General features: G+C 40.8%; 1 protein-coding gene across 1 annotated transcript; it reads right to left on the bottom strand.

Moving 5' to 3' along the window:
* Positions 1-23,052: 23,052 nt before the first annotated feature.
* LOC134168985 (uncharacterized protein YagA-like) lies at positions 23,053-50,595 on the bottom strand. Its single transcript, XM_062629162.1, has 2 exons — positions 50,048-50,595; positions 23,053-24,001 (listed from the first exon to the last, which is right to left on the bottom strand). Exons 1-2 carry the CDS (start codon positions 50,079-50,081, stop codon positions 23,082-23,084), a joined length of 954 nt encoding a protein of 317 aa, XP_062485146.1. The 5' UTR covers positions 50,082-50,595; the 3' UTR covers positions 23,053-23,081.
* Between the last annotated feature and the right edge of the window lie 21,494 nt (positions 50,596-72,089).

The raw sequence follows: 72,089 nt of genomic DNA, 5'->3' as shown, positions 1-72,089 counted from the left end.
GATATGTATTTGAATTTCAAATGCCAAACTGAAAAAATGCCTCAAAGCTTTAAGGAACATTCCAGAAAAGGGTTATGTGTTCATGGAAGCATTATTAATGGCAAAAGATATGCCCATCTTCACATGAATGCCTCAAAATAGATCATTAAAACAATTTGAAAAAAGAAAAAAAGTCTCCTTAATGGGTAGTTTATGGAATCTCTGGTGAGAATACAATGCTTTGATGTTTGATAATGGTTTTATAAAAACAGAGATTCAAACATTAATGAATGAAAAATTACAAAGAAATGACTTAATCTGAATGAAGATAAAGTATTGGATCCTCTTGAAATATATCTTCCACAGGTGTTCTTCAGGCTACAGTGATTCAGATGCTTTGACTTTCTAGTCTAATGAATTTCACTTGAATCTAGCAGTTGACAACTAACCCTTTTTAACAAAGAATTTCCTACAGAATTATCTTTTTCAAGGTAGCTTCCCTGTTCCCTTGTTCTCAGCAGGCTCAGGTTACAGGTGTCTGCAGTTAAAATGTGCTGTTTCAGAGCTGCTGCCACTTTCTATTTCTCCACTGGGAGTGCTGCCAAACTACTCTGAGACCACTGTCTTCCCCATGTACTGTCAGACTTATATCTGTAGGACATGCTCCAGTCATTTTAGATTAATGTCAAAAAGAGACAGAAGGCATAAAAGTAGAAAGAGGACACCAGTATTCCTTTGCAGAAAACTATTTTCCAAGACAGATCACAGTATCACGGTATCACAGTATGCTAGAGATTGGAAGGGACCTCGAAAGATCATCTAGTCCAATCCCCCTGCCGGAGCAGGAACACCTAGATAATGTTACACAGGAATGTGTCCAGGCGGGTTTTGAATGTCTCCAGGGAAGGAGACTCCACAACCTCCCTGGGCAGCCTGTTCCAGTGTTCCGTCACCCTCACTGAGAAGAAGTTTCTTCTCAAGTTTAAGTGGAACCTCTTGTGTTCCAGTTTGTACCCATTACCCCTTGTCCTATCAAAGGACAAATACTTTTCAAGTGTAAATAAGCTAGAAACTATTTTTTTTAAGATCAGCATAAGAAGTAAGTGTCTTTTGAAAAAAAAATAAAAGCACATTACAATATAAACCAGGAGAAAATAAACAAAAATATTTTTGTCTACATGGAAGGTAATTTTTAGCTGCTTTCTTGAAACCTTACTCTGAATACAAAGCCACCTGGACAATACTCAGCTCATTTGCCTTTTCTTTAATCTCTGTAAATAGGCACAAAATTAATACACAAGGGTCCTGTTAAGCCTAACTTTCGGAAAATGTTTGTGATCTTCAAATTGTGAGTTCCAGAAATGGTAAAACCACTGTTACTATTTTATCTTCGCTTCACTAGAGATTAAAATGAACTGTCATGCAATGTAGATCATTAGGTTAATTAGACATAGGTTTGATTTTGATCAAGTCTAATTTTAAACACAGACTTTTGTACGCTCTTCCAGCGTCTTCTAACAACTTACTTGCAGTGAATATGCTAATATTCGTAGGAATATATGTATACATGGAAGGTACTTCTGCTATTGTTAACCAAGTGTATAGGACAGAGGGCTGAAACATTGGGTAATATCAGCGTAACTACTAGCACAATGCAGATTTTCAATCCAGGTATCATTTCTGTGTTTCTAAAGTACTTTATCAAAAAAACAGCATGGACGACTGTTATGGCCATTTATACTTCTGAGAAAGTCTAAATCAGTAAAGGTATCAAGTTAATACAAAAGTACTTTCCAATCTCTTTTTGTTGGTTTGCAAAGCTCCAGGTTACTTAATTATTCAATCAGGTACTGTATTCTTCCTCAAAGAATTAACAAGATGACTCTAGTGAAAAATCAATAAAGCGAAATAACCATGTTACTAAGGGAAACCAAGAACTTTAGTCTTAATTCCACAAGGAATAATTTAGTTGTTTGGTTTTTTTTAAATATTCCACCCTGAATAAACACAACCAAAATACTTGATGACATAAGAAATCTTTTCCTGATGGCTGTGGCTTATTTTTGACTTTCACATCCCAGAGATACATATAATAATTGAAGCTTCAGAAAAATCTGAAGCATGTTTTGAAGTCCTATGTATGAATAAGAAAAAAATACACTGGATTTTCTTTCTTTAGTTCTTCCCAGAATACCATTATTTAATTTCATGCAAAGGAGGCATCAAAACACTCTGTTCTTAATTGGTTCTTGATACAGCTTATCTGCTTTTTTGAGGGTCCGTCAGCACAGCATGAATCAGAATCATGGGAGACTAGTATTTAGCTCGAGTTTATGCATGATTTGTCTTTAAAAACAGAATAGTATGAATTGTTGGATCGCAGAGTAATTGCAGACACTATTGACTTTATCTATATGACAGATCAAATATGATTGGGATGCTTCCTTTTCAAGTGCAGTATTTATCATTGGGATGACAAAGCTTCACAAGTATTTAAGATCATAAATGGCACACATTTGCAGGGATTTATGTTAGTGAGTTTGGAAGTCATTTATCAGTTGAAAAACAGAAATGGCAATCAAATACAAATGAGGAAAAATAACAAATGTGCTTCCACTGCTATATTATTTTGTGGATCATAGATACTGCTAGCAGTAATTTTGAACACCCAAAGTGCTTCTTAAAAGCATGATTAACTTTCACAACACCCTTGCAGAGAAGGTAAATATTATCAAAACATTTTACAGGTGAGGCTGCCACAGTACCAGAAGGCAAACTGCTTGGCTCAACTACTGTGACAGGCTGTTTGATAATGCAAGAGTACATGGGTATCACAATAGTAAGCATGCTCACTCAGGATGGCCATACTTCTATTAGTTTCTGCACTGCCCACAGACCTTTTACAGGATGTTCTGCTAAGAGGTAGCACTCATACAGCTGAGAATCAAGAAGGGGCTGAGTTTTATAGGATTGTCTTTGCCTGCCTTAGGTGTGTTGTTATCCTTTGGCCACTAACCAGCATCTGGTCTGGAAAGTTTCACTCTGCAAAGTACCCGCTGTTCTCCTGGGAAGGGATATGACGAGTCTCCTCTTTCATGCTGAGAAAGCACCAACAGCCTGCACCCTAACCACCTACTTCAGCACTACATCATTAGTTTAGGCATTTTGCTTACCGTTGTGCAGGTTAACAGGGTCTGCCTAGGATAAGAAAATATTTTGTGTATTAATTAACTAATCTGAACAAAGTGAAGGAAAAATAATTTTCCATTTATATTTCCCCTGCAATATTTTGTAAACTCTTAACTTTCCATGGGTTTTTGGAATATTGCACTAATAGGAGAGGCATTTCTCTTATGAGGGTTATGGTTTCATCCCAGGGAATCCTAAAATGCTCTACACTGATTGGCATGATCCTGCAAATGCTGGGCATAAAAAACTTCCTGTGACTCCCCTGGGAGCTCTGCTTGAGAGGTTTTAAAGCTTTTAACAATATTAGACTGCATCAGCCCTCTGGAGAGTTTGTGAACATGTCAGCCAACATGGAGCACAGCAAACCACTACTCTTACAAAATGTGTCACTGGATCTTTTAGCCACACAGAGTCAATGATAGATTATTTGAGAATGAGTCTCAAATGCACAACTGTTGCCATACGCTCAACTCCAGCAATTCCACTGCTGCACTGCATAAGCTTTGCCACAGAGAATGTATGTCATTATGTCCTTTGTCAGACACAATATGACTTTAAATCTGGGGTGCTGTAAGAGCAACTGCTTTTAAAATATGAAATAAAGAGTAATCCTAGCATTTAACTAGAGTAAATCTCTGGAAGTCCAAAACAATGGCATAAGTATGAGGCACAATTGCACAGCTGTGAAGTGAGAGCAGTTCCACACTTCAGGGTGGTTACATACTGTGTTTTGCAAAATATTATCTGAAGTTTGAGTTCAGTCTCTTATTTCAGTCACCAAAGATTGAATTGCTTTAATTCTATGCTACATATAATTATTACTTTATTTATTTTTATATATAATTACTTTATATATATTTATAAATAATTATAATTATTACTTTAGTTATGCTCTGTGTTGTCAAGCACAGTATTATACTGCACAGAAAAGACAGTGTCACATGGAAAATAGGACACTATTATATAATTCTGATTAATTAATTATACATTATATTCCTATATGTTATGCAATTAAAGGTTGTTTAAACATGGAAGTACAGGACAGATGAACTTAACTTGCACGAGCTACTTCCATTAGGAAAATTTCTGTCTATACTGCACAGCTTTGCAAACCAAATAATCTTCTTTAAATTTATGGGCATATGAAATGTAATGTAACAAAAAAGTATGAAACAGTTAAATTTGCTGAGGATGAAAAAATATTTTGTCTTTTAATTATGGAAGGCTTTTAAAATTTCCTCTACTATAAATTAAGTTTGGAATATCAGAAAATGTTTTTCGTTTTTCTTACTAGTTCTTTAGCTAATATTAGTATTTTCACTTTGGAGGTCATCTACGAAAAAAAAACAGACTCATAAAATGCTGACAAACAAGAAAAAAAAGCATTGAACAGAAATCTTCAAGAAGGCTTCCCCCCTCCATTTTGCTTTGGAATTCTACAGAAATAGGGGAGAAGATGAAGAAGAAAGTAACTTTCTCCTGAGTTACTCACTGTAGTTTTCCAACAAATGCAGCTGGTGTGTTGCATTTCAGCAGTGAGAAGATGTTACACCAGTCATCATTCCCAGTAAGCGGAGAACTCTGAATGTGGTGCCACTGTCTGTCTCAGCAAGAGCCAATCCCCACCATTACGAACCCTCCCAATGTTTTCCGTAATAAGTTATATGCTTGCTGATGATCACCTCTGATCACAGATGTTTTAGGATTGGCCGGGATAATTTTCTTCCTAGTAGCTGCTGCAGTTCTGTGTTCTGGCTTTAGTCTGAGAATAACCCTGGTAACATACCAATGTTCAGTAGCACTTACCCTGAGCAAGGACTTTTCAGCCTCTCATACCCTGCCAGTGAGGAGGAATCAGAGACGGGACACCTGACCTGAACTAGCCAGACATAGGGATATTCCATACCACAGCACATCATGCCCAGTATATAAACTGTGGGGAGTTACCCAGAAGGGATGGATCACTGCTAGGCTCAGGCTGGGTATCGGCCAGAGGAAGCTAAGCAATTGCATTGTGCATCACTTGTGTTTACTGTTCTTTTTTTTTTCTTTCCCCTTTTAGTTTTATAGAATTATAGAATAGTTAGGGTTGGAAAAGACCTTAAGATCATCTAGTTCCAACCCCCCTGCCCTGGGCACTGACATCTCACACTGAACCATGCCACGCAAGGCTTCGTCCAGGCCGGCCTTGGACACCACCGGGGTGGAGAATTCAGAACTTCCTTGGGCAACCCATTCCAGTGCCTCACCACCCTTATAGTAAAGAATTTCTTCCTTATATCCAATCTAAACTTTCCCTGTTTAAGCTTTAATGCGTTGCCCCTTGTCCCATCACTACAGTTCTTAATGAAGGGTCCATCCACAGCATCCTTATAGCCCCCCCTCAGATAATGGAAGACTGCTATGAGGTCTCCACGCAGCCTTCTCTTCTCCAGGCTGAACAGCCCCAACTTCCTCAGCCTGTCTTCATACGGGAGGTGCTCCAGTTCCTGATCATCCTCGTGGCCTCCTCTGGACTTGTTCCAACAGTTCCATGTCCTTTTTATGTTGAGGACACCAGAACTGCACACAATACTCCAAGTGAGGTCTCATGAGAGCAGAGTAGAGAGGCAGGATCACCTCCTTCGACTTGCTGGTCACGCTCCTTTTGATGCAGCCCAGGATACGGTTGGCTTTCTGGGCTGTGAGCACACACTGCTGGCTCATGTTCATTTTCTCATCAACCAACACCCCCAAGTCCTTCTCCACAGGGGTGCTCTGAATCTCTTCTCCGCCCAACCTGTAGCTGCGCCTGGGATTGCTCCGACTCAGGTGTAGCACTTTGCACTTGTCATGGCATCAGCCCACCTCACAAGTGTGTCAAGGTCCCTCTGGATGGCATTCCTTCCCTCCAGCGTATGACCAAACCACACAGCTTGGTGTCATGGGCAAACTTGCTGAGGGCGCACTCAATCCCACTGTCCATGTCAGCGACAAAGATGTTGAACAAGACTGCTCCCAACACCGATCCCTGAGGGACACCACTCATTACTGGTCTCCAGCTGGACATTGAGCCGTTGATCACAGCTCTTTGCGTGCGGTCATCCAGCCAGTTCTTTATCCACCGAGTGGTTCACTTATCAAATTGATGTTTCTCCAGTTTAGAGACAAGGATGTCGTGTGGGACATTGTCAAACGCTTTGCACAAATCCAGGTAGGTGATGACAAATGTTCTACCCCTGTCCATCAGTTCTGTAGCCCCATCATAGAAGGCCACCAAATTGGTCAGGCAGGATTTCCCCTTAGTGAAGCCATGCTGGCTGTCACCAAGCACCTTGTTGTTTTTCATGTGCCTTAGCATGCCTTCCAGGAGAATCTGCTCCAAGATTTTGCCAGGTACAGAGGTGAGACTGACTGGTCTGTAATTCCCCGGGTCATCCATTTTCTGCTTCTTGAAAATGGGGGTTTTATTTCCCTTTTTCCAGTTGTTGGGAACTTCACCTGACTGCCATGACTTTTCAAATATGATGGCCAGTGGCTTAGCAACTTCGTTTGCCAGCTCCTTCAGGACCCACGGATGGATTTCATCAGGTCCCATGGACTTGTGTACGTTCAGGTTCTTAAGATGGTCTCGAACCAGATCCTTTTCTACAGTGGGCCTAAGGTCTTCATCCCCAAGGGCCCTGTGTCTGCCTTCCAAGACTTGGGTGGTGTGGTCAGAGCCTTTGCCAGTGAAGACTGAGGTAAAGAAGTCATTCAGAACCTCAGCCTTCTCCAAATCCAGGGCAACCAGTTCTCCCGATAGCTTCCGGAGAGGGCTCACATTGTCCCTAGTCTGTCTTTTATTTGCAATGTACCTATAGAATCCCTTCCTGTTTTCTTTCATATCCCTAGCCAAGTTTAATTCTAACTGGGCCTTAGCTTTCCTAACGTGGTCTGTTGTTTCCCAAGCAACATCCCTGTATTCTTCCCATGCCGCCTGTCCTTGCTTCCACCTTTTATAAGCCTATTTTTTCCCTCTAAGTTTCGTCAGGAGCTCCTTATCCATCCAAGGAGGTCTCCTGGCCCTCCTGCTGCACTTCCTTCTAGTTGCAACACAACACTCCTGAGCATGTAGCAGGTGATCCTTGAGTATCAACCAAGAGTCTTGGGCCCCTCTGCCTTCTAGGTCTATATCCCATGGATCCTAACTAAGCAGGTTCCTGAGGAGGCCAAAGTCTGCCCTCTTGAAGTCCAGGGCTGTGAGCTTGCTGCACGCTCTTCTCACTGTCCTGAGGATCTCAAACTCAACCATCTTTTGACCACTACAGCCAAGGGTGCCCTGGAGAGTCACATTTCCAACCAACCCCTCCCTGTTGGTGAGCATAAGGTCAAGCACGGCACCTTTCCTTGTCAGCCCCTCTTTTACTTGCAGGAGGAAGTTGTCTTCCACACAACCATGGAGCCTTCTGGATTGCTTGTGCCAGGCCACTATTTCCCTTATCCTTATTATTATTACTGCTAGGAGGCAGTATTATTATATTGTACTTTAGTTATTAAACTGTTCTTAGCTCAGCCCGTGGGTTTTACATTCTTCCGATCCTCCTCCCCATCCCACCTAGGGGTGAGTGAGTGCTGCCTGGTGCCAAGTTACCGGCTGGGTTTAAACCACAACAGAGGACACTGTTAAATGTGGTTTTTTGCCCCATCTAGAGCAGACATCTTTGTGCAAGAGCTCCTTACTAAAAGGCATTTGGCAGGAAATCTACAAGGTCATCTGTAATAGAAAAATAACGGAGTAATTTGAAAGCCGAAGTCCAAATATTTGCTTGTAAAAGGTACGGCCAATTGTCAACTTGTGTGTTTGAGATAAGGTACCTATTTTGATAGCTTAGATTCTCTAAATTGTGCATAAGCCCTAAAACTGGAAAAAGTTGCATTTCCATTTGAAAGCACACACAAAGAATTGGCTTCCCTTGCCTAGGCTCATACATTTTGCTTGTCATGGCAGTATTTTGATAACTTCCTTCTACATTGAAGGAATTTGCCAGAATTTACAAGCTAATCTTTAGTTTTTGAAATCAATGTTCATTTCAGTATAGTTGCCTAATAGAGAAACAGCCTATATTGCTATGAAGTGACACTATGCTGGGGTGCATAAAGGAATTACTGTTTATTAAGGATGCAGTGACAGCAACTTTGAAAAGTCATATATACATACAACTAATAGAGGTTTGGGGTTTTGAGTAGTGATCAGATTACAGAATCACAGAAGTTGAAGCTGGATGGGACCACTGGAGATCCATCTGGTCCAACCTCCCAGCTCAAACAGGGTCACCTAGAACACAGTATTCATAACTGCGTCCAGAAGGCACTTGAATAGCTCCAGGGAAGGAGACTTTACAGCCTCTTGTCCTTTTAGTCCAGCTTGTATCACCCTTCTAACTTCTTAACTACCAGGAAGCTACCAATCAAGGCACAATTCTGTGTTTGCTGACTCTTGTCTGAATGGCTTGTATTTGTTACTAATATACATTTTAACTCATGGCATTAGTATTTTGTCACATTTAGCTACAAATAACATTGTATAGGCATGGCGTTCTTAGCATTTTGCTCTAATTTGGTCCATACAACAATCAAAAATCCCAGCAATTTTCTATACTCATACATAGCTCATGTCACAACTTGCAGAAAATACACATATTAGTAAAACATAAAACTGCTTAATAAAGCTAAAGCAAGCCACCTTTCTAATTGCATGAGCATATCCAATTGAAGAGTTATTTATTTATTGAAAAAGCAATGCTAAAAGTAGTTCTTAGTTTCCCCCAGAAAAAGATAGCAATGAACTGAAGTTACAATATGGAAAGAATGATCTTTTAAGAAACAGAAGAGGAGAGAAATGTGATGTGTGAGGTGGATTTAAGTGCCACAGCTTGATGTTACAATGCATAGGTTCATTTGTTCTGTGATAAAGAAAGAATCTGGTTATGTGCATTTCTAAAATAATTGGGTAAAAGAATGCATCCAGTACAGCCAATGAGAATGTTTCCATCAACTTATAGAGTCAAGATTTCACCAGCCGTCTCTAAAACTAGGTATGTAGTCTATGTAATGCCTGTCCTTTCTAGGCAAAAATATTTCTTGAAGTCTTTCATTCACAGTATGCCAGCTTGTCACATATCTGCCACAGGTATAGGAAGCGCATGTATTATTTACATTTTTAGTACTGAAATTGTGCAGGTACTGTTACTGTCAAACTTTGTGGAATGAAATGTAGGAAGACAAATAACATACCTTCTATTTTCCCTGACAACAAACTGCAAGGAAATATACACTAAAAACCAGGCTACATTATTAAAATCTTTGTTTCAGTGTTCAAATAGTTAGTGATGACTGCTGACCCACACTTAATCTCCATGTTTTTTATCAACTGGTCTTTCTAGCGGTATCATATAATGTTCCTTCAAAATGCCAATAAGAACACAGTAATTTAGTATCATGACAGCTTTGTCTGTATACTTCTGCTGTAGCCCAAATACTAGCCTTTCATTATTATTATTCTTTAACTCAGTTAAAATTCTCACTGGTTTAGTAACATAGATAGAAAATTCACTCACAAGTAAGGAGGAGAGGAAAACAAACCATTGGCCAAATGAAATTAGTGAAATGGCAAGCCCATTACAACTGACCCCCATGTTCTATGCAATCGGTTGCTCCCAACAGTCAGGACAAAAACATTTTTGCACTTTGTGGTGAAGGGGTGATAACAGCATTTTCTATTCCTGTAGTGATCAAGGCCCTTGCTAAAAGTGTTGGTCTGCAAACTGCCAAAATTATTCCAGGAAAATTCTGATGATGTCCTTGAGGAAGAATATAAAATAACACAATAACTCAAGCGAATACATATATGCTATTTTAAATATTTCTATCTATACTAATATGTAGATGTTATTGATGCAATGAGTCTCTAGTATGCACACACTCTTCCTTTGATCCACAGAAATTCCATCAGTCACTTCTTGTCTATGGGTGCCTACAAATCTTCCACTGTGTTTTAAAATGATTTGTTCACAGGATATCTGGCTACAGATTTTTCTTTAATTCTTTTCTCCATCTTCCAGTTTTCTGATTAGACTCCTTTTTGTCTGCTTCATCGATTTTGACTACAAATCAGTATCTAGTACTACAGTCATGATTCTGCTGCTAGCTATGGCCTGAAAACACCAATAAGAGGTGCACTGTAGGTCACATTCCCATTGGAAGCCTCCTGAATAAAGTTATTCTTTTCTCATGCACCACAGAGCCTACCTAACATTTTGCTGCTTTCCACAACCAGTACTAGGTATTCCTATGCTCTAGGTCCTTTACACATCTGTCCTGGGTTCAGCAGTAGCAGTCATGTTTTTTTTCCTTTGTGGTAGCTGGTGCAGTGCTGTGTTTTGACTTCCAGCCTGAGAACAGTGTTGGTGAAGCCGATGTTTTCGGTTGTTGCTAAGTGATGTTTACCCTGACCAAGGACTTTGTGAGCTCATGCTCTGCCAGGGAGGAGGGGAAGCTGTGAGGAAGCAGAGACAGGGCGCCTGACCCGGGCTAGCCGGGGAGGTATTCCATACCACAGCACGTCATGTCCGGGGTGGGGGGTGACTGGGAGTTACCCGGAAGGACACGGGCTTCCGGGTGGAACTCGTTCTCTTGGCCGGTGGTATCGTATTCTCTTCCCTTGTTATTTTCCCTTATCATTGTTATAGTTGATAGTAGCGGTGGTGATTTGTGTTGTACATTGGTTGCTGGACTGTTCTTGTCTCAACCCGTGGGAGTTGCACTTTTTCGATCCTCCTCCCCGTTCCTCCAGGAGTGGGGAAGGGGAGAGCCCCGGTGGGGGGGGGGGACACACGGACCTCGATTGTTGTCAGCTCGGCACCACTCACTGGGAGTGAGTGAACAAGTTACCTGACTGGGTTTAAACCACGACAACATCAAACATACTGTATTACCTTCTTTTTCAAGTTTTACAATGTCACATGTGAAAGGTCCAGATTCAGCTGTCATAAAATCATAGAATCATAGAACAGTTCGGGTTGGAAAAGACCTTAAGATCATCTAGTTCCAACCCCCCTGCCATGGGCAGGGACACCTCACACTAAATCATGTCACTCATGGCTCTGTCCAGCCCAGCCTTGAACACTGCCAGGGATGGAGCATTCGCAACTTCCCTGGGCAACCCATTCCAGTGTCTCACCACCCTCACAGTAAAGAATTTCCTCCTTATATCCAATCTAAAGTTCCCCCGTTTAAGTTTGAACCTGTTACCCCTTGTCCTACCACTACAGTCCCTAATGAAGAGTCCATCCCCAGCATTCCCATAGACTCCCTTCAGATTCCTGAAGGCCTGTCATTTGATAACACATGATTAATCAGGACTTGAGATAAGAGTTTTGTGAAGGACTATTTTACAAGGGATGCAAAGGTAAGTATTCTTTTCTTACATGTGAAAAAGTTAACTGAGGAAATCCAAGATTTGTGCAGTGTCATATGGCCTAATTTTATGATGCTGCTTAAGTAAAAACTGAAAACCAGAGAGCAGTACATATCATCAAGTTAGCTAAGAGAAGAACTTCAAATACTACACTTATCTTAGAGTAAGAGGATTTTGTGGCTGGAAGCCATCCCTCATTATTGCTAAAATGTTCTTTTTTGTGCATGAATAAAATCCATCTAAACATATCATTAATACTGACATGACTTAGGTCTTCTACAGTTTTCTTTCAATATACTGTAAGTTTCCATCTACAACATGGCACGAAGAAACATGAAAGCTTTGTACAGTATAATAAACATTTCCATAGAAGTCTACATGGTATTTCTGCTGTACATCATGTTTCATTTATCAACCTGAATTAGGCGTTTGAAAAAGAAGGAAATGCAGCTTTGCGGTTCAGTACCTTTTCTAGTTTGTTCTTGCAATAACAAAATTACTTAATGCCATTTATTTCAAGTTCTTCCTGTTCCATATACACATGTACACAGAGGTATGGGTAATTCACTTATACAGTTCAACATCTCCTTTGTCACAGATGGTATATTTGCAGATTTTTCCCTCAAAGAAAGAAACTCTTTTATAAAATAACTGTATATTCTGCCTTTTTTTTTTTCCCTTTGCTGATGCGTTTGTATTGTTATTATACCCTGTCAGACTGGTAATTAGCATTCAGGCTCCATCTGACACAAATGCAGCTCTCAATCCTCCTTAAAAATCCCTTAGGACACACACGATAAGTAAAATAATGTTAGCCACTAGCAGGGAAAAAGTACTTAAATTTTTTTTTTTTTTTTAAGGAAAGGAAAAGAATGAACAAAAGAATCTCCATGAGACTGAATAACCACAGACTGCTTACGTCATGCAGTCAGTGCATGACTCTTGTACAGTGCACTGGATGGAGCTATCTTACTGTGTGGAATAAGCATTCAGAATGCTACAGCTGTCTTGTGGCTATCCTTTGCTTTTCCCACACAAAGATCTATATCCTCTTCCCAGTCTCACCTTTCTCTTAAACTTCTAAGGAACTCAGTGTATCTGGGTTTCCCTTTTCTATCCACAGCGAGTGCTCCTCCTCCTTTTTCAGGTCTCTCAAGCGAATAAACATTATTTCAGATCAATCATCATTTCTTGAACACTGTCACACATGATACTTAAGGTATCATATTGTTCTGAACTATTCTAACTAGATTATATTGCTTTTGGTAAGATGATAATGTTACCTTAAAGCTATGTGCACATAACAGAATTCTTCCATACTCAGTGAAAGTGCTGTCACTGGAAATAAACAGATTTTTTTTTTCTTGCAGTTCATACAGGATCCTCATTTTCAGTAATTTCTCATTTAAATGATTGGTGTGATCACAGATTAGATCTAGCAGGGACGTATGCAAGACAAACCATCACGCAGTTAAGTTTTTGCTGAAACTGTACCCTCACACACACACTTGGGCTTTCATGTAAGTCCCTCAGGATATGCAGAAGACAGACTGGCATAGCATTCACACTGGGTCACCAACCCACCTTGTCAAAGATGATGAGACAGTTTTCTGCCTTTGTGTGCAATGCACACAGCAACAGGAGAGCCAAAGTAGTAACTCTTACTGAAAGCAGCTATTAAATATCATCTCAACATCATAATGTTATTATGGAAATGACAACAAAAAGATGCTCGCACCTCAATACCAAATTACTATGAAAGACTGCTAGGTCAGAGACATGAGAAGTCTCTCTCTGAGATTTATAGCTACAATGGATTTAAACACATAAAATCATCTGCCACAGTACCCAAGAAGGAACTATTACATACCCAAATCAGGGGAAAAACTTTAGTGATGGATTTTCTGCTTTTTTGCAGTAGAAGCAAAGCTGTACCTCCTAACCTCTAACTTCAACCACTTTAATAAACCAACCGTCAGAACATATTACTGCAATAGCTGCTCGCACATTCATACTTTTCTTGTGGCAAAATTCCCTTTTCCTGTCACTTCAAAAGCTCAGAGATCTAAAAGGGGGATCTTCTGGAAGGACTGAGGGGGACAAATGTTCAGACTTGCCATTGCTACTTAGCCAGGGGCCATATGGTTCACAGTTGCCTCCCTGTAATTTTAGGTGGCAATATATCACAATGTCAGGTGGTATCTCAATGACATTTCATCTCAGTGCTTCCCCTAAAGTTCACACCATGGACAGGAACCATTTTTCACATAAGGTGTATATTGCATAAATAGTAAGATGTATCTGCATTTCCATATACAGATGTTAAGGTGCGCTATGCAACTGGCTCAACAGTACAGCACAAACATGTTCTGTAGATGGCACTGGCTTTCTAGCATTCTCCTAACAACTCTGGGGCTAACACTAAGCAGCCCCAGTAGAAAAGCAAGTGGAGGAAACTACAACAATAACACTGCCAGCTTCAAAGGTCCATCTTAAGGAGAAAACTTCCTGGGACCTCCTTGCTTTTAGCTCCTGTGTGGATTTCTTGGAGGAGTAGATGTTTAGGCTCTGAATTAGCAGTAGCCTCAGTATCCCAAAAGGCCTCACTATGTAAATCTTACTTTCTCTTTCTGAACTTCTTTGAGAAACATTTTAAAATATATATTTAACATCCATGTATCTTTCTACCTTTAAAGTTCTGCAAGATGAATGGATTGAAATTTCCTTCTTATAAAAGTAAGAATCCATATCACACATTCCCATATTTAAACAGTGTTCTTTTGTCATGTATTTGAAAATGCAGATCTACTTAATATCACATTTCTCTGGACAGTGCACTGACCTGCATAAAACAGCCTATCAAAGAGCAATCTGTCATGAAACACCATTTTTTCTGATGCTTTCAAGGCAAAAGATACAGGTATCCCAGTTCTCTGAGAAACAAGAGAAAATTATCTTCACAGGTTTATTAAGGGAATAAATACAGATTTGCTAACTGATCACTTCCATTCATTCTAACAGCAATGTTGCTTCTCCAGCAATTAATAAAACAAACATGCTCCATACCAGGAAATAATGCTGACCATACTAGAATAAGTGAGCCAGCAAATTGTCCAGTCATATACATTAATTGACAACATAATTAATCCTTGGTACATAATCAATGAGGAACAGTATGGCCTTGTGAAAAATTGTAGACACCAGAATGAGATTGAATTTTCTCTGAGCCAAAATGTGGTGTCACTAGTGAATGAAACCTCCCTCAGGATACTGTAACAAATACAAAGAACTAGCTGAAGGACAGCCAGAGTTTTAAATTGAGAGCTATAAAAAAGAAAAAAAAAAAGATTGTGAGATTGTGCCAGCATGTTTATAATATATAGGTTGGAGTTACAGGTGAGAAATAGGGGTTAGCAGTCTGTTATAATCTGAAGTTGAGTCAGTAAAGCACTGAAGAGCCACTAAATCACCACTCCTTTCATTGCATGTAGTTTAAAAACATATAATAAAACTATCAGACAAAGCCACCTTCTTTTAGCGTTTGAAGCTGAACCTGTAGATACCAATCAGTTCAAAGTTAGAGCACTAGTAGGGAGTTCAGCAAAGGGAAGCTCTTAATTTTCATTATAGTCTTTTTTCCTTCACATTGGGCACTTGCCATGAAAGTACAAAATGCACAAAGGTCTTTTTGTCATGATTGAGGCAAGCAAGAAAATAAGAGCTCCATTTCCCATTAAATGTTGGTGTTCTCAAATTTAATTCCATTTGATAACCTAATTCAAGGTACCAAAAAAAGTTTGATCATGCATTTAAATAGACTGAAACTGAAGCCTTTAATCCTATGCAGTGTTGAGTAACTCTGAGTTTCTAATTCCCTTCTCCCAGTGGGTGTTGAGGTCAGCGCTTACCACAGAGCAAATTGGAGTCTAGCAGGACTCTGCTCTTTGTAAATAGGGGAGGCTACCTTGTTGTGCTTTGCTGGGACTGAGAGGCTGTTCCAAAAGGGTTTATATAAGGGTTTGGGGCTCTGTAGCCCCCCGTTAGAGAAAGGTGAATTAAATGGAGCAACTCTGCATACATTTGCTAATAACTGGACAGACAGCAGTATACCACTTTTTTTTTTCAGTCATACATGTTTCAAAGTTTACCATGCTTCCCATGAACAGAGCAGTCATTACTGCCAGCCAATCCTGTCGAATCCTTTACAATATAGAAGAAGTGACTGGAGCACAGTGCACAGAGATGGACCTATGTCCATCCAGACTTTCCTTTAATGATAAAGTATAGATATCAACACTTTAAAAAACTTAAAAGCAACCTTCAAGACACTGCCTATATATATGACACAATCCCAATTTGAGCTGTAACTCACCTTCCCTTACAAATGATACACTGTATACCTAGCAGCCATGATCTGAATTTAACCTTAATTTTGAAATAGAATCATAGAATCATAGACTAGTTAGGCTTGGAAAGGACCTGAAGATCATCCAGTTCCAACCCTTTGTCATGGGCAGGAAGCCTCACACCAGAGCATTTGCCACTTCCCTTTGCAAACTGTTCCAGTGCCTCACCACCTTCTCAGTAAAGAACTTCTTCCTTATATCTAACCTGAATTTCCTGTTTAAGTTTAAACTTGCCTTCCACAACCGAGGAACCTCCTGGATTGCTTGCGCTCGGCCGTACCATCCCTCCAACAGATGTCAGGGTGGTTGAAATCCCCCATAAGGCTGCTCTTATCTGCCTATAGAGGGCTCCATCCAGAGTTCTCTTGATCTGGTGGCCTGCCGCAGACTCTCGCTGTAATATCCCTCATCACAGTTCTCCTTCCTTTGACCCTGACCCTCAAGCTCTCTGTTGGCTCATCACCCATCCCCAGGCAGAGTTCCAGATTCTCCAGCCTGTCATTGACATTAATAGCTTCCCTGTCTGCCCAGTCTGTCTTTTCTAAAGAGCCTATAACCTGCATTACAACACTCCATTACAACAATCCAGTCTTAGGAGCTATTCCAGCATGCTTCCATGATGACAATGGTGTCATATCCCCATAGACATTCACAAATATCAACTGGATCTCAGCATATTTTACTCATGAAAGGATAAGAAACGACTGAATTACTTTTCTGCATGCTATATCTTTCCTTTAAATTCCAACAGTTTTTTACATGTATTTTTCATTGTTAAATACTCTTATGAAGGATAGTTGCAGCATTAATGGTAACTAAAAGTTACTACTAGAAAGAAAAAAAAACCTTTAGAAACTAAAGGACATCAGTAATGCAGTGAAATTGGTAGCTAGTAAAAGTGCAGCCAACCTTTTACACTGAATGAGTCCAGTGGCATAGATTTCTTTCTACATTTAGAGCCCTTTCTTTGAAGCAAGCCTAGCAAACACATTGACAGTTGTGTGACAGACAGAAAACCTACCAGGCAAGCTCACAAGCTGTATCTTTGTGGGGCTTGACAATACTTTGACTTTCTGTGGGACTAAGTAAACAAAATCAAAATAGTAGTCTTCTGTTCTCACATCGTTCAGTAAAAATGTTTCTCTTAGACTCAGCTACCCACCAGTCACTCAAACCTCAAGATAGTGTTAAACACTTATTCTGATCTGTCACAGGCTCCTGGATACTGTGAGAGAGAAATCGGTTAGAGTAAGACAGTGACGTATCTGCAGACATGGCTTAACACTGATTTACACAGCCACCTTTAAAGAAGCACCATTTTACAGAGGGACTTGTCCCTAGTACCAAAGGGGTTTTAGCATCTTGGAGTACTAGTTTTTGGAAGAAATAAGTAATTCTTTGATGAATAACTTCAGCTCTTCTCAAGACAAACATTAACTCTTCATAGATTCAGCCCAGAGAATGGAAGGTTGAAAATGAGAGCTATAGGATAATAAGAAAGTTCACATCTGATGAACATATATTATGCTTCCTTTATTCCAGAGCAAATAAATTAAAACAACTCAACATTACCCCTTGGACAAGGGGTAATGGGTACAAACTGGAACACAAGAGGTTCCACTTAAACTTGAGAAGAAACTTCTTCTCAGTGAGGGTGACGGAACACTGGAACAGGCTGCCCAGGGAGGTTGTGGAGTCTCCTTCCCTGGAGACATTCAAAACCCGCCTGGACACATTCCTGTGTAACATTATCTAGGTGTTCCTGCTCTGGCAGGGGGATTGGACTAGATGATCTTTCGAGGTCCCTTCCAATCTCTAACATACTGTGATACTGTGAACTCTCTCCACCAGAAGTAACACTTTCATATTGGTCTGAAATCTTTCTATCTACACAGTACTCCCTTGCCAATGGGCTTGTGTCAAAAATATCTTTTTTTAAAAGGTATAAAGAAAATTCATGCTGAAATATTTTCCACAAATTGTGTCCTCCTCAGCTGATTTTAATTTAGTCCAAAAGTTGCCATTTGGTTCAAACAAACTCTGGAAAATTACATGAATACAGAAGACTACTTTAGATTTTTGACCTCTATCTATATCCATATATCCACTGGCCTATTGTTCTTGCATATATCACATACTCTTTTTATCTGAGGAAGTATCATCTTGCTTGTTTTTACTAAGTCTGATCTACAAAATTGTCCTGGGTTCAGCTGCAGCAGTCATTTTTTTCCTTCCTAGTAGATGGTTCAGTGCTCTGTTTTCGCCTTTAGTCTGAGAGAAGTGCTGATAACACACCAATGGTTTAGTTCTTGCTCAGTAGCACCTACCCTGATCAAGGATTTTTCAGTCTCATGCTCTGCGTTAGGAGGGGCACAGGAAGCCAGGAGGAAGCAGAGACAGGACACCTGACCCAAACTAGCCAAAGAGGTATTCCATACCACAGCACGTCATGCCCAGGATAGAAACTGGAGGCAGTTACACAGAAGGCCCAGATCGCTGCTCGGGTTGGGCTGGGCATTGGTTGGCGGGTGTCGAGCAATTGCATTGTGCATCACTTGTGTTTATTGTTTTCCTTTTCTCCTTTTAGTTTTATATTCTCTTCTCTTATTTCCCTTATCATTATTATTATTGGTGGTACCAGTAGTGGTTTTGTGTTATACCTTAGCTACTGGACTGTTCTTATCTCAACTCATGAGTTTTACATTCTTTCCTTTCTTCCCCCCATTCGCCCGGGAGCAAGGGGGAGGAAATAACGGGGGGAGGGGCGGTGGGGCGGGGCACTGTGAGTGGGTGGCTGTGTGGTTCTGAGTTACTAGCTGGGGTTAAACCATAACAAAAACTTAAACATGTGAGAAAATAAATTAGGAACACACCAAGATAAGGATCTGCATGACACCAGCTGCATTTTTTCTCTGCTGCAAACAATTCACGGCTTACCTCTCTGAACATTCAGCAGGAGAAAAAGGGGCTCCTTGCACCATCTGTCCTTCACACAACTTGCTATGAGCTGGCCTGGAGTTTGCAATGAAAATGGTAACAATGAATGCCTTGCTATGCGGAGCCAGAAGTTATGTCTTCCAAAGTGCCTGCAAGACTCAGCTACCTATGTTCTTCAGCCAGGTTTGAAATTTCACTCCTACCGCTTTGTGATGCCCAAAGCCTGCCCACTCAGAAAATACAGGCTACCTTCCCTCTTAACCACTTGTGAACACTGCAGTCCGTGAAGGCCATGTTATATACCATTGAATAGCTATGGTTTCTCTTGCTTCACAGAAGGGGTTCTATGCATATCAGAGAGCATAATTTGGTTTTGTGGGACTGAGAAGCTCTTAATAATTAAGCTAACGCACAGACACAGGTCTAAATACTCAATACCATAGAGTGGAACCAGAGAAAGAACACCAATGACCATATACCTACATATCTGCTCACTTCACAGTGTGCTTTCTGTACAGGCACAGTTTTCATGAAAGTGAAAAGGAAGAAATGTCAATTAAATAAGCTTTCAGTTACACTTTTGATGGTTGCACACTTGTGAGAGTAAGAAACAAAGAGAATGGGTGGTGTGGTAACTTCTAAAACAGACAACATTACTCCTCATGGGGGACAGTTAATTGGTACTACAGAATATGTCTGAAATACTGATTTAGTTTGTATGGATAGGAAAGCAAGTCCCAACATACTCTCATCTGTTCTTAAATGAAAAAACAATCCATTTACTATCAGGTCACAATGAAAACAGAGGAACATTGAAGCATAAGCAGCTTGTGATTTATATTCAGAACCCTCAAGCACCATGACAAGACAGACAGTGGCATCTTACAGCGAGCTTTTGGATTGTGTTGTTGCATCTGTGAATGCCAGGAGTCTATGGCTGTTTCTCTGCATTCTGCAAACAAGTCTTATTCAGCAATCACACTTTTGCCCTTTGTATACTTCAGTGTATATAGCCATGCATAATACTGTTCTGTGTAGTCATTAAAAATCTGCAGGCATATAACTATTACATTCTTGTGCATCTTTTGAATATCAGCAAGAAAAACGAAAAGCCTGTAAGAAAAGAAGATGCACGTGCCATTGCAGTTCTCCATGAGTAAGACCTGTGACCACTCTTAAGCACACAAAGTGATAAATGACAGTTTAACTGTTCGGAACCTGGGGAGGGGAAGGGTGCAAAATTGCAAGAGTCATTGACAGATTGAAGAATGTTTTCATATAGTGCAGTGATCAAGTTAATTTGATAAGTAACCTTGAGCTCTGTGGATAGTTGGAAGCCTTAGCTAACAAGATTTCAGCAAGGCTATTAGTTACCTCTCCGTCTGCTTCACCAGGAATGCTTGGCAAGCTTTACTCTATTTCCAGTTGTTAGAGAGACACTTTTAACCTGGAGATTAAAATAATACTGGTCTTTCCTTTCAATACATAGCACTGAAACTTATTTCTTAAATAATTTTCACTGTTGAGGTTGTATGTGGAAGCCAAATTCACAAGTGTTCTTACAAAAACACCTAGCGCTTTATAAGGCAAATATTGATATTAAAAATAGAAAAGATTTCAGAAGTAACTGCAAAACATGGTTGGGTTGTTTTGGGGGTTGGCTTTGTTTTTTTTGTTTTTTGCTTGTTTGTTTAAGCAGCTAAAGGCAAACAATTCACAAAAAATGATTTACGTGACATTTTCTGTCACTGAGTATATTTAGTAGTTTGTTACAACTTCAGGTATATTCCCTTTTTATCAGAAAGTTTCCATAAAAATTAAACCACATCCTGAACTTTCTTGGCATGTTCAATACTCCGGAGTTAGAGAGCTGCATAGTAGAATAGAAATGAAGACCAGCAATTCTGGCATGCACATCTTCAAGTCCAAATTTAATATTAAGCTTCTGTGAATGCACCCTCATAAAACTTTGAAGCGTATTCCTTTCCCTGCTCTCCCCTAAGGAACTGACTAGTAGTACAGAACCACGTGAATGGTCATGAAAAGGAGGAGCATGAGAAAAGCAGATTAATTTAACATAGTTCTTCGAGCTAAAATGAAAAGCATCTGGCAAAGGCTGGACTTGGAGTATGACACTGCAGATTTACAGAATGGTAAAGAGCAGAAATTTAGCTACTCTTAAATGTGCTGAGTAGAATATCTATATAGTCCTCATCCAACAAGTTGAAGTAAAAATAATCTTGCTTGATCAGCCGCTGTTCAATTTGAAATTTATAGGAGTGGAATTAAAGTGGCAGAAAGCCTAATACTATGTTCCTTTATTAGTGGTCCATCTTTGCCTTATGTGCATTAGGCTGAGAATTCTTTGGTCAGCAATACTGACCTCAGAGCTCCTTGCTGTTAGACGGCCTTGGCAGCACAGCACAGTCCAACTGCAGAAATTAAGGAGTCAGAGGAAAAAAAAAGTGCATCATTTAAAGTCGTTCCAGATAAACAAAACATAACCTGCTTCCTGAGAAACAGCATGTTGGTCCAAGTGTCTCAGATACTGGCTCTATCTGTTGCTTGCTGCTTCTATCAAGCATGACTCAGCATGTTCCAGAAATAAGTGTGCACATACTCCTTTTTTTAAGTCCCTCTTCATATACATTACAATGTAGTCTTACAGGGCAGATCTCTTTCAAAGAAAGTATCAATCACATCCTATATCTATACAGCAGCCTCTAAGGACCTCTACAGAATAGCATGCAGCTTGCTTTTGTAGGATTTGAAAACCTTCCTTACAAACACAGACCAAACTTAATCCATTGACGCCTAAATTTGCATCAGGTCCACCATATGTGCAAGAGCAGTCTAAGATAACAGAAGCATGGGCCACTAGCAATTAAAATCATATTGATTATACTCTGGATCACAGTGGTGATATGAGCAATGTTAGCATTCTTAGAATGGAATGGAAAATGCTAAGTGGCTGTGTGAATAAGACACTTTCATTTTCTGTAAGATACCTTCAGAAATAGCAACAAAATATCTCAAATCAGTCTGTCAAAATAGATGTTTTGTTACAGACTGACTGATATGTTTTAAAAGAATTTAACCCCCAAAATGCATGGAAACAATTCTCTGCTGAGCCACTGAAAACAGCTGGGATGTCTCAATGCACTCAAGACAGGAATATGCATGAAGAACAATCAACCTGCTTGCAAGTTGTGATTTAAGGGAAAAAATTATACACGGTGTTGTGGTTTAAACCCAGTCAGGTAACTTGTTCACTCACTCCCAGTGAGTGGTGCCGAGCTGACAACAATCGAGGTCCGTGTCCGTCTCCCCCCCCCCCCTGCACCGGGGATCTCCCCTTCCCCGCTCCCGGAGGAACGGGGAGGAGGATCGAGAGAGTGCAACTCCTACGGGTTGAGACAAGAACAGTCCAGCAACAAATCACCACCGCTACTATCAGCTAAAACAATGATAAGGGAAAATAACAAGGGAAGAGAATACGATACCACCGGCCAAGAAAGCGAGTTCCACCCGGAAGCCCCTGTCCTTCCGGGTAACTCCCAGTTACCCCTCACCCCGGGCATGATGTGCTGTGGTATGGAATACCTCCCCGGCTAGCCCGGGTCAGGCACCCCTTCTCTGCTTCCTCACAGCTTCCCCTCCTCCCTGGCAGAGCATGAGCCTCACAGAGTCCTTGGTCAGGGTAAACATCACTTAGCAACAACCGAAAACATCGGCTTCACCAACACTGTTCTCAAACTGGAAGTCAAAACACAGCACTGCACCAGTTAACACAAAGGAAAAACATGACTGCTACTGCTGAACCCAGGACATTATCCACCCCTTATTCCATACCATTCACGTCGTGCTCAGATCCCACATTTTCAATACACCATCGCTCTCCCACATATATACATCCATATACATCCAGACCAAGAGGAAAAAATAATTTTCTTAGTGCATGGACCAATCCCTATAATGCTGCCGAGTCCATTCGGTCCATGATGTTCAAAGTTCATTCTCTGTTGGGATGATGGCTGGAGGGAAGTCAGGGCCAGTCGCTGGTGACCTGGAGACATCTAGTTGATGGGCTATAAAAGCATTACACAGCAGGCAACAGCATACAATTGAGTTCACTAGCTGTTTTCCCCTAAAATCAAATCCCCTTGAGGTATACATCGGACTTCCCCATCTTCCCGCATTACCCACCAAGTATACCCAGGTCCCTGAGCAAAAGCAGTCCCACGAGTGGGCTTGCCTTCACCTGAAGCAGGAATAACCCAGACTGTTTTCCCCAGCAAATTCTTCATATGCACCACAGGAACTTTGTCCCCCTCTACAATATGTAACAGTTCTGACTGGGCTGGGCCAGCCCTGTTGGCAGATCCTCTGGTGTTGACCAACCAGGTGGCTTTTGGTAAGCGTGTATCCCAATGCTTGAAAGTTCCCCCACCCATTGCTCTCAGTGTAGTTTTTAACAGCCCATTGTACCGTTCCATTTTCCCAGAGGCTGGTGCATGGTAGGGGATGTGATATACCCACTCAATGCCATGCTCTTTGGCCCAAATATCTATAAGGTTGTTCCGGAAATGAGTCCCATTGTCTGACTCAATTCTCTCTGGGGTGCCGTGTCGCCACAAAATCTGTTTCTCCAGGCCCAGGATGGTGTTCCGGGCAGTGGCATGGGGCACAGCGTATGTTTCCAGCCACCCGGTGGTTGCTTCCACCATGGTAAGCACATGGCGCTTGCCTTGGCGGGTTGGTGGCAGTGTGATATAGTCAGTCTGCCAGGCCTCCCCATATTTATACTTCAACCATTGTCCTCCATACCAAAGAGGCTTTAACCGCTTGGCTTGTTTAATTGCAGCACATGTTTCACACTCATGAATAACCTGGGCAATAGTGTCCATTGTTAAGTCCACCCCTCGGTCACTTGCCCATCTATATGTTGCATCTCTGCCCTGATGGCCTGAAGTGTCATGGGCCCACCGGGCCAAAAATAATTCACCTTTACGTTGCCAATCTAAGTCCATCTGAGCCACTTCAATCTTAGCCGCTTTATCCACTTGTTGGTTGTTCTGGTGTTCCTCAGTGGCCCGACTCTTGGGTACATGGGCATCTACATGACGTACCTTCACCACCAGGTTCTGCACCCTGGCAGCAATATCTTTCCATAGTGCAGCAGCCCAGATGGGTTTACCTCTGCGTTGCCAGTTGCTCTGCTTCCATTGCTTCAACCACCCCCACAGGGCATTTGCCACCATCCATGAGTCAGTATAGAGATAAAGTACTGGCCACTTTTCTCGTTCAGCAATGTCCAGGGCCAGCTGGATGGCTTTCACCTCGGCAAACTGACTTGATTCACCCTCTCCGTCAGCAGTTTCTGCAACTTGTCGTCCAGGACTCCATACAGCTGCCTTCCATCTCCGATGCTTTCCCACAATACGGCAAGAGCCATCAGTAAACAAGGCATACTGCTTTTCACTTTCTGACAGTTTATTATATGGTGGGGCCTCTTCAGCGCGCATCACCTCGTCCTCTGGTGACATTCCGAAATCTTTGCCCTCTGGCCAGTCCATGATGACTTCTAGAATGCCTGGACGACTGGGATTTCCTATTCGAGTTCGTTGTGTAATTAGTGCAGCCCATTTACTCCATGTAGCATCAGTTGCATGATGTGTAGAGGAGACCCTGCCTTTGAACATCCAGCCCAGCACGGGCAGCCGGGGTGCCAGGAGGAGCTGTGCTTCAGTGCCAATCACTTCCGAAGCAGCTCGAACCCCTTCATAGGCTGCCAGTATCTCTTTCTCAGTTGGGGTATAGCTGGCCTCAGATCCTTTATATCCCCGACTCCAAAAGCCGAGGGGTCGACCTCGAGTCTCCCCTGGAGCTTTCTGCCAGAGGCTCCAGGTAGGACCGTTCTCCCCAGCTGCAGTGTACAGCACATTTTTTACATCTGGTCCGGTCCGGACTGGTCCAAGGGCTACTGCATGAACTATCTCGCGTTTAATTCGCTCAAAGGCTTGTTGCTGCTCAGGGCCCCATTTAAAATCATTCTTCTTCCGGGTCACATGATAGAGAGGGCTTACAATCGAACTGTAATTTGGGATGTGCATTCTCCAGAACCCCACTGCACCCAAGAAAGCTTGCGTTTCTTTCTTATTAGTTGGTGGGGACATTGCTGTTATCTTGTTGATCACATCTGTGGGGATCTCTCTGCGTCCATCTTGCCATTTTATTCCCCAAAATTGAATCTCCTGTGCAGGTCCCTTGACCTTACTCCGTTTTATGGCAAAACCGGCTTTCAGCAGGATTTGGATTATTTTCCTCCCTTTCTCAAAGACTTCTTCCGCTGTATCGCCCCACACAATAATGTCATCAAATGTATTGCAGGTGTTCTGGAGCTTGCCCCTGTTCCAGTGCAGTCTGGATCAGTCCGTGGCAAATGGTAGGGCTGTGTTTCCACCCCTGGGGCAGTCGGTTCCAAGTGAACTGGACACCCCTCCAAGTAAAAGCAAACTGTGGCCTGCACTCTGCTGCCAAAGGAATTGAGAAAAATGCATTGGCAATATCAATCGTGGCATACCACTTGGCTGCCTTTGACTCTAGTTCATACTGAAGTTCTAGCATGTCCGGTACGGCAGCACTCAATGGTGGTGTGACTTCATTCAGGCCACGATAGTCTACTGTTAGTCTCCATTCTCCATTAGACTTTCGCACTGGCCATATGGGGCTATTGAAGGGTGAGCGGGTCCTGCTGATCACCCCCTGACTCTCCAGTCTACGGATCAGCTGATGGATGGGAATCAGGGAGTCTCGGTTGGTGCAATATTGCCGCCGGTGCACTGTTGTGGTCGCAATTGGCACTTGTTGTTCTTCAACTTTCAGCAACCCCACAGCAGAGGGATCTTCTGAGAGACCAGGCAAGGTGGACAGCTGCTCAATTTCCTCAGTCTCCAAAGCAGCAATACCAAAAGCCCACCGGTACCCTTTTGGGTCTTTGAAGTACCCTCTCTTGACGTAGTCTATGCCGAGAATGCATGGAGCCTCTGGACCAGTCACAATAGGGTGCTTTTGCCATTCCCTCCCAGTCAGGCTGATTTCAGCCTCCAGCACAGTCAACTCTTGGGATCCTCCTGTTACTCCAGAAATATAGATGGGTTCCACCCCTTGACAGCTTGATGGCATCAGGGTACACTGTGCACTGGTATCTACTAGAGCCTTATACTTCTGTGGGACTGATGTGCCAGGCCATCTGATCCACACAGTCCAGTAAATCCGATTGTCCCCTACCTCCACCTGGCTGGAGGCAGGGCCCCTCTAATGGTCGTCACAGCATTGGACACTTAAGTCGTGTTGAAAGGGATTATTCTTCATTATCACAGGAGCTGGAGTAAAATCAGCTCTTCCACTCCATCTGGGAAACTGATCACCAGAGACTGAAGCCGTAGCTCTCATGGGACGATCAGTCTTGGCCCTTGCTCCCCTCTTCAGTTCACTCACCCGTTCCTCCAAAGCTGAAGTAGGTTTTCCATCCCACTTTGTCATGTCTTCTCCGTGATCCAGCAGGTAAAACCATAGGGTACCCCGTGGCGTATACCTTCTGTATCTCCTCTCTTGAACAATAGGACGCCTTTTGTTAATAGCTGAGACGTGTGTTGGTACACGTGAGGAGCTGGATAAATCAGATAGATTGTCCCTCAATTGTTCGAGGTCCTGGGACAGTTTTTTCACAGCTGAGATGATGGAAGGGGTGAGGTTGTCTTTGAACTCTCGGAGTTTATGAACCATTTCATCCACTGTTAGTGGTACTATGTCATTCCAGGTCACTGTTGCCAATGAATGGGCATATGATGACGGTGCATTCCGTGTAAGTTTTCGCCACATGGGTCGTGTACATTCAACTTCATCTGGATCTATAGGTGTATCCCCGTTATTAGGCTTGATGTGATAGATCATCTCTACGATGGCTGATTCCCTCAGAGACTGGATGCCTTTGTCTATAGTAGTCCACTTGGCCGAACAACTCGTAACATCGTCCTTGTACGGAAACCTTTCTTTCACAGCTGCCAAGAGCCTCCTCCAAAGGCTGAGGGACTTTTTCTCTCTTGCAATTGCTTTGTCAATTCCCCCTTCTCTAGCAAGTGATCCCAGCTGCTTGGCTTCTGTACCTTCTAGTTTGTGACCATCAGCCCCATTGTCCCAGCATCGGAGTAACCAGGTGATGATGTGCTCCCCTGGTTGACGGGTAAAATCTTTTCGCATATTCCGCAGCTCGGTTGAGGTCTGAGGTCGAGAAGTTACCTCTTCTTCTTCTTCTTCGTCATGTGATGATGACTCCTGATCAGATTCTGGACCGGGTGGTGAATTCATTGGTTCTTCATCTCGCTTCACCCTTTTTGCCTCCTTTTTGCTTATTCTCTTGCGTACAGGGGCAACTGATATTGGTACAAAGTGGTCCTCTGGTTTGGCTGCAGTGATTATCACTGTGGTTTGAGTAGCGACTGTGCTTGTCGCTGGGGTTGGTGCAGCTGCTGTGCTTGGAGCTGGGGTAACCGCGCTGTCTGTTGCAGTTGAAGTTTGAGCAGCTGCTGTACTTGCCGCTGGGGTAGCTGTGCTGTTCATTGCAGTCAAAGTTTGAGTAGCGACTGTCGCTTTGCCCTCAGATCTGCCGACATTCTTTTCCTTTTGGAGGTGCTGGATAGTGTTGAACAAGGCCCTGTAAGCATAGGCCAAGCCTCAGCACGTTGCCGCGATTTGTCCATCTCTGGTATGGCCAGAATGACCACACACCTCATTTAAGTGTTTTACTAATTCTTCTGGATTTTGCAGTTGTTCGGTAGTGAAATTCCAAAGTACTGGAGGGGCCCACTGACCCAGATACTTGCCCATACTATCCCACACACCCTGCCACTCATGACTGTCCAGCCTCAGGGAAAATCTCTCGGTCCTCCTACATCGTCGTTTGACCCCAGACAAGACCCAAACCTGAATCTGCTTAACTCTTGAAATCAGTAGTGGGCAAAACACACTCTGTATGCGTGTTAGCATGGTGATTCCCATCACCATCAGCAAACAAGTCTCAACAGCATTAAAAGGCCATTCAAAAACTTCAAAACTCTCAAATGTAAATGGTCTGGGGGGACGACTGGGAGGGTAAAAGGATGTCTCCTTCACAGGTTGAGCACCTGAGAAGGAGAAAAAAGATGTGTAATTGCTAAGCACCTCCATCATATACCTCCCAAAGTATAAAGGTGGTGACCACACTGGGAACATAAGCCAGATCAGTTTCATGATCAATGATTCTATTGTATTACAAGTCATTACCATAAAGTACAATGGGATAAAAACCTTAGCCCAAGCCCCACACTTGAAAAACACTAATACAGCAAATACAGGATGGACGTAAGATATGATATACTGAAACTGTGAGATCAAGAGGAACAACCTTGAGAGCCAATAAATCAGCATTGTGACGAGTGACTATCAATCCAGTCAGATCTGTTCTTATCTCAACCCCTCGAGCCCCACGTTGGGCGCCAAAAAGAACTGTCGTGGTTTAAACCCAGTCAGGTAACTTGTTCACTCACTCCCAGTGAGTGGTGCTGAGCTGACAACAATCGAGGTCCGTGTCCGTCTCCCCCCCCCCCCCCCCCCCCCGCACCAGGGCTCTCCCCTTCCCCACTCCCAGAGGAACGGGGAGGAGGATCAAATCACCACTGCTACTATCAGCTAAAACAAAGTCCTTGGTCAGGGTAAACCTCACAAAGTCCTTGGTCAGGGTAAACATCACTTAGCAACAACCGAAAACATCGGCTTCACCAACACTGTTCTCAAGCTGGAAGTCAAAACACAGCACTGCACCAGTTAACACAAAGGAAAAAACATGACTGCTACTGCTGAACCCAGGACACACGGTAACTTCTTCCCTCATCATTCCATAAAGCACAGACAGTTGTTTCTCTCCCTTGCCCTATGCCTGTACTGCCCTCTGCACTTAGCTGGCCATTCAGAATAGTCCACAAAGCCCACTACCAAGTCTACAAAACCCCCCAGGATATTGCTGGAGGAAAGAGCTGTATCTGGTGGCTCTTTAGCTGCTGCAGCATTCTTCAGATCTGACAGAGGTATGACAAATTTGCAAGTCGATGTGTTTTAAGATGGATTGTCCTTTTCATAAATGTCTGCAGGGATGGTTTGGGATAAAAAAAATCCTTTAAAAATCTTGTTCTTGCTTTGCTTTTCACACTAAACATAAGCAGAAATATTCAGAGAGGATTCCTGTAATCATACCTAATGGGGGGATGGGATGACTTATGTTCACATGGAATTTATGAAAAGGATTAAATAGTCTTTAAGCTTGTTTTGTTATTCCACATATACATTGTCCTGGGTTCAGCAGTAGCAGTCATTTTTCTCCTTCTTGGTAGCTGGTGAAGTGCAGTGTTTTGACTTTTGGCTTGGGATCAGAGCTGATAGCAATGTTTTGGTTTGGCCAAGGACCTTGTGAGCATCATGCTCTGCCAGGGAGGAGGGGAAGCCGGGAGGAAGCAGAGACAGGACACCTGACACAAGCTAGCCAAAGAGGTATTCCATACCACAGCACGTCATGGCCAGGAGGTAACTGGGAGTGAGCCGGAAGGGCTGGGAGTCTGCAGGGTTGGAGGAGGTATCGGTCGGTGCTTGGTCAGGCTGAGGAGGGGGGTGAGTTATCGGTCGGCTGGTGGTGAGATGTTGTATTCTCTTCCCTTGTTATTTCCTTTATCATTGTTATTATTGGTGGTAGCAGAAGTGATTTGTGTTATACCTTAGTTACTAAACTGCTATCTCAATCCATGGGAATTGCATTCTTTTCGATTCTCCTCTCCGTCCCTCTGGGAGTAGGGGGAGGGAAAGAAGGGGGGGAGTGAGGGAACGAGCCCTCTGCCTGGTTTTAAACCACGACAACATATATGTATATATACACATATATACACATACATGCCAAAGACCATGGAGATAAATCTATAATATGTATTTGTCCACCTTAGAATGATGATGTGAGGAGAATCTTTAGAAGTTCTGCATCACTGCAAACCCCACATATTTCATCAAGATAATTAACCACTGATGAAAGCTCTCAGCAATTTAACAGATACAAGAGAAAATTTAATGCCTTGGAGGCATATCCAATATTGGATGATAGCTTAACTACTGAATTATCTACTAACCTCTCCAAGCTCTGCCTTTGGGATACTACAAAAGGTGTTTCAAGAATGAGGTGGAAGGAACTGAAGGAAAAGACATGTTAAAAACTTTTAAACAGAGGCCTAGCTCTTGACTTCATCTAAATTAGCTTGGATTTGCATAACATGGGAAAAGATTGATGTGGGGGAAAAATTATAATAGTGATCAAGTGTCTCGACTTGTAGCCAAGCAATAAATTACTTTTATTGGACATGCCATGAATGGCAACTGAAAGGCTTAGCACTGAGATTGAGTAACTGCAGACACTGTATCTTCTGAGTCACCTGGGGAAAAAGAAATCTCTTTGTATGGGCACTGTCCTCAATTTGCAGAAATGCAAATAAGCATCTTTATCATTTTTCAATTACAAAAGAAAATACAAGCCCCGAACCTTCTGGATCACCACATAGACAGTAAATAGTCTCTTCAGCTGAAATTTTCCACTCACTACTTCCTTAAGATAAAACACTATGCTGCCCAGGCCTGACCTTCAGGATTTACAAAAAACTTCTATTGACATCTTGATTCTCCCTGCAAACCCAGATGAGTTCACAGCCCATCTGAAGGAGAAGAGTTAGCTCTGATGTTCTGCCTTGCCCTTGCTAAGCCCCTGGCTTGGGCACCAAGGTATCCTGCAGGCAGGAATGGGATGCTATGGCAAAAAAGGGGTAGTAAATGTGGGCATTCTCTGGCAGTAGTACTGTGGGGTGCAAAGCAGGAAGCCCCAGAGTGAGTCTGAAGACAGCCATACCTACATCCATCATCATACCTGATAGCAACACACGAATATGTCTAGGGACCTTTGTTAAGGTTCTTTCTCCTGTTCTTTTCTCAAAAAAGGAAAAGCCTAACTGAAAAAGAAAGAGCAATTCATTTTAGTGACCTTGTTCACACAAGCCAGTACTTTTAAATGGAGATTTTAACTCTATTCATAAACTTTCCAGAAGCAATCTCCTGCTGCTGCCTTCTCCAGTTTTTCCTACTCTCTTGCTGCTACAGGAGAGGAGCCACCATACTGCTGACAACTTAATAAAACACTAAACAAAAAAATATTTGAAATGAAGACCAACTCTATGCACACAGCCTCAACAGAGCTGCACATGCTTTTAAAATTTGTACTATATAAATGCTGCACTTCAAGGGGGGTAAAGGAGCAAAGGATTCATAGGCAAATTCACTTGATATTTTAGGGTTTTGAGAAGGATGGGGAGGATAAAGGCAAAAATGAGGACTTGCAAAAATGAGGACTTACAAAAATGAAAACAAAAGACCAATGGTATGCAGTCTCCTAATCACATACAAGTGTTCCCACATGTGTGCAGTATGTTTGTGAGCTGCTACATAAAGGATGAGTTATGACCTTTTAGATGGAAGTATTCAGAAATACATATCTCCTAAGAGTTTTCTGATAGTGCAAGCAGTATTTGCTGAAGCATATATAAAAGCAAGTTTTCTGTACCTTTTTTTTCACTGGTCATAATGTTTTCGTTTTAAGCTTGCAAATCAAGTTATATAAAATTCTCAGTGCATCTCAGAGTTGTGTAATAGTCTAAAGAGAACTTCTGCCTTATAGATGGCATGACAATGTTTTCTCAGGAGTTCAGGCCTTTCTCTCTTCCTCTGTACATTCAGTATGAGCCTTTGTCTTACCTCATTAATTAGCTCAGTTCTCCAGACACACTAAATATTCCATCCTCTTCCCAGGTAGCCGGCCTCCAAGAAACAAAGGCCAAGTTCAAGACCTTCTCTCTTAAAGGTCTGTCAATCTTCTCTTTCTGAGGTGAATCCTGGAGTCTTGAAGGACTTCATACTTACCCTTTTCTGTCAATGTCCTAAACATCTCCTCTATATTTCAACTATTCCCCTTTCATTTAACTCTCTGTTCCCCTCTTACTGCTGCCTAAACTCTAAAATCTCTGCATTAAATTCTATGGTTTCTTCTTCACACAATCTCCATTTCTTCTTTCTGTGCCTGTATTTTCCTGGCCTCTCAACTACCAATGCACATTCCTACAGGTGTTATGAACAAAGTCCTCAACCCAAGGTTTTCCAGGCCCCATTTCACTATGCAGATCCAACAGCTAAATTTCCTCACAAGTTCGCTTCACTCTTCTTTACTCTCTGCAAGGAGATTCACATCTCACTTGTACCTCTGCACTGCACATCTGCACTGGCTTGGGTCTTGGCTACTTCAGGAGCAAGTCTTCTGTCACCTGAAACTTTTGTGAAATATCAAGCACAATCTTCTCTCAGTTTTCCCGTACAGATACTGCTACGCATGCCACAACATGTCAACATCTCTCCTCACCTTTTTATTTCCTACACCTTGCTGTCCAAAGCCTTAACGTAATTTCATAGGCCTTCAATATTCTGTGCACTGGGAGGATGAGACACCTGTTAGAAAACGACGGTTCCAGAAAAAACTTGAGATGATTCAAAGGCAACTTTGCTTACACTGCCCAGTCTCAGGAAAGCTTTCAAGCATTTGCTCTTGAGTCTGCTTTCAACAAAGGTGTGGAAGTCTCAGTTTGCTTTTCCCCCATCTGCAAAATGATTATTAGTAGCATTTGGTTTCAATCCATCTTCTGACCCTGTACTTCACAAGATATTCACTACAATTCCATTTTTTTACCTCTAAAACTTCTAAACTTTTTTAGTTTTCAAGGAAGAAGAAAAATACCAAATCAGGAATGAATTGCATAGAGAAGGTGTGTGCAACTGCAATTACTCATACAGTGGCTGAACATTCCAGTAAAATCCCGAACACCTGCAGTTTTTCAAATTTTCAGATCTTAATTTCATAACTATTATCATCCTCTGCTATAAGCATATTTTCTGTGTTTGCACTAGGAAAAAGGCATTACCAATGGAATGAGGGATTTGTAGAAGATTTTTGTACACTCCTATTAATAACACGAAATTAGTCTAAACCACAAACTAATTTTGTTGACTCATGGGACATTAAACATGGCTTATTTAAAGTCTTTATATTTTTTATTTCTGAGTTCTCCTTCAGATCATTTTATTGTCTGATTCAGAATAATTCAACACAAGATATAACTTTTCCAGGTAAGAAGCCATTACCAATTCAAACATCGAATTGGCTTTGCTTCCAATTGCAAGAAAGTGAACTTAGCTTGTTAAACATTCTTCAAATTAGAAATATTTCATAACCTAGAAAGAATAGCTCTGTCTTTAATGCATAAAATTCTTCTACTGCTGCAAAACTTCAGTGTTTTACTTCACATGTATCTCAAGTTCAGGTCATAGAATAGATAGGTACTAGATTTTCTGTCCATAAATGTGGGCCAAATGCATGTCTGTGCATTATCTGAAATAGACTGACTGCACAAAACCTTTAGATAGATGTGAAAGTTGCTTATACATTTTACTCACACTGCATATAACATAAGGACTGGAAGAGGTAATATGTTGAGATCATTGGTTATTTTCTGATAAAAAACAGGGGGGATGGTGAAGCATGTTGAACGTTAAAACTGAGATTTTTCATAGGAAAATTTAAACCCTTTTTGATATAAAACGTCTCCTTGGTCTGAAACGGAATTGTAGACAGAAAGACAAGAAGAGTGAAAACTCACTCCACCATGGAAGACTGCAATCTTATAAGTTTTTAATTGCAAGCCCTGCCTCTCTCTCTGTCCAGCTTAGTCCACCAAGTACCAGGTTCATTTCAACACAACACTGAAGGGCTGATCAGACAGGTCTATATTACCCATTTATCAAGAATTTTACCTGAAGATCATTCTTCGTGGGAATAACAAAACTATGTCTTTTGGTATTATTTCCATATCCGCAACATTCATGGCTAAAATGGAGAGAGATGAGAACGTGAATAAAGTATTTGTCTGAGACCATTCAGCCAATAAATTCTGTGCCTTGCCAATCATCTCTTTTAACCTTATAACTCTCATTTTTGCGATGAAGTAAGCACTTTCTAGACCTGCACATTCAAATTTCTTAAAGTTGTCTGCATCTACAATTGTGACTGTCATTTTCACAGGAATGGGGTGAGTGTGGCAATTGCACACACTTAGTGCTTCTCTTAATGAGGCAATTTGTTATTTCAGAGAAATACACAATACAGTAGGTATTGTAGGTAAATTATATGTAGAAATACACAGTACAGTAGGTGGGACAGAAATGAGCTAAACAGGGTAAAGACACCTTTACCTACATCAGGACACCCCCTTAGCAGTCAGTTACACTCAGTACACTCCGGAAATGAGAGAAGAGGAAGAAGGGACACCTTCCGACTAACCTACTGAGTCCTTCAGTCCTAACCTGCAGCACTGATGTAATAAGGTACACCAGAATTTTAGGATCCCACCTGCATTACAAAAACATGTCAAGCTAATATAGCTTATTAAATGCAAACATGCCTAAGATATGAAATCAGTAAGTCTTTTTTTTTTTGGGGGGGGGGTTGTATGGGTTAGCTTATTATACCTGCTGAGTCTAGGAAGAAAATATTCTAAATTGCCCATGAATAATCCCCTCATGTGCATTCTGGCTGCGTGTACTTAACATGCAAAGTTTTCCAAATGGGCTTATTGGAGATAAATTAAATATATGCAAAAATGCCTCTGTTCATGTTAAAACCTGACACAGATTTGAAATGTGGGGAAAATATGTGGTCTTATTTTCTTTCGGGAAACATTCATATTTTCTTCAGAATTTCTTTAATAATTGCATACGAGAGCTTTAGAAGTACATATAAACAATGAAAAAATACTACAGTGAAATAATGAATATGGGGATATTGTCCCCCTCCAATAAAAAAAAAGGAAAAAATATTCTTTTCTTTAAAAAAAGTTTATTTTAGTAACATAACAAAATGCAATTCTTATATGCATTTCTACAAGCACACATACATTCCAGATTTATGTATAAAAGAACGCGCAAGGTCTTTGAAATCTGTCTGAGGCTTACAGGATTTCAAGGAATATGAAAGAACAAATGACACACAAGTCCTAATTTGTTTTTCTTTTCCTTATTCCTTGCAATGATATTTGAGTTTATAAAATTTTAATGGCAAGTATTTTTGCATGAATGACCACTGGGTGCCACTGTTCTGCTGCAGAGAAAAAAGAGCTGAAACAACATTTTTGTTGTAGTAATGAGGTTTTTACTATTGAAGTATGTGTGCTATTGTTGTGTATACCCATCTTTTGGAAATGACACTGCTGCACAGTTCAAAGTGAGCTTTTTCACAGCAGAACAATAGGAAAAGTGGCACTAAGGGACTGGAAAACCTGTTTAAACTCAACAGGTAATATAACTCCAGAAAAACTTTCATATAACAATATATTTCCTACTTTATAAAAGCTATGCAGAAGCTGAGAGACCAGGTATCCAGGCTCAGGTTTGCTATTCATTTGCTGAATGACCATGTAGAACTCACTGGGGACTGTTTCTGCCCATCTGTGCACAACTGCTGTTACAGTATGCAAATACATATATGAAATGTTCCAGTATACGTGAAGACAGAATCTAATACACGTAATTGGTTTCTAGAATATATAGCGTATGTGTGCAACTACAGTGACCATGTAAACGGAATTGGTGCATTTCTGAATTTGAAAACCGTATTTTTAATTGCTCTTAGCCTTACTTTCTTTAGTTAGGCAATGGGGTTAAGAATGAGCATATATTTTATGACGAAAAGTGACACTACAGGGAAAGACCTTTATATAAGGCAATAAGAACAGGTTTTGACATGTGTAAAAAATAACCTCAAGAAGCTGAAGTCCATCTTGTAGGTTTAGAAGTAGACAATGGCACCTTGAAGCTGAAGAGGACAGAGGGTGGTCTTAACATGCTTTGAGCATCCACTTCCCATCCACATGATTATAGTTGTAGTACTAAAAGCTGCCAATTGTTCCTATCTGTAATATAAACATATTTCAGATTTAAATGAAAATTCCTGAGGTCAATGAGGAAAGACAAGTCCAAATGCTACCAGCCTGAAGTATTAAGTAGTAAGCGAGGATAAGACATAATGATTCAAAGACTGCGTTGCCTGAAAGTCCAGAAGATAAATTTTTACAATATGAAAATAGCCAGAAGAACATAGCAGCATTGACTACATAGTAAGAACTTCATGCTACATCAGGAATACAGATCTTTCCAATTATGTAAACAGTTTTCAACATTTCAAAAAATATAATGACAAGCAAAGGAAATTTTGTAAAGTTTGTTATAAATTTGCCAGATCATTGCGGCAATTATCTTAAGGAACTTTACTTAACCTTTCTAAAATATTATACTGCCCAAATATGGACTGATAGTTATTTATTGCATTGCTCAGATGCATATTTGAAACAATTTCAGAGATGCTAAATGACCTTAGAAAGACAGACATCTTTAATAATGGAATTAGGTTGGTCTCCTTAATCCAATGCATAAACCAAAACCCTGTCACATTCCTACAGAATAATTTTCAAGAATTGAAGATGACATTGTTCAGACTTTCATATATGAGGTTAATCAGAACCCTTTTATTTTTAAAGCAATTCAGAACTCCATAGAAAATATTGTGCTGATCTCAGTACCTCACAGGATTTTCTCTCCTGAATTGACCAGCTCAACTACTGTACATTGAAAACTGCTTTATTTCAAGGACCTGGTGGACCAAGGGCAGATCACAACAGAGACAGGTATGACCTTAGGGCACTTCCAGCTGTCCTTCCTAAATTGAACATTTTGGGAAACAACTTTGAGACAACAAAGATCAACTTTATGAAAACAACTAGGGAACACTTGGTCTACATAATTTGGGTGCACCTGAAAAGTTGGAGGAAACAATCTAAAAATGACAGGTTAAAAAATATTCAGCATGCGTTTATATTGACCATCATATTCTTGGCCAAATGGTTGAATTTGAGTTCACTGGCAAAGGTGAAGTTCATTGGCAAAGGTAAAGTTCACTGGCAAAGGTAAACAGGGAAAGTTTCAGGACTATTAAAAACTTGTTTTCCTTGAGGTTTCCAACATGCTATTGTTGTGATAGAACCGGGACAAATTTATAGGTAGTTTTCCCTGATTACATTCATAAACAACATACAAATGTGTCTGGTATAAAGGCCATCAAGCCAGATACCTGTCTGAAATAAACTATGCTGAGATTAAATATATTTTCAAGTAATATTTAGATCTGCTTCCTGTACCCTAGTTGAATGATCCTGCAGCAAGTCCTTTATTTTAAAGCAGGCACAAGATACAAGTCTACAGTAAGAGAACACTTCATGATTTGGTGAAAACAGAGACAAACCTTTGATTTTCACTTCCTTAATTTCATCATAGTACAGCTTTTCTCAGCAATAACTGTCTTTCCCATAATATTAAAATTCCCTGAAGTACTCTAAGCTAATTTGGTAACTGGAAAACTGCTGTGTTTTCCTGTTAATTAGTATGAGCTCTCTTGTTTCACTTGCCTATCACACCAATGTGATATGGCATAATAAAGTGTTACATGCTGTAACAAGTCAGAAAAAAATTAAAAGGACAAATGCTTCCTTTTGTACTTAATTCCCAACAGCCTAACTGTGTATTGTCCATTAGACAGCCCAGGTAATTTAACAGCCCAGCTGCTCAAGAAGGAAAAGAAATTACAACTTTTTACAAGTTTCAAAACTTGTATTGTTGTTTACAATACATGTCCAAAGGCTTTTTGCCTTGGGTTTTCTCATGTCTTTTGTAGAAACTTAGCTTTTATGAACATCTAATAAAATTTAATATAAAAACTTAAAGGGTTTGGCAGAATTTAAATATCCAAACTCACAACTGTTGACGTGCTTGAACACTGTGACAGCTGGAAAAAAGCTGGAAAGAAAACCTGGCTGAAACAAACACTGAAAACTACAAAATTTCTTTCTCCAAAAGCTAAATATCAAAAGTAAAACATCCTTCTGACAAAATAATAGATATGTATTATTATACAATATCATATGACATTTTATTGTACACAAATCTTGTCCAAAACAGGCCCGGAGCCTGGAGGAGAACAAGGTCTAAAACATTTTCCCACGTTATTCACTATAAGGAGCAAATTCCAAGTGGGGAGAAATCTTGCTGAGTTTGAACTGCCTTCATCCAGCATGCCTCAGTGCTGGGTTTAAAGGCATCAGGAATGACTTCCAGCCCTGCATCCACTGATGTTCTAAGGGAACACAAAACAAAAGGAAAAACACACAATAAAGTAGCAGTACTTTTCCTGAACAGAATTCACACAGCCTGTTTTAAGCCACTTAGCTCTCCCCTCTTCCAAAGAAGGCAGCTTTCTCATGAGAAAGCAGGGCTTAGATGCAGCATATTCCTGGGGGAATCCAGAAATAATTCCTAGAAGTCAGGGTTGGCTCAACCTGAAGCTACACCTATATCAGAAGAGATGAGCCATTTAATCACTATTTTACATATCCTGCCAGGCATAGCTGAGGTGAGGGCAGCTGTCTGATCCCACAGTCCTTCTGAAGTGGTAGAGAGTATCTCACACTGTGGGTTTAACATGTAAAATATTCCTCATCTTAAAAACTAAAGCAATATACATATATATGTATCAGAATTAGGTAGCAAGATCCAGAATTAGGTGACCTGAACTCTTCATCCAGTTTCCCCTTACTTAGGACAATTATTTTATGTTAAAACAGTAAAGCCTAACGCTGTCATCAGAAGACGCAAAACAAGCTCAGTGTTACCTGCCACACTATACAAACTGGGGACCTAAGGCACAAAGCACTGTGGCCAAAAGCTCTCAAGCAGCACAAGTAGAAGCAAGAGTAGAAGCAAGTATAAATCCAGAGTTTCAGTGCAATCCTCCATCCACAGGGAGATTAAGGAGAAATAAAATGGGAAGGCTGAGAAGCACGGCCTCTCACTGTGCTAGAGTGCCTGCAGCGGGTAGCACCGGCTTTTAACATCAGTTATACTTTCAGACCATCTCTTTCAAGCCTGTTCCAGCTATCCATTTCTGTTTGTTATGCTTATATATAATCTTACATCAACCTGAGTGCAGTTAATAAATTTCATCCTTTTAGCTCAGTTTTGTTCTTGTAGCAATTTTTTTATATTCAATAAGAGTAGTAATGTGTAAAAGGTCAAGCAGGGCTGAACCTAATATGATTGTTTTCATAGCTTGGTACTAAATGTAATGAAAAGCATACACGGAAACAACTTTTAGTCCTGTAAAAATTAAACACTTAAAATGAGGGTAATTTGGTGCCAGCCAAAACCTATTTTAGTTTGCCCTTTATTGAAAATGATCACCAAATCACATTGTGTGGCTGCTTGATCAGGTACAGTTAGAGGTCACCACAAGCTCTATAAATCACTGTGTTCCTGGAAAAAAAAAGGAGAAAAGTCATTGAAAAAAAAAACAAATACGAAACAAACAAAAAAACCCCAAACAAAACAAAACAACAACAACAAAAAAAACAAAAATAAAACCAAAAAAAACAACAATAGAGTAATAATACCCTAACAGCAAAACCATTTGGCCCTAAATCTTGCACTTATTTATTCCAACAGAAATCTCTCACTGCATATGTGCATGCAGGATGAGACTCTGGTTGATGGTGATTATGAAGTGCCCATATATTATTAACACTTTTAATTACCTGTGGCACATATTGAAATACATATCTATCGCTTGTAAAATCCATAAATCACACCAACAGAAGAACATTACAAAAATAATTTTATGCACTTCTTTCTAAAATATATTAATCAACTATTAAAATAAAGGTGTGCATTACAGGAAAAAATTATCAAAATCTGATACAATATTTCATTCAGCAAATCAAACACATCCCTGCTGAATCAATGCTTATTCAATACAGAATGAAATGCATCATCTATCAAAACATGTATCTCCTACAGTAAATCAAACCCACCATCTGATTCAAATATGTCTCCTACTGAATCAAAAATGTCACCTAATGCACCAGTTATAAGCATCAGATACATGGAATTTTAAAGAATTATTGAGCAGAATGACCCTAGATTTAACAAGCATAATGTTTAAACTGAAATTTATTTAGACAAAGACATCAGTACTTCCAGGCTTTCTTGCAGGCTAATTCTTGGAACAGGGACTTGTTCCAAGTTGTTTTACTAATGTTTCCCTAAAATGACCTTCATTTAAGGCACCCTGCTGGGAGGAGGCACTTTCTCCATCTCTGCGGGAAAGAAGGGCTTCCATTCCATTTGTTTGATCCCTCCAAACCTCTAACAGTTAGGACCAAGCTCTAAGCAGCCACATGGTGCCCCGCAGTGAGCTGTTCTAGTTCCTCAAAGGGAAGTGCCAACCCTTTCCTAATGGGTTCAGAACAGCACAGTCCATGCACCATTAAATATAGAGATGCAAATATTATCATCATCAATCCAAAAATCCTGGACACTGAGCACAGAGAGCCTACAACCAACTAATGGTGTCATGTTCCATAGCATTTTTCTATTACAGCTACATGCAGAACAAAACCAAGTTTGTGCTTTGCCTCAGTGCATAGATGGCCACCAGAAGGCATTACCACAGTGCAAAGGACATGACAAATGTTTAAATGGGCTGGAAAGAACAGTCAGAAAAAATAGGGAAGAGGATTCCATCAAAGCTTATCAAATATTCAGATGTCATTCCTGGCTTGGAAAGCTACTGAGAGGCTGACTTGTAGGAGCTAGGAAAGTAACCTTGTAAACCAATTAATACACACATTCACTGGTTTTTCACTTTTTCCTCAGCAACTAGCAGAGGCAACTGTCAGAGATATAACACTATACTATACTTCTGGACCTAAGATAACCATTTTCATATTCTTATATGCTGTATCTGATCTCACACTCTTTCCTGGAATTTCGGTGTCTGAATCAAAGCTGTGTACAGGTAACTTCTTTTTTCACAAACATTAGCACAATCTTTTCTCCAGACTCAATACCTAGCTAATTGTGCCTCACATATTGTAAAACATTGCGTGAAACAGAAAGAACAGAGTCCTCCTTTTCCATAATCACCCATGGCACTCAATGAAGAAGGGATGCTACTGGCTTGTAGATGATATCTTCTACATGCTTAACATGGCGAGAATTGAGCTTTCCTTATCTTGTTGGGAGCTCTTTGGGTGTTCACTGAGTATGAGTGATGTTGTGCTACCTATTAAAGATAGCTTAATTAGCAACAAAAAAAGGATGAATTCTGAAGTAGGCAGGGAATCTGACAAGATAGAGCCTGACAACACTTTGGTTGCTGTGACAGTCAAAGGAACAGGGAACATTTGGTTTCCACTCCCTGTACACTGGAACGGAACTGATCTCTCAATTTTCATCAATACTGAGAAATAAGCGTTTAATATAACTCCTGTTTAACTGACCACATCTGATAAAATAAGGACTTGGTATCACACCAAGTCATCTACAGTGGCTGAAGACAGTCTGCTTAACTCATCCAGCTTGAATACTCTGTCATCGATGACAAAATTTTGAATTTAGCTTATAACTTAGTCTATAGGACTACTCTTTTATTGCAAGCCATTAAAAGGAACTACAAACCATGCTTGTTACCAATCTGCTGTTCCCTATTATCACTTTGCTCCACCAATATAAGCATTTATTATAACTGCAGTTTTGTCCAATGTAGACTAATTCAAATATAAAGCAACAAGAATTGTACAATTATGTCAAAAACAAGTGCCTATTGACCTAAGACAGCAAGCTGACTGCTGTTTGATATACTACTATCAAGTAGAAGAATCCTATGATTCACTTTCATTTGCTAGGAATCCTACAGAGAGAAACACAATCCTGTTCTCCATTTCAGTACTCTTCACAGGAAAATATACCATAAGGTTGGCAAATTCAGGACAAATCCAGTCAAGGGAAAAAGCAATTTACAGAAATGATGTCTCTGCCAACAATATCCTACCTCTTAGATCTGATAGTGTTAAGCTGAATACTCTCTGTGCATTTAGTTAATTAAGAATCTTAACAGCATGAACAATTTCTAAAGACATGACCTTGCTGAGGCTGATGTTTGTCTTAGATCAGCGTGGACACTGCTGGGCCTTTATAGAGTTCAAGCAGCAAGGTGGGTACCACTGTGTTCTACCTTCTCTGCTGGATATTGTCATAGCCTGAAGTTGTAAGTAGATAATAATTCGACTTTCCAAGTGCAGGGCAAGGCTGGCTGTGATAGCAGGCAACAACAGGAGATAGATACTAGGGCACAACAGGAGAGCTTCTCTTTGCTATGAAGACTTTCCAGTGAGGATATTCTGTTCACTACGCTACAACCTAGTTGTGTAGGGAGAAGAATTGAAATTAAGAAGCTTATAGGTTTAAACTTCTTTCATTAATTGCTTCATTAAATGAGCTGCCAATGATTAAAAATCAGACACAGAACATAAATTTCAAGTGTAAGAACAGTTACAGAAATTAAATACTTTCTTTTCCAATACTTGTTGTTTCTGTGTGGTATGTGGAAAGCTCCAAAACCAAAATGGTGCATAGGACTACACACAAAGATATTTTTGCTTCATTTCTTTGTGTCCCTCTCTTTCAAAGAACATGTTATCTTTCATAATATTGTACTCTTTCTACAACTTGTCATTTCAAGAAGTTTAAAGTTATTAAACACTGATATTGGTAATGGCATTTGCTAGAACCTAAGGCACAAGAAAAACATTCAACAGGTACTAAACTGTTAAACATAAAGTTTTAAAATCGTGGTTGTAACAATTTTTTTCACAGCTTAAAGTATCTCCTGCTTTTATGATATATCTTCAAGAATCCCTATGTTAATTAAGACAGTATAAAAATACAAAAAAAAAAAACTTAATATTTTTTAATTATGAAATGGTCTTAAGGAAAATTTAATTAATAGAGATAAAAGCTAATCCTTTTTTCTTAAAGAAAAACTTCTCTAGCTTTCCAGCAAAGTACCCAGCAGTTTACACAAAGCCCACAGAGAAGTTATTTTCTTGTTTCCAGTGCATATTCAGGCACTCTTTTAAAGCATAACCATAGAAGCAGTAAATCAATTAAACTCAATCAAATCAATTACAAATCCCTGTAATGTTACGAGTAGTGAAATATTCTTGGTTAGCTTTCATGGGAATCAAGCAGCTGAATTCCCCACTCTCCAATTCTTTCTAGAAAAAAGAGAGAAATGAAAAGAAATCAATTATTTTGAACACTTCACAGGATCATAGGATTTGCTATACTATTGTTCCACTTATTCAAGTATATTCTGTCTGCAGGCAAAAGCTTATGTTACACGTGGCTGGGTAATGCTGTACACACAGGGCGGTCCCTCTACCCTCTACCTGAGTCCTCCAGGTGATCAGTTTTCATGCTGATGCATGAGATTAGATGAAGCAACTGTTACTTTAATTCACAAAGCTACCACACTCTTAAAACTGCCACTAAAATTACACTGTTTCTAGCAATGATTCCTGATGTGCTGCTTTTCCGTGTTAGCACATATGCATCATAATTTGAAATATTTGAAAAACTATGATCTACCAATGACTTCAAATTAGCCAGTAGCTGCAAAGGGAGTCCTCTAGACTATTAAATTCCTACATTGCTGATTTTTCTGATAAAGAAAATAGTGATTAACTGAAGATCTTAAATATTACATTGCATTATATTGAGAAGTTAATGAGCACAGCAAACTCATCACAACATTATCCTCTTAATGTTGCACGACTTTTTTTACTTTAACACCAACCAAGTTTTGCAGAAGAACCATCCAGCAAGCAAGTATATTACAGGACTGTAAACACGTTTAAGATTAAATATTTAAACGTAAGTTTTTACAAGTTCTCTATAATAGTAACACTGTCCCTTTTGCAATAAAAAATAATAGGCTTCTAACATTTCGCTAAAGTAAACATAAATTATTATGGTAAAATCTTTACAATTTAAAGTAAGTAAGACCAAACTTACAGAATCACTAGAAGCCCTGCAGATACATTTCTGGTATCTGTGAAAACATAATTCCTACTCAGTACAGAACCAGAACAATGACCAGATAAACACTGCTGAAGTTTGCAAACAGCCATATCTGCACATCAAATGTATTTCCCTGTGATCAGTTTCCATGTGTAAAAGAGTAAAGATCTTGGCAAAGTTCATTATCCAAGATTTTAACAAAAAGTACATACATACATACATACATTGCCATTTAATGGGCACTTTTGTTGAAAAAATGCTTTGCCCCTTTCACCAACAAACCCTGCATCGGTATCTTCACAAATAGCTTAATCTAAATAATTTTCAAAATGCCCTATAGTGACTACTGTAATGTTACTGAGCACCACAGACATATCTGAGGTGGACATCAATATTACAGAGTCATTATCCTTCTCTGGTAAGTGAGAGTCTAATACTTACAGGACTGAAATACAATCTCCATTTTAAAAGAAATACTATATGTATTTTGCAACTTTGTACAATGTATCCTGAATATTTTCTTGTTTCTTTTTTCTCCTGACTGTGTATTTAATGGGGAAAGGCCATTATTCATACCTCTGCTCTTAATCAAAGCTGAGAATTCCATAGAGAAGTTGAAAATTTAATTTGGCTCCTGCAACCTAGAGCTGAACAATTATGACTTGATTTATAAGAAGCCACTTCAGTATATATTTAAGTGCAGCTCTGCTGCAAATGTTGGGAACTTTTCAGACAATCAAAATGCTACAGATTTAGTGCTTTTTAATTTTTGCTCCATTTCCTGACAGTTTGAACTGTGATTGTAATTACCATTTCATCTTCCCCTGGGATTGTTTTAGAAGAGGAAAACACTGTATATAAAGTGTGAGCATGATGATTAGTAAGGAACCAGACTTCAATGAGAAACAATAAGTGTGCCCTGAAATGAATCAGGGTGGGATGTAATAATGTGAAGTTAGAGATAATCTCAAGTCATTGAGACATAACGCATAAACCCCATAGCTCTGCAATATATGTGAGAATGTAAAAAACCCAACTATTACTTAACTCTACTGTCATTTTTCTTTGTGTTTTGAAAATTTTTCCCACTTCTTTGGACTGGTTTAGCCCAATTAACTGCTAGTAACTGAATCATGCAGGACGTGTTATTATCAGTATTTCTTAAAACATTTCTTCCTGTGTTTTGCATCCAGAAACTATGTTAGAGAAAAGTAGTTCATGAGTGTTAGTGGACTACCCTAGATGGTAGCCCAGCCACTGGGATAGTGGTGGAGGAAACATGAATGGGTGACACAGCTGCTTCTGGCTACTCTCTCTGCTTCATTCATTACTTTTCTCAGTAAGTACTGCTCTCTGCATGACTAAAAAACAAAAAACAAAAAAACCACCCCAAAACCAAAAACTCCAAATATATCAAAATGGTCTGAAACTCAAAATAAAAGCATTATCTGCTGATAAGAAGTAGCAACATCTTCACATTTTGACTTACCTAGGCCCAGAGCTGCGAAGACTTGCAGTAAATAAATTCAGCTGATAGAAAACCATTAAACCTGATATATCTGTAACAGAAATTGATTGCTTTGGAGATTTCTTTTTCTTTATGTGAATTATATTTTTTGTGAAGAAAAAATTTACTGATAAAATACAAGGAGGAGCAGTAAGTTGACCAAGTGTGTGAGCACCTCCTGTAACAGTAACAGTTGCAGTAAATTCTGATTGGCACAGGAGTACGAAAATGAGTGGTGCTGCCCTGGTGCTCATGCCAGACCCAAGATACCATTCATGTGACAAAAAAAAAAGGTGACCTAAAAATCATATATTTTTCCTTAAAATTTATGTTGGTACTGCTACTCCCTTAGGTTCCAGCTTTTGAAAACCCTGTACCCCAACTACACATATGGTGAATAATGCTCTAAATAAACTTCTTTTGGTCAAGAAAACCTCATATAAAGGCTTCCAAAATATGCAGTATAGTAGTACCTCAAAAGGGGGCAATGTTGAATGTACATAAACTTATGAGAGGCTTCCACTTACAGACATTATATTTTTTGTGTATTTTTTATGAAAAAGCCTTTCCCACTATTTTAGCTGGAAAAAAAAAGCATTTCAGTGCTCTGAAAAATCCCTCGGATACACAGAACTGCTCACCTGATTCAGAAAGATACAGTAAAACTCTTTAGAAAAAGACACAGAGATTTGTGAAAATGACTGGAAAATGGAATATATTTCATACAAGGAAAGACTAAATGGAGTAATTAGCATCAGTTTGGAAAATACCTAATAAAAGGGAAGGAAAATCTCATTGACAGCTGTATAATAAGAACTGTGTGAATACTGAGTGATTGCCCATATTTTCTCTGTAGAAAAGAATCATGTGGTGGCCCACGAAGTCTTTCAGGTAACAACTTTAAATAAAATATATAATCCTCCCCAAACTAACAGTTAAGTTGTGAAACTCACAATCACAGGGAATGCTGGAGTAAAAATTACACACATGTTCAGACTCTAGACAAATCTGGGGAAAGTATGTCCATGAAGGAGCATAAGATCCAAAACCTGAATTAAAACTGTCTCAGTAAGTTCCTGAAACAATTGTTGAAACAGGCAAGAGTTGAGACTACTGCTGTAACTGCTTGGCCACTGCCGCTGCCCTGCTACTGGACTGATAGCAGCAGCAGGGTGGACTGCATGATTTGAGTGTGTATAATATTCTTCTTTTCTTACATTGGTATTTCATTACCTTAGCTTCCCACCATCTTTTAAAATCAGGTAACAATATTATTCTCTTTAACATGCATGGAGATACGTGAATGAACAGCATTGTCAAAAACCAGTCAGAACAACAGCACCGCACATGCACAAATATGCCTCCATGTGGAAGCAAACACAAGATGAACAGTACCATGAAAACTAGAAATTATTTATTATCTGACATTGCAAGTTCAGCTATAAGCTTCAGGCCTATTTCTCCTCTTGTGTAGCATCACTGCAGGAAAAAATTCTCAAGGTTAAAGGTCCTGTGAAAAAGAACAAATCCTCAAAATACAGGACTGCTTTTGCAGGTTTGCCTCCTCCATAATCAAACAGGGTTACTCTGCAACAGTAGAAGGAATTGTTCTGGCAAGTTTACTGGCAAAGTAGCAACCAGAATGTACTTTCTAAATATTTTATATAGGATTTATGATAAGATGGAGACCATTAAGAAAATAATTCAGAAAATAATAAGCATGATCTTGCTTGATCTTAATAGCGCTTATTTAAGGCCAAAGTCTGCATTGTCCTCATTGTACCAAATTACTCAGAACTGGAGACAAACAACAACTTAAATCTCCTAAAGACAGGAACGCCTACATTCTTGCTAAAAATCTAACCAAAAGGTGCTCCTGAGGTTTCTCAGTTTTCTACCAAAGCCCCAGTGTTTGAATAATGCATAACTGTGTCTCCTCTCCTTGATAAAAAGGAGAAAAATGCCTTCAGGTTTGTGGAAGGGGGTCTGAGAGGGATGTTTTTTTTTTTAAAAAAGCAGCAGTCCAAATACCTCTCAACTTTCCCTTGTCTCCAAGGGAAGTGCATTTGTTACTTGCTCTGCTAAAGCATAAGCCCTTTGAAGGCTTTAGGAAAGGCAGCTTGCTCCCATGAACTGCAGTTTATCATTTCTTTCACAGCAAATTTCAGATCAGGCCAATCAGAATGGACCCTTCCCTAAAACTGAGCTTCACCCACAGTGAAAACTGTGACAAGTTCAGTCAGTATGGTTGCTAGGCTAGAATGCAGCAAGGGAATAAATTAGCTACAAAATAGTCAGAGTATCAAGCTTTTGTGCTCCTCTAAAATATCAATAAGTAGTGTTCTGGAGTTCTTGAAAGATGATGTGCTTGAAACACTGCCCTCCAGAGGCCACTGCTCCATACATTATGTAAGTCATACTGAGCTCTCTCTGGCTAAGCTCAAACATGGGCTTAAAAAGCATTTTAGAATAATATTGCCCTCCTGAAAAATAATATTATTAAAAGAAAAAAACATCTGAGGTAACCAAAGAGAGACACATTTTTATTTGTCAAGGAAACCTGACAACGTCTCTCTAGGTTCAGGACCTATTTGATGATATAAATCTGAGAAGCTGGCCAGGGATGCAGCTTAGTAAACTGAATTTTTCCCCTTTACAAAGAACCAGGAGGCTTAGAGTTCCTTTGGCACCTAAGTAACATGCAGGACTGCAGGGACTGCAGCAGGCTGACAGGGACTCACTTAAGGTGAGCTGCCAGACTTAAGACTTCAGACTACATCTACAGCGTGTGTATCTGCCTCAAAATGCCACAGATGTAGTTTGAAGACTTGCTGCCAGCCTCGAACCAAGGGAGCACTCCATCACCAACCCTACTGCATTCGTTCAGCTTTCTATCTCAGTAAACTCATTTTGGTGTATGTTTGTTTCTTTTCCAGATTAAATCTTCAGAGATTCTGCAAATGGAAAAGGTGGAATAAATACTGTAATAAAGAGGAATAAAGGCCACAAACAGCAAACAAAAGCTGCCTCTACAAAGTAACTCTGCCTGTGTTCAGCCAGGAGGCCTTCCTCTGAAGAGACAGTATCTTCCCTCCTTGCTTTTGAATGAGACCAGGGAAATCATGCAGATTGTGACTGTCATGGAAGGAACCTAACACTGAAAGGAAGAGTCTGACATTTCCAGTAGTTCAGCAGAATTGTGGTTATGCAAAGTTTAATACAACTGCATAACTTCAAGAAAAGCAAAAAGATCCTGAATTCTTTAAAAAGACCCCCCACACACTGGCTAAAAAGTCTGCTTTTTATGCCTTTTATGCTTTTATTGTATGCACATAAACAAACGTTTAAATGAGTAAGACCTCACTGCTATGGCAGCGGGCAAACTTCAACATACACCCCATGAATCTAAACAGTTACTGCTTGAAGTCTGACATTGAAAGTCGCAGGCATTCCTAGGTGCCATGGTTTAAGCCCAGCCGTAAATCAGACCATGCAGTCTCTCACTCCCCGCCTTTCCCCCAGCCCCCACTCCCTGAGGAATGTGGAGGAGAATCGAAAGAATGTAACTACCACGGGTTGAGATAAGAAGAGCCCAGTAACTAAGGTATAACACAAATCACTACTGCTACCACCAATAATAATAATGATAAAAGAAATAACATGGGGAGAGAATACAACCGCTCACCACCTGCCGGCCAATACCCAGCCTGACCTGAGCAGTGATCTAGCCCTTCCGGGTAACTGCCCCAAGTTCTACAGCCTGGGCATGACGTGCTGTGGTATGGAATACCCCTTTGGTCAGTTTGGGTCAGCTGTCCCATCTTGGCTTCCCCCCAGCTTCCCCTCCTCCCTGGCAGAGCATAAGATTCAGAAAGTCCTTGGTCAGACTAAACATTACTGAGCAGCAACTAAAAACATTGGTGTTATCAGCGCTGTTTCCAGGGTGAAAGTCAAAAACACAGCACTGAGCCAGCTACTAAGAAGGAGAAAAATGACTGCTACTGCTGAACCCAGGACAGTATCCACTCCTTATTCCATACCATTCACGTCATGCTCAAATCCCACATTTTCAATATACCATCACTCATCTCATATATATACATATATATATATACCCCCACAGAGAGAGAGAGAGAGAGAGAGACAGAGATCATTCCAATCCCTATTAAGCTGCTGAGTCCATCTGGTCCATAATGTCGTGCTCCATCTCTTCTAACAGTCTTTCAGAGCAGGAGAGGCTGTGTGCAGAGTTCACACTCGTGAATAACCTGGGCAATAGTGCCCATTGTTAAGTCCACCCCTTGATCATGAGTCCCTCTCTATGTTGCATCTCTGCCCTGATGGCCTGAAGTGTCATGGGCCCACTGGGCCAAAAAATAATTCATCCTCCCCTTCAGCAGTTTCTGCAACTTGTCACTGGGGACTCCATACAGCTGCCTTCCATCTCTGACACTTCCAAAGCACTGGAGGCTCCCAGTGCACTAGATACTTGCCCATACTGTCCCACACACCCTGACACTCATGACTGTTCAGCCTTGGGGAAAATCTCTTGGTGGTCCTCCTATACTGTTGTCTAATCCTAGACAAGACCCAAAAATGACACTACTTAGCTTTCGAGATCAGAAAAAATGGTCGTGGGTAAAACACAGTCTGTATGTGTGCCAACATGCTGATCCCCATCACAATCATCAGGGAGGTCTCAAGGGTACCCAAAGCCCATTCAAAACCTTCAGAACTCTCAAACGATGCTGCTGTACTTGTCACTGGGGCTGGTGTAGCTGCTGTGCCTGGGGCTGGAGTAGCTGCACTGTCTGCTGCTCTTGGAGTTTGAGTAGCTGCTGTACTTGTCGCTGGGGCTGGTGTAGCTGCTGTGTTTGGAGTTGGAGTAGCTGTGTTATCTGTTGTAGTCAGTTTGAGTAGCTGCTGTACTTGTCAGTAGGGTGTGCAGGAATGTCTCCCTCATAGGCTGACCACCTGAGGTGAGGAAAACAGTTATGTAATTGCTATACACTTCTATTGTATACCTCCCAAAGTATAGAGGGTGTGACCACACTGGGAACGCAAGCCAGATCAATTTCATGATCAGTGATTCTATTGTATTACAAGCCACTACCAGAAAGCACAGTGAGACAAGAACCTTAGCCCAAGGCCCCCAGCCGATAAACAGTAACACAGCAAATACCGGCTGTAAGTAAGGTACAAGCTGGAACTGTGAGATCAACACCAGCAACTTTGAGAGCCAATAAATCAGTATTGTGACGAGTGACTATTAATCCAAAACAATAAATGCGTATCATAAATAGGATTAGACACACTCCAGTCAGATCTGTCGTTATCTCAACCCCCTGTGCCCCACGCTGGATGCCAAAAAGTACTGTCGTGGTTTAAGCCCAGCCGCAAATCAGACCACGCAGTCTCTCTCTCACTCCCCTCCTTTCCCCCTGCCGCTCCCGGAGAAATGGGGAGGAGAATCAAAAGAACGTAATTCCCATGGGTTGAGATAAGAGCAGTCCAGTAACTAAGCTATAACACAAAACCACTACTGCTACCACCAATAATAATAATGATAAGGGAGATAACAAGGGGAGAAAATACAACCGCTCACCACCCACCAACCGATACCCAGCCCGAGACAAGCAGTGATCTAACCCTTCCAGGTAACTGCCCCCAGTTCTACAGCCTGGGCATGACGTGCTGTGGTATGGAATATCTCTTTGGCTAGTTTGGGTCAGGTGTCCTATCTCTGCTTGCTACTGGCTTCCCCTCCTCCCTGGCAGAGCATAAGACTCAGAAAGTCCTTGGTCACAGTAAACATTACTTAGAAGCAACTAAAAACGTCGGTGTTATCAGTGCTGTTCCCAGGCTGAAAGTCAAAAACACAGCACTGCATCAGGTACTAAGAAGGAGAAAAATGACTGCTACTGCTGAACCCAGGACACTAGGAAAACACTGTTTCATTTTTGTAAAAAAAATAATTGTGTTCCTTATTTCTGCAAATACAAATTTATGAGAGTAATTATATTCAAATCATTTTAAAATTAACATTTTAATCACTTAACAGTAACAGAACATGAAGAAGTCATTAAGTGCATGTAAGACTCAGCGTAAAGGCAATCCTGAGCATCTGTACTACGCAAATTGAGGTTAGTTCTACCTCTGCAGATCATGTTTCATAGCTATTATCTAGATTTAGAGCAGAAAGCAACATAAAAAAATTTCTAGTACTTTTAAAATATCTAATGGTAAAACTAGGTCTGGGTCACAGCAAACAACTTGCTGGATACAGATCTGCTCTTGCTAGCCCAGGACTTAAATTATTAAGAAAAGGAAAAAGCTTGAAATTACCATTAGAAGGGAAAATAACCCAAGCTTTAAACAAAATGCCTCTAAAGATCCTAAAAGAATGCAAAGGCCTTCTTTTTCCCCTTTATTGGCTAATTTGCTCTTTCCTCCCAGTCTCCTGTCATTCCCATCTACTAGCCTTTCACCTCCTTCCTTGACAGATCAAGGCTCTTCTCTAAGGGTTAACTCTATTTTTGCCGCTGCAGCATTACACTACTGAACACAGACACAAGTCAACAAATACCGTAAATGAAAACATATATGTGGTAGCAAATCCTGAAAGAGCACTGATGACCTGTATGCTATTATGGATTCAAAGACAAAGAAGCAAGTCCTAAATCACTCGAGACACAATAACATCCCTTAGGCCCTATTTTTTTATGTTTTGAAATTTCCTTTTCTCTAACATGAGTTTTGGAATTCTTTACCTTGACTAAAAAGTTAACATTGTGTTTACTTCACTATAAAGTGGCTTGAGAAATTTGAATTCAGATGCCAATCAGAAAAAATGACTGTGGCATCCAGAGTAGGTAATTGGCACATTTACAACATAGTTCAGAAATAAGCCTAGAGCTGCTATGCAAATCCTTCCTTTCTGAATGACTAAAGGTGACAGGCAGTCAATTACAAGGCAGAGATTTACATCCTTTGAGTTATTTAGATAATATTTGTGATTATTGAAAGCAGACATTGAAGATAAGAGGTAATGAGTGTGTAGCACGAATTTAAAGGATGAGGAGGCATCAGCAGGTATGGCCTGTCTTTAAACTCTTTGACAATTTATTACATGACAGAATATACCACAAATTCTGTGCCTACCTTCAACTGCAGAACTTTGCAATTATATATTGCCTTAGGAGCTGACACATATTTTCAGAGCTCTGAGGTTATCAGAGCTCAGAGGTTATCAGGTTATATGAGGTCAACATTTCTGGGTTTTTCATTAAAAGACAAATCTTGAAAAGCAGAAAACACACAGCATTTTGGAGAGTTTGGTGCTATCTGATCTGATCATATATGGCTGGCTGCAAGTTATATGTTGACAGCAATTGAAGGCATGACAACCATATGAGTTGTTGCTATAAACCCAATGGAACCTTTTCATGAATTCAAGGATAAGAAGTATTATACAGGCCTATAATTTCAGATAATTGCTATATGCTGAGCAATTGTAATGACAAGAAATTGCCTTCTCTTTTTTTTTTTTCTTTCTTCTTTTGGGGGCAGGGTGCAGGTGTGGTTTTGATTTACCCTATCTGAAAGCAGACTCCAGAACTGTGTAATCCTGTCACTAGAACTACAGAGACTCCTTTGTAGCCATTGTTCCATCTTTTTGGATTCGCTGGATCTGGTAGCAACATTTTCACTTTATTTAATTTTCACTTTTATTTAATGCTGATATTACTTGACCTCCAGAATAAGGTAAGTCGTAAGATTTCATTAAATAACTTCTACTACAATTCTATATCCTTTTATAACAGTTTTTTAGTAACAACTTCAAGCAATAAACTTCATAATGTTAAGAGACCTTAATTCACTTTTAGACCTGTTATTAGTCTGTTTGCTCTTTTTATATTGTATTTTGGATCATTTTATATGATTGAGTGCAACGCTAAGGAGTGCGCTACAGTGAAAAGTGTACTTCCTAAGAAGAAACGCATAGAACAATCAATATTTTGCCTCCCTTTTTATTAAAGTTTTCAGATTATAAATGGCTATGTTCTTATTTCTTAAGAACATAGCACATTTTAGTACATGCCTGTTTTCCATAAATTCTCATTAAACTTTGCATATATATCTGTACATATATGACGGGGAGTCAAATGACATGAAAACACCCTGCCTTTTTTTTTAATATAGAAAATATTTATGGGAGAACATAACATGAAATCTTGTTCTCTATCATATACCTTGGACTTAAAAAAAAAAGATATTAGAAGAGCAAATATCAAGTTTTAGTGCTCTGTGGCATTAGAAAAATGAAAAAAATCATGAATGCCAAGACCAAATATTTAGAAAACACAGGGACATTTCTTAGCAGTGTTTTATAAACCCATTTTGGCAGAAACTTACAATACTTAATAAAAAAAATTATGCACACCAAAAACATCTTTGTTGATGACCCATGCTATGTCAGGAGTTAAACTTAACCTCAACCTCTATGCTGATTTTAATCAAAATCTTCAGAGCACTAAAATTAAAGCAGTAGCTGAAGTGGAGTTTAGGATTTTGGCAGGAGCCATCTTTGACAGTTTTGGCATTTCCAAAGGAGTCCATATTAATATTTCCATAGTGCCAATAGCTTAATGGGGTTATAGGCAGCTGAATCATCACATGAAGTATAGATAACACATTTCAGAGTCTTCTATTAATGAAATGACAACCAATTATTTGGTTGGTTAAACCTGTGCAAGATCCCTTGATCTAATATTACTTTGGGCTTTTTGTTTTACATATCTTGTGCTGAGGAGATCAACAGTTAATACAATCATCTCCTGGTGCTCATTAGCATCTTATGATGCTACTATGATGCTACCACAAGGTAAGACTGAGCACTTGGCTCTTCCTAGATAACGTTCTTAATAACACTTCTGACTTTGCACTTACACTGGATTTTACAGGGTGAAGACCAACTTACTCCACACATGCACGTAGGCACATATATAGAATCATAGAATAGTTAGAGTTGGAAAAGACCTTAATATCATCTAGTTCCAACCCCCCTGCCCTGGGCAGGGACACCTCACACTAACCATGTCACCCAAGGCTCTGTCCAAACTGGCCTTGAACACCGCCAGGAATGGAGCATTCACAACTTCCCTGGGAAGCCCATTCCAGTGCCTCACCACCCTTATAGTAAAGAATTTCTTCCTTACATCCAGTCTAAACTTCCCTTGCTTAAGTTTTAACCCATTACCCCTTGTCCTGTCACTACAGTCCCTAATGAAGAGTCCATTCCCAGCATCCTTATAAGCCCCCTTCAAATACTGGAAGGCTGCTATGAGGTGTCCACGCAGCCAGTGGACAGTCCAGGATGAACAGTCCCAACTTTCTCAGCCTGTCTTCATACGGGAGGTGCTCCAGTCCTCTGATCATCCTTATGACGCTCCTCTGGACTTGTTCCAACAGTTCCATGTCATTTTCTGTTGATGACACCAGATCTGTACATAATAACTCCAAGTGAGGTCTCACGAGAGCAGAGTAGAAGGGCAGGATCACCTCCTTCGACCTGCTGGTCACACTCACAGTATCACAGTATCACAGTATGCTAGAGATTGGAAGGGACCTCGAAAGATCATCTAGTCCAATCCCCCTGCCGGAGCAGGAACACCTAGATAATGTTACACAGGAATGTGTCCAGGCGGGTTTTGAATGTCTCCAGGGAAGGAGACTCCACAACCTCCCTGGGCAGCCTGTTCCAGTGTTCCGTCACCCTCACTGAGAAGAAGTTTCTTCTCAAGTTTAAGTGGAACCTCTTGTGTTCCAGTTTGTACCCATTACCCCTTGTCCTATCATTGTTTGCCACTGAGTAGAGCCTGGCTCCGTCCTCGTGACACTCCCCCTTCATATATTTATAGACACTTATAAGGTCACCCCTCAGTCTCCTCTTCTCCAAACTATAGAGACCCAGCTCCCTCAGTCTTTCCTCATAAGGGAGATGCTCCACTCCCTTAATCATCTTGGTTGCCCTGCGCTGGACTCTCTCCAGCAGCTCCCTGTCCTTCTTGAACTGAGGGGCCCAGAACTGGACACAATATTCCAGATGGGGTCTCACCAGGGCAGAGGAGAGGGGAAGGAGGACCTCTCTCGACCTACTAACCACCCCCCTTCTAATACACCCCAGGATGCCATTGGCCTTCTTAGCCACAAGGGCACAGTGTTGGCTCATGGTCATCCTGTCGTCCACTAGGACCCCCAGGTCCCTCTCCCCTACACTGCTCTCTAACAGGTCGATTCCCAACCTATACTGGAACCTGGGGTTGTTCCTGCCCAGATGCAGGACTCTACACTTTCCCTTGTTATATTTCATCAAGTTGTTCCCTGCCCAACTCTCCAGCCTGTCCAGGTCTCACTGGATGGCAGCACAGCCTTCTGGCGTGTCAGCCACTCCTCCTAGCTTAGTGTCATCAGCAAACTTGCTGATAGTACACTCAATTTCCTCATCTAAATCGTTGATGAATATATTAAATAATACCGGTCCCAGTACTGACCCTTGAGGCACTCCACTAGTTATAGGCCTCCAACTAGACTCAGCCCCATAGACTACAACTCTCTGGCTTCTCTCCTTCAGCCAGTTCGCAGTCCACCTCACTACCTGATCATCCAGTCCACACTTCCTCAATTTAGCTGTGAGGATGCTGTGGGAGACTGTGTCAAATGCTTTGCTGAAGTCAAGGTAGACCACATCCACCGCTCTGCCATCATCCATCCACCGTGTTATTTCCTCATAAAAAGCTAAGAGATTGGTCAAACATGATTTCCCCCTGGTGAAGCCATGTTGACTGCCCCTCATAACCCTCTTATCCTTGATATGCCTTAAGATAGCACCAAGGATAAGGTGCTCCATCACTTTCCCAGGGATGGAGGTGAGGCTGACCGGTCTATAGTTACCCGGGTCATCCTTCTTGCCCTTTTTGAAGACTGGAGTGACATTTGCTTTCCTCCAGTCCTCAGGCACCTCTCCCGTTTCCCAAGACTTGGTAAAGATGATGGAGAGTGGTCTAGCAATGACTTCTGCCAGTTCCCTCAGCACTCGCGGGTGCATCCCATCTGGACCCATGGATTTATGGATGTCCAGATTGCTCAACTGGTCTCTAACCCATTCCTCATCGACTAAGGCAAACCGCTCCGTCGACCTGACTTCATCTATGGTCTCAGGGGTACAGGGCTCTTCAGGACTGCCTGCAGCAGAGTAGACAGAGACAAAGAAGGCATTCAGTAACTCTGCCATCTCTGTATCTTCTGTCACCAGGGCACCCATCCCGTTCATCAGTGGGCCTACATTGCCTCTGGTGTTAGTTTTGTCTGCCATGTATTTGAAAACGCTCTTTTTGCTGTCCTTGACCCTTCTCGCCAGGTTTAATTCTAAGGATGCCTTAGTCCTCCTAGCTGTCGTCCTACATCCTCTAGCAGCAGCCTTATATTCCTCCCAAGTGGCCAGCCCCTCCTTCCATGACCTGTAAACTCTCCTCTTCCACTTGAGCATACCCAGCAATTCCCTATTTAGCCACGCAGGTCTCTTGGCCCTCTTCCTTGACTTCCTATGTGTCGGGATGCTCCGATCTTGAGCACGGAAAAAGCAGTCCTTGAATGTCAACCAACTATCTTGGGCCCCTTTACCTTCAAGCAGCCTTGCCCATGGGATTTCCCCTAGCAATTGCTTGAAAAGGCCAAAGTTTGCCCTGCTAAAGTCCAGGGTTGCAATTCTACTTGGTATTCTCCTAGTCCTACCACACAAGATCCTGAACTCCACCATCTCGTGGTCGCTGCAACCAAGGCAGCCCTCAACCCTTACTGCTTCAACCAGATCCTCCTTGTTAGTGAGGATGAGATCCAGCAGCGCTCCTCTCCTGGTCGGCTCATCCACCATTTGCAGGAGGAAGTTATCATCCACACACTGGAGGAACCTCCTGGACTGCGGCTGGGTTGCCGAGTGGTCCTTCCAGCAAACATCAGGGAAGTTAAAATCCCCCACGACGACCACAGCCTGTGACTGTGAGGCCGCTCTCAGCTGCCTGTAGAAGGCCTCGTCAACTTCCTCACCCTGATCTGGTGGTCTGTAACAGACACCTACAACAGTATCCCCCCTGCCAGCCTGCCCCTTAATTCTCACCCACAGACTCTCAACTCGCTCGTCGTCTGTCCCTGGACAGAACTCGGTACATTGTAGTTCCTCCCGCACATAAAGAGCAATCCCACCACCCTTCCTGGCTGGCCTGTCTTTTCTGAAAAGGACATAGCCCTCCATGACTATATTCCAGTCATGTGAGCTGTCCCACCACGTCTCTGTAATTGCCACCAGATCATAGTCTCCTGACTTAACACAGGTTTCCAACTCCTCCTGCTTATTTCCCATGCTGCGCGCACTGGTGTACAGACATTTCAGGGGGCGAGCTGAGCACACCGATTTCACCCTAGGATTATAGGAGGCCTCCCAGTCTTCATCAATTCTGGAGCGCTGCCCCACTGGGGCAAGCCCAGCTACAACCCCATCCCCCTTCGAATCTAGTTTAAAGCTCTCCAAATGAACCCTGCTAATTCGTGCCCCAGCATCCTTTTGCCTCTGTGAGACAAACCTTTCTCACTTGTCGTTGTCCAGACTGGTGCCCTATAAAACCAGCTGTTATCAAAGAATCCAAAGCCCTGCCTGTAGCACCAGTCTCGAAGCCAATCGTTTATGAACCGAATCTTCCCATTCCTTCCCACATCATCAGTGGAAGATGGAAGGAGTGAGGAGAAGATCACTTGAGCCCCAGACTCTTTCACCATCCGCCCCAAGGCCCTGTAGTCTTTCTTCATCCCCCTCAGACTGCGGGAAGCAGCTTCCTCCCCACCTGTCTGGAAGACCAGCAGCGGGTAGTAGTCTGCCGGGTGCACCAGGTTGGGGAGCGCCCTGGTGATATCCCTGATCCGGGCTCCAGGCAGACTACACACTTCCCTATGAAGAGGGTCAACTCTGCATATCAGGCCCTCTGTTCCTCTCAGAAGGGAATCCCCTACTACAATGACCCTTCTTTCTTTCTTAACAGAGGCAGTCTTGAGGTGCAAAATCGACCCTCTTTTCCTATGTGGCCTTGTGGGCTGGCCTTGCCCCACATTCTCACCTACCTCTCCTTCAAGCTCCAGGGCCTCGAACCTATTACGGAGGGACACCTGGGGAAGCAGGGCAGGAAGGGGGGAGGGTTTCCCACGACATCAAACTGGAACTCTCTTCCAACCCTAGTCGTCTTTTTGGTCCCCTACCTCTGCGCAACAGCTACAGGGCAGGGGCTGTCTCGGGCCATCCCCCTCTGACTGAGAGGGCAGGGGGTCCTTCCCCTTTTGGGGGGTATCTCCCTGGAACCATTCCGACTGGCACACCAGGGAGTTACTCCACCAGTCGATCTCCCTTTCACACTCCCTGGTAGTCCTCAGGGTCTCAACCTCCTCCTTAAGTCTTGCCACCAGGCTAAGCAGATCTTCTACCTGCTCACACCTCACACAGGTGGAATGCTGTCCTCCCTCCCCTGGCAGCAGCAGGCTCTGGCACTCCCTGCATCCAGAGACCTGAACAGCCACGGTTTGGGACGGGGTCTCTGTCTGAGTTGCTGCAGTCACCTTACTGCAAGCTCTCTTTCTGGAGGCAACCACATTGGTCCGCAGTCTGGGACACCAGCAACAGGGGCAGCAACACGACCTGCTGGTTCCTCTCTGCACCCGGTGGGCAGCGGTCGCTGCCCTCTCTGGGGCTTTTTCAAGGCAAGCAGCAGGGGAGTGGTCACCGTCACCGTGGGAACGCCCCCCGCCACGTCAGCCGCTCTCTCGCAAGGGCTGCTGGGGCTCCGGGGATCGGGAGATGTCGGGGATCGTGATGTCTCTGCGCTATTCCCTCTCTTTTTCCTAATCTCCGTTGACCCTCGCGGTCACTGAAGCGTGCCGGCTGTGGCTCTAGCTAGGCTAGTTCCGATCAGCTGACTGAGACTCCGATCAGCTGACTCCTTTTGATGCCGCCAAGGGTACAGTTGGCAAATCTGCCTAACCTTTTTAAGGTCCTCCCCTTTATCCTGGAGAATTGATGAAAAGACTAGCTGAGCTCCAGAGCCCCTAACCACCTCTCCCAGGGCTCTGTAGTCCTTCTTTATGTTCTCCAGGCTACAGCTCTCTATATCACTAGTACCAACATTGATCACTAGAAGTGGGTAATAGTCAATGGGACCTACAAGACCAGGCAGCCTCTCTGCAACATCCCTGATCTGAGCCCCTGGTAGACAACACATCTCCCTTGAGACTGGGTCAGGCCAACAGATGAGTGCTTCTGTTCCTTTCAAAGTAGAGTCCCCTACTACTACAATCCCCCGGTTTTCCTGGCCTCACCAGTAGTGATCTTTACCAGTGCATCAGCCATTTGTTCATGTGGCGAGGTGTGTATTTCCTCATTAGCTACCGGCAGAACTGCAAAGTGGTTCTGGTCGGGGACATCACATTTAGGAGAAAGCCCATTGTTGTTGTTGTCTTTCTCCTTTTTTTATTACTGTTTCCCAGCTTCCTGTGTTAACGGTCTCCTTTCCTCCATGAGCTACAGGAGACGCTTGAGGCCCCTGCACAGTTTGGGCCTGGAGCAAGCATTCCTGCTTCTCCTCAGCTTCCCTGGCATCTTTCAGCCTACGGACAGCGTCCCGCAGCTCAGGCCCTGCTGCAGGAGGACCTCCACCAGGGAGCACCGAGTGCAGCCCTGCCCATTGTGCACCGCTCCCTCACCAGAGCAGTGCAGGCACTCTCTACACTGCAGCCTCCCCTCTCATCGGCTCTGCTACCGCCGGGGCAGCCAGAGCAGAGCTCCCAGAGCGGGCCGTGGCCATAATTCGAGTGCTCACCATCCCGCTCGCTCTGCGCCACAAACTGCCCCGACCTCCCTGTTCGCCGCGCTCCCTGGGGCAGGTTTTTACCCGCTCGGGGCTGGTGCCGCTCCTCCTGGTGCTGCTCCCTGTGAGTCCCTGCTTGGGTCAGCTGAGCTGCTGGATCTTGGGCAAGGCCTGGCGAGGGCTTGAGGCTCCCTCGGTGGCCGTTGCTGCTACTAGTTGAGGCTCCTGGACACTGAGCTTGCCTCGCTCAGGTGTTGAAGGCGTCCTCACAAATACGTATTTGTATATTTTTGTTCATCGGTGTTGAAATGTATCTCATTCATCAACTTAATCATGTTTTTCAGGAAATACAATGTGAGTCATTTAGAATGGTGGCTGTTGCTTTCAGACCCATTTTTTCCCACTGCATAGCAGATGGATGGCTTGATACCATGCTGAATTGTGACTCTGTCATTTTGTTAGATCCTGCAGATTTTGTATAGAAACTGTTGAATTAGGGCTTTCATCAATCCCAGCAGAAGAAAAAGGGTATTTAATGTGTCTTGAACTGCCATTATGGAGTGGATAAATGAAGTAGTTTAATAGCAGTCATGAAATCTGATGCATATGTGTAAGTCCATGTGGCTTTGAAATATTTCCTGTCATATAGTACACCTGCTGCAATCAGGTATTTTACACTAAAACTATGATTGTCATAGCTCCTGATCCTGGATGTACCTCAGTGTTAGAAAAGAGTGCCTCTTTCTGATGCTTTAAATCCACATGCAAAAGCCAGCCAAACAAACTGGAATGTGAATTGGGGAAACTCCCAGTTTATGGCACAGTCAATTTGATTTATACTGTAGCATAATACTCATCTAGCACTTAAACTTCATGCATAATATTCACTCAGAATCTCATGGTTCTTTACTAACACACTTAAATCTCACCATCCCTTTCAATCTAGGTAAACAGAACTTACCAGCAAAAGAAATTATAACAGCACTGCTTCCAAATTCAAGAAGAGCTCACAAGTTTCATTCTAGATCTTCCATTTTTACTGTGGTAAATCTCACCCGCTTTTTCATCCATTCCTGGCAGCACTGTAAGTCCTATGATATCTACCAATATAATTCCTATCTCCTTTTCCTTCACTTCCTTTTTTCTTTCCCTCACTTTCTACAAAAGCTTGGAAGAAATCAAACAAAGGCAAGGACATCTTCAATCTAATACTACAGTTTTTTCCTCTGTTGAATAATGGGAGAAATTCTGGCTGCAATTCAGATTTAGTATTTTAGCGAGCATTTTTCATGCAACAGACATGCTCAAAGATGTTTAGCAGTGAAGAGATTTCCTTCAGAGTATATGCAAACATCACCATCATACGGAAATACAATTATGCTAATGCTATTAGCACTAGAGAAGTCTACTTGTATTAAAGTCATTATTCTTACCAGTATGAAGTTTGTCAAACATGCTATATCTAGCTAACCCTATCACTTTAAGCATCTAATCTGCAGACTTTCAGCCTCTAGGCTGGCCTCCAGAAACATCAGTGTAACACTTAGGCTCCCCATACAGCATGTGAGTGCTCTGCTGATCAGCCTAGTAGAAACAGGAGACGTGTCATGTGGAGGCCAAAGGTGAAGATACCTGGGGCACTTCAGAGGCAGCTTTCCAGGAGGGAAAACATGGGGCATTATGAAGGTGATGAGAAAGGTGGAGACAAATTATCTTTGTTTATTACACAACAGAGCATGGTACCTCAGTCCAGCTCTCCATCACATTGATCAGAGCCTCAGGGCCCTGCACTCAAACCAGTTAATCCCCAGAGGTGCTGAGAGAGTTTCCCTGGCAAGTACAACTTCAGCCACCCAAGGGGTCACATGCTGCTAGATTCTCATCTCTAAACACCATCATTTTAGCAGACCAGTTGTAAGAATGCTCCTTAGCTGCATTCAGAATTAGCTCTGTTAAGAAAGACCTATTTAAACACTAGTTCACTGTTGACTCAGACATTCACAGGAATTTGACAGAAACACATCACTAAAAACAATGCTAGGCAGGGCATAACCACCACCTGCAACCAGGAACTGATGTACATTTGAAACCTAACACAAGCATGTCTTTCCCTAGGCCTCTTCCATCTGCAGGGCAGACATACCAGCTAAGGGAGAGAGCTTGCATATGCTTAACAATGCTTAACATGACATTGCCTTGTGTAAGACAAATATCAGAAGTTAATCAAAAGATGACACTTCACCTTAGGATACATTCAATAACCTGTCACTGTCTGGGCATTGTGGAAATGTCCCAGAGAGTTTCAGGTTAACCATCTTATCCTGGTTGAACCCCATCCAGAGCTTTATCACAAAACCTGGGTCCAGTCTTAAGCACAGCTAGAATTTTGATCATTTGGCGTGCTCATGAGGCATTTGCTAAAATCCTGTCAGTGAAACACACAGCAATGTAGAATGGAATTTTCTGGATGGCCTCCATTTAAAAAAAAACAAAAAACAACAGATTCCCAGGAGGGTTCAAGATCCTAACGGTGTTGTGATAACTGTGCTGACAGCGGCACCCTAATGCTATGGCACAGCACATGAAGCACACTGCAGTACCAGCATCCTGACCTGGCAAAACTGAACTTCCATGGCCTCCATCTAATTTCAAGCATGTGCTGAATCTAAGGGTACTAAGTGACAGGATGTATCACAAGAAAGATCCGTTAACAAGCTGTACAGAGAGTGTAAGGGGACAAACTAGGAATAAGTGGTTATGTGTGTGCTTGAGACGCTCCTGCAGCTGTTTACCTGGTTCCACCATACTCAAAATCTCTTGATTAATTTTACAATTTCTCATTACTAGAAAGGTCCAAATCAAAACATAAAACACTATCAGCCATCTCCCAGGGTACACTAGCTCTTACTGCTGCTAGGATTTTCTCATCCACATCTTGCTTAAATCCAGCATGTTGGATTTAGTTTAGCAAACAACTTTTCCAGAAATTGCTTTCTGTGCATTGCATGTTTTGCTAAGTGATATTTCCCCAGAGCTGGCAGATCACTCCAGAGTAGCAGATGTGCATGTTTTAGAAAATCGCTACCATAAGGAATAGCGTAATTATATTTACTGCTGTTTGTTACTGCACCACATATCGAATAGTAGGGATACTGGTACAATTGAGACTCACTAAGAACTTCTTTTTTTTCTTGGCATAATATACTTAATTACCTTTTTTTCCTCTAATTGCAGCTGAAGATTACGTGCTTGCTAATAAACTTTTCCTGCAGTATAAGCCAAAATGAGGGCCTGATGAAGGCAACTGAGGATGCATCTTAAGTATCAGAAGACTTCGGACTATACGCTTCTGAGTTTTCCACCGGCCTTATAATTTCACTCTAATACCGGCTTCTAAAAAGGTGGAATTATTGTAACAGAGCATGCACTTCTGACAGACTATCCTGATAAATTCAGGGGTATCTCTGCATTAGATATCTGCTGCGCAGAAGCACTACTACAAGTACTGGAAGTTTACTTTGGCAGACGGGACAAAAACCTTTTGTGTTATTTTTATGTTCAGAACCAAAGAGAATTAAAAATGCAAGAAAAACTGTCCAGGGAATGACAAAATTTCTGAACGATTTCATTGAAAACAACACTCCGGAAGCTGTTTATTTGACAGTTGTTCCTCTCCCTTTTTCTTTCATTTCTGTTTTGAGAATACAGATGCTGATTTTTGTGTTGTTTCTCATTTAAATTTCAATTGTTTCTCCATTAGTCCTAAATACATTGTGAAATTATAGCATATGAAATTTTATTCTATTTTCCACGCATACATGGGCCCAAAATACCTGTTTTTAGATTAAAGGTAAAGAAAGAGAAGAATAAAATATTGTAGGAAATCAAAATTACTGCAGTTCTCAAAATGGCAGTGTCCTCTACCAGAACAACTTCTTAGAAATGTGTACTGTATCTTTAAAAAACAAAGAACAGAGGTGACAATACAGAAGTCTATCCCCTTAAGAATATCCTTGACCTCTTGGCCACTCTAACTGCAACACACTGTCCATGGCTCAAGTTTACACTTGAGAAAGCACCAACTGGTGTCTGGAAAACTAGTTTGTCCTTTCATAATACATGAGATGAAGTTAATGGTTTCTATATGTGTTTTCTCAGGTAAACACAGTAAAACAGAGACTGGTGAGGAATGATATACTATGCTGCTGGACTGACTGTCATACTATGTCTGACTGAAGTGAAGACCCATTGTTTTTCCTTTAACTGGAGAGCAACAGTTTGGTTCCATTAGTCAATGGTTTAAAAGATACAGTGATTACTGTAACTCCTTCAAAGAATCTCTTAGTGTATTAGTGCTTACAGAGGGTTAATAATTTAACACTAGAATGCCCAGTAATATAATGCCATGGTCATGAATAAATAGGAGCACAAAATACCAGTGATGTATCTTGACTCCATAATAATTCTAACATAAAATCAAGGCCAGCCATATTTAGTATATATATATAGAATATAACATTTAGCTTTTTGATGTCTATTTTTTTTTGACAGGTTTAAAATTCCAGAATAGACATAGTTTTATTTCAACAGGATACATGCTACAATTTTTGAACTACCAGTATCTAAATGTCAAGGCAATTCAGAATTTCTAAGATACATTTTTCCTCACAACAGAAAACAAAAAGCTCAAGTGGTACTACTTTTATTTAAGGTTGAGACCAGAGATACTCTATACATCCATAGGAAGTTCATGCCAAACAGGCAAATTCTGATTACCTAAGTCCTAGGCTCAACTTATTCACTAAACCATTCTTTCTACACCAGCCTATATATTCCCATGACAAAACTTGAAAATTGCGTCTCAGATCTGCATAGCAAGCATATCCTTCCTTTTTCATAGAAAAAGAAGCCAAACGCTGATCAGTATAGCCCCATTTCCCTCAAAAGGAAAATCTAACCAATGGAATTACAGACTCTCCCTTCTTAAGTCTTCCCCTCTTTCTTCGTTTAAACATAGTAGCATTGCTTCAATAAGCTAAAGACAAGGGTAGCTGGAGGAAAGGGAAAAGCTATGAATTTTATATATTCTTAGACGTAAACAGCAATGATCACCTATCTGCACAGCAAAGGAGACCTATCTGCATGTTCATTATTGACTTTAACTCAGTGATGTCCTGTTAATGGATCTGTAAAAAGTTACTGGGGAAATACAGTGACTGTAGTCAACTTCCCTTTGTTCCTAAATCTTTGAGGCAGAAGAAAATGATACATGGGGTTTACTGCATCTGATGAAAAGGACAAAATATATCTCAAAATTATTGGCAATATTGACATTGATACTGGAAAAAACTTTTTGAAACATAACAGTCTCTCCAAAATGTATTGAAAATCTTGTCTTTAACTAAATGATGGGAACTGACTGGGATTTGAGGACATTGTTTACAGCTATCCAGAGTGGCAAGGAGCTTTCCCTGCTACAGAGGGCCAGTGTTGTCACCCAGCTTATACCCACATGGCTTAACTCACCTCCTGGCAAAACTAGTGTAGCTCCACCTGAACCACTTATTGGAAGCTGTCCTTGACGGCCCATGTAATTCCTGAAGACACCTCAAGAAATAAGTGGAAGCACACCACTTGGCGTTATCCATACTCAAACTCATGCCCATGACCACAACAATAATGGATGATGGCATGACAAACACTCAAAGCTTTTTACTGGCATTTTTAGTTTACTAGTACAGATGTACTGTGCTGATCAGAACCCCTGAGCCTCCCTGCTCCCTCAGACAACCACAGGCAGAAGGTGGGCAAGTACTTCCAAGAGAATAAAATTTGAATCCCACACTGTAGCAACAAAAACATACTTCACAAAAAGACTCTTATTTAATCTCATCCTTTAATAGTGCCTTCCTGCTCCAGCTGTGCCAAGCACTCCACCATTCACCAAAGTTTATTGTTCAAAAAGTATCAACATGTGAACTGGTGACTGTTATCTAGAAATAAACAGTTTCTTAAGCTTGCAGATGGTTATCAGAGGAGCAGAAATCAAAGAAGAAAAGATGGAGATGAAATGTGATTAACAAAGTAGCTTTGAAAGGAAAAATTCTTCTGCCATTACCCTCCCTAGGAACGGGAGTTACTATCCACTTTTATCTTTGTGACATTCAATTTTCTTTGACTAGCAGCAGTATCAGCAGCACAACAGAAGGTGATCCTCTCAAGAATTTATGTTTTTTTCAAGATAAACAAAACTTGGACAAGAAATATACAAGAAAATGAAAAAGCTGAAGTGACTTAAATGCTGTTCTTCTTTTGGTATCCACAGGTTTCCTATTGAATAACTGTCTTATCATTCTGACTTGCTTATTTATCTACACTTTTCTATTAATATTCCTCTGAAAAAATCTTGTGCTCTTTAGGTAAAATGCTACCTACATGACACAATGGGAAGTAAACAAAATGCACCAAACATGACTAATTCCACTCTTTTTGTTTTTTTGTCATAAAACTCTGCTTCAAACTTCCAAAGATTGAAGAGCCTTAGGAAAAAACTGGACTCAATTATTATAACATTTTTACTGTTTTATGCTGTTTGTATTAAAGCTAGTTGAAATTGGGGTGGGGCTGTTGTGGTTTTTTGTTTGTTTTTTTGTTTTGTTTTGTTAGATTTTTTAATATCGCTGAGAATTTTCTCTTAACTTGGTAGTTAACCTCTGGATTAGATTCTCCCAGAATTGGTTTTGCAACATCCCAGAATTAGTGTCAAAAGAATAACTGTGCGTGGTGGCATCTAGAGAAGGGATTTATATAAATCTGAATTAATCTCAACCGACAGGTGCTGAATCATTTTAAACTTTAACTGCCTTTGGCTAAGGCCCATAAATCCCGTGAAAGCATTGTTACTTTGTCAGGGAATTCTGCATTGTCACACATCTACTCTTTATTTCCTGGTTCAAAAGCCATGAAACAAAACAGAAGGCTGATCATTCAACTGATGAAAGCCCAGCTAGAAAAATCTATTTGCATGGCTGAATCCTGAGAACTCAGTAAAGAGTGAAAAGCCAACTTGCTATATAATGGCTGTGTGTTGAACTACTACAGACTTCAGACAGCTGGAGTGCTAGGAGCTAAAAATCCAATTTTACTGGTCAAACAATGAAAAGATTTAATAAAGACTAATAATTAAAACATATTGTGCTTCAAATTTTGTAGTAGTATTATAATAAAGTATGATTTACATATACTTTAACTTTTTTGAATATGGAAACTAATTTTGAAGTATTACAACTCAGTGTTTATTCTTAACTGCTTCTACTTTAATACCCAGTAGCCTTTCTCATTATTTTGTGAGAAACAGTAACTATTAAATATTTATTAAGTATTTATTCATTTTATGTGTTTAAATTAACCAAATAAAACAACTTTGGAAAACATATTTTTACAAGCACAGGTAATGGTACTCAGGTATTTCCAGAATTCTGATATTGATATCTATAATCTAAGTGAACTAGTTTTAGGAAAAAAAAAAAAAATCTCACATTAAAATTTGGACCAGAGGAAACTTAGCTTTTTCTAGAAGTAGCTAGTTAGTAAATACTGAGAAAGTTATAGGTCGTCTAGAAAGACAGAATAAAAGTTTCATCCATTAAATCATTTTTTATTGCTAAAAATACCCCCAGGATATTCAGTGTATCTACAACATTAATACAACAATTTCCTTAAATGCTAACAAATAGAAAACTCTGGAAAAGTGAACTACTAATCTAAAATTCCCATATCTTTAGCTAATAATACGACTTTGCCACTTCTATTTTCTTTCTTGGTAATGAGAAGTGAAAAACTCTTTGAAGTTGCCACAATGTTACAAAAAAGGAGGAAGAGCATCACATGGTTTATGTCACCAATTCCCCAAACAGCAACCCCAAACTGCAGAAATGAACCACTGGAATTATCTGTTCAACATATTGATTTTCTTGAAAGAAAAATGCCAGAGCTGAGACCAATTTTCTCTCTCTAACTTCAAACTTGCAACATGAGAATACTGTTTTAGCTGGCCTTAACAATGCTAAATGTTAGCAACAAATAAATGTTTACTATAAACTTTTAAATTGAGCTAGTAGCTATACTTAAATTCACTAAAATACCTTCCTTATCTTTCTACCCTGATAGAGAACATGTAGGACTGAAGCCTGCAGAAGATTTACTTGTGCTGTCAGCAACCATGCAGAATGCAATGAACTCTCCTCTTTTTTCTGTATTTCATTTTCTAGGTGGATATTTCATTAGTGGCAACACATCAGGGCCATTCCTTCCTCCTCCAATAAACTGAACAAGCCACCTGGTTATTATCTGGAGGAATGAATGGGGCTCTTCATTGAGGAGAAGGGAGAAACAGGACTTCTGAGATGTTCAGAGGGACCACTATTTAAAGGATGTGAATAACACTTGTCTTCCTCACACAGTAATGACAGTGTGACTGGAGACTGCTGGTTGAAGTTTACTGACAGTATTTTGGAAGCTAATGATGAGAAAATGCAACACAGAAAACTGATTCTTCAGTAATGGCTATTTTAATTGTCCTTTCAACTCAGTTGCATCCTAATACATTCCCCTTGCTTTCCACCTTCAGCCCATTACAAATTCTTCCTTCTTATATTTTGAAATCACGTGCTTTCATCTTCCATACTGTCTGAATGATTAGAAACGGTATTCCAGAGAAAGTCCAGTTTCAGAGTCACGATTCTGAACATACGGAAAATAAGCCAAATTAAAAACTGCAACAAACTCAGTTTTAATTAGAAAAAATGGAGTATCCCAGCTAAAACTTAAACAGTATTTCTTGAATATGTGCAAACTGTAACTTTGAAATATCCACAACTTTATCCAGATTGTCTGGATTTCTAAGCAGAACATGAGAGGTTTCTCTTTTCTCATGTAATGTCAAGTCCTTGATCTAAACTAAGCAGTACTATACAATTTTCAAATGAAATCTTTAACACTGAAAAGCAATGACTTCCCTTTGTCTCATTCTGACCCTTTTTTTTCAGGGTAAAATAGATCTGATACAATAATGGAGCAGGTCACAAGTACAGAAATTTTCATCCCCAAGCAGCAGACATAGGTAAAATTATAGGTAAATGAGAAAGCAGCATCAGGAGAGAACACTCAACAGTCTTTAAATGGGGCAATCTTCACTGTTTCTCATGTAAATGTTTTCATATGTGCATAAGGAAGAATAAATTTAATATTAAAATAAAATTTAAAGTCTAAGTTAGAAAAAATATTGGGTAACTCGATAAACTGGTCAGGTTGACCTTTATCAACTTTTCCCCTCCTATCTATATTACAGTCTAATTCAGAATAATTTTTAATGCTGGAATTTTCTTGGAAACATACATTTAAGTTCTTCACCAGGCCTACTGCTGAGCCAAAGTCACATCTTACTTTCAAGAGCAGCCCAGAATGCATCACCTCCCATGTCCTTGTCCAGAAAAAGAAAAGGTGGGAGGGCAGTGTAACTTCCGCAGCTTTGCTTATGTTAAATCTAAAATCAATCAGGCTTGCAAGCAATCAATTCAACACTTTTATAAAAGCTTCAAATAAAAATCAGATTTCTTACTTTCACTATGAAATAGCCAGATTTAAATAGGACCGTCTTTCAGAACACTGCGTATTTTTTAATAAGCTTTAAAAGGTGGGGAAAATCATTTAACCTGCTTCACTCAGCAGTGGGAGCAGGCAGCAGTGGATTGCTGACTCTCTCACTATAAGCAAGCTCATTTCAAGGACTTTACCTTCAGCAGCTGTGTGCAGATAGCTGCAGACAAACAGCAGGTATTGAAACAAGGCTGCTCGACAATGCTATAACCATAAACAGTGCCTGCTATATCAACAGCAATAGTGAAAAATAAAATAATGAAAAGACTTAAAAAATCCAAGCATACCCATTATGTTCATGAATTAAGTACATTTGTAACAATCTCACTCTCTTACAGGCAGGATGATAAAGAAAATGTATATACTTATAATGACAGCCAGACTGGGTTTTGAAAAAGGAAACCTAAATAGAAATGGAAATATCAAAAAAAAAAAAAAAAAAAAAAAATCCAGTAACTAAAATAAAAGAGATACTTCCATTATAATGCAAACTAGAAAACACAAAACATTTACAATATTTTGGGCAACAAAAATATTCTTCTAATATTTTTATTTAGCAGAAACCGGTTCTCTTAAGTGATGGTAGGAGTTTTGTTCTTATTGGAGTCAAGCAAGGCTGGGTATCAAGGCACAGAGAAAGAAAATTCCGCAAGCTTTTTCAGATATTCTTCAAATTACCAACCAATACTTGTGCTTTAGAACACAAGTATTTCTATACACCATATGCACACTCTTTTTTCAACATTACCATTTCCTGAGCTACGGGAATGCTTGCAGTATGTGGTAACTGTGATAAAAGCGATAGTATTGCACACGCATAAGTACTTGCTAAGAATAAAAAGGGTCCACACATTTTTTTCTGTTCTAAAACATCTATAAAGTGTTTTCTCAAACTATAAAAGCCATATATAAAAGCCATTTTACAGAAACATTAATTCATATGACCTCACAAGAGGCAACCACACTTTTATAGTATAAAGATATGACACTTCAGTAATCAGAATGTTGTAATTATATGCAAGCAGAGAACTGAACATTTAAAGTAACTTTTTGCATTATCATTTCTATGTTGAAAATGATGGATTTATTTGAAATAAATTTTCTGTTGTTCAAGTGTATAATTTGTCATAAGTTTAGGAACTATTATTAGCAGGTGAATGGCATTCAGCCTTCAGATTACAGTCATGGACTACAAACTTTTGGTAAGCAAGAAACAGCAACATTTCATCCATTGATCCACGAGGGGTTAGAGAATAATCTTTCTTTTGGCTGCTTATAACATTCTGAGTCAATATCTCTCTAGCTTTTGGGAACAGTCACATCCTCCCTTTCACTTTAATGTAGTCTGATGGCTTCCTATTGGCTTTCTCTTACTCCTTTTATGTGTTGCCAGTTCTTTCTATCCCAAACTGCATAAAGCTTTCCACAGATCAATCCCAATTTGTAATTTAGCTCACCTGTGTTAAAATGTCTCTCTTCACTCAGCATAATACTTAATGAGTATCATGAACTCAGCTTCTTGAGGAATGCCATGTATTAAAAAGATGCAATTAAAAAAATGCCCAGAAACATGTAAAGCGGCAGGTCCTACCCCCAACCCCTTAGGAGATAGCTAGCCTCTTACTCATTTGATCTTTAGAAATGAATTGCAGAATCACTGTCCATAAACAGAATATGAGAACTAAGCAATAAGAACTAAGACCGAATAGTTACCAATCCTAGGGGAAATAGTTTTCAGAAGAAAATAATGACTTACATTTCTGACTAGAACCACTGCTCCTGGAAGACAGTAAAATTAGGCACTTTCCCTGGAAATCAGCAGAAATTGCACTTTGACCTTCACGTTAAGAAAAACATATTGAGGATGACAAGTCAAAAATGTCAAAAATGGG

This window comes from Pezoporus occidentalis, unplaced genomic scaffold (genome assembly GCF_034315485.1).
Source record: "Pezoporus occidentalis ecotype Australia unplaced genomic scaffold, CSIRO_AGI_Poc_V1 ctg33, whole genome shotgun sequence".
NCBI classification, from domain to species: domain Eukaryota; kingdom Metazoa; phylum Chordata; class Aves; order Psittaciformes; family Psittacidae; genus Pezoporus; species Pezoporus occidentalis.
Note: the sequence above shows the minus strand (reverse complement) of the source record. Positions and strands in the feature narration are given on the sequence as shown.

What these genes read in the sequence shown, in the direction of transcription:
- LOC134168985 (XM_062629162.1), bottom strand. Translation starts at nt 50,081, where the DNA reads ATGGAAGGCAGCTGTATGGAGTCCCCAGTGACAA. An exon ending in TATGGAGTCCCCAGTGACAA is followed by an intron (nt 24,002 to 50,047) that starts GTTGCAGAAACT and finishes AAGTGGATAAAG; the next exon opens with CGGCTAAGATTGAAGTGGCT.